The 72,089-nt window shown below is 37.8% G+C and overlaps 1 protein-coding gene across 6 annotated transcripts; it reads right to left on the reverse strand.

Annotated features, from left to right (window-relative positions):
• Positions 1 to 19,221: 19,221 nt before the first annotated feature.
• Positions 19,222 to 51,721, reverse strand: HMGN3 (high mobility group nucleosomal binding domain 3). Of its 6 annotated transcripts, none has more exons than XM_063097466.1 (7): positions 51,549 to 51,721; positions 30,627 to 30,677; positions 24,138 to 24,167; positions 21,542 to 21,592; positions 20,251 to 20,364; positions 20,088 to 20,130; positions 19,222 to 19,705 (listed from the first exon to the last, which is right to left on the reverse strand). In XM_063097466.1, exons 1-7 carry the CDS (start codon positions 51,561 to 51,563, stop codon positions 19,692 to 19,694), a joined length of 318 nt encoding a protein of 105 aa, XP_062953536.1. In that variant the 5' UTR covers positions 51,564 to 51,721; the 3' UTR covers positions 19,222 to 19,691. The 6 variants fall into 6 exon arrangements, with proteins under 6 accessions (XP_062953536.1, XP_062953533.1, XP_062953535.1 ...); XM_063097463.1 differs by having other exon boundaries at positions 20,044 to 20,130; XM_063097465.1 differs by having other exon boundaries at positions 20,031 to 20,130.
• Positions 51,722 to 72,089: the final 20,368 nt, after the last annotated feature.

Consider the following 72,089-nt stretch of genomic DNA (forward strand, 5'->3'; position numbering starts at 1 on the left):
ACTAAAATCTGCATTTCTCAAACCCCTTTGCAGCTGGGATTTAGATGTGATTTCAGTCCTGTCATTTAGATGGGTTTGTTTGAAACTTGGAAGACAGACGTGAGGAGGCCATCCTCTGCCTCACTTGGCCATTTTCCTGTAGGCAAGAAAGATCTGGAGATAGATACGAGCTTTCATTTGCAGCAAGGGTCCAGCATTCTTTTCCCAGCTTCCTGGGTGTCAAAGGCAGTGCAAGTGGTGGTATCTACAGCAGCTTCTCAAATCTGAATTCCTGCTGTAAGATGTGTTCGTGAATTTACTAGCTCCAGTGACCTTGAAAGTAGTGGTTTTCCTAGTTGGCCAGTTCTGTACTTCATTGGGAATTACTTCGGTAGGCCCAACCTAGAACCTATTTCTTCAGCCCTCCCAACAATTTTGTAAACACCCAATTCCTTGTATTAAATCCCAGCTTGTTTAAAATACTTAGTTTCTTTTTTTTCTGTAATATATCCAGACGAAATCAATATATCATAATGTGATTGCGAAAATGAAATAATATATGTAAAACACTAGAGACTGGCATGTACGAAATACATGTGAGCCTTATTATGCACACTAATAACCAAGAATGTGAAATGAACTTTTATAGTATCCTCTGAAGAGTTTCTTTTTAAAAGATGAATCTGGCTCTAGCAATGTCTACCCAGAAGCAACTAAAGTAGAGTTTTAGTCATACAGTTAATTTGCCTACAGTCCCTTTCATATGCTAAATAAGGAAAAGATAATTGCTGTTTCACCTGGTCCTAAAAGGGCACAACCCCAAATTACTCTTTAGCTCTGGACTCTATGAGAACATTGTGGAAAGAGATTAAAATGCACCAAGAACAGAGATATCTTATTAAAACTCTCTCTTTTGAAATAGATTTCTTTAATTTCAGAAGCCAGCTAAAGATGAATAACTGGCTATTCTAAAACAAATGCTAATATAAAAGAAGAAAATTTGAAACAAAATTGTATGTGGTCACTACGAAACTTCCTTTATTCAAGGTTTAAAAAGCCTAATTTAACATTCATTATTTCACCCTGAAATTCATTCAGTCTGCCTTTCTTATTAAATTACCTTTTCAATGCATGTTTTGCATTGAAGCCACAGAATTGTTTCTTTTTGCTATTCTATTAAGTCCCTATTTTGAATCCAAAGTGACCAGTAGCTTGCCATGCATGAGGAATTTTCAACAACTCAGTATCATTAATGAAATTTGGGTGGTTTATTCTGGGGGATAAAAGATGTTTATTGTCAATGATGATGATATTTTTTGACAAAAGAAAGTTTATTTAACTAGCTTTTTCTCAAAATTATAATAATTCACTTTCATATGGATACCCTTGCATAAGCTGATATGAATTTTCTATCATCGAAGAAGCATTGCTGACTGCCGCATAGAAGAGAGGTAAGAATATACTTTAGAACCAGGTAAACACTGATGAGATTCTAGCTAAAACATTTATTACCAACTTTGGGCAAGATTTATTCCTAAATCCCTGTTTCTTCAACTGTAAAATAAGAAAAATCATAGTTTCTCCTTAGGTTTTTATAATGACAACAAGTCATAAGGTATATGAAAGTCTTAGCACGGTGCCTGGCACATTGGAAATCCATGGACCTGATCCTTGTGACCACAAGCAAATTATTTTAGCTTTCACACTAAAACTTTTTTGCAGAATATTAAGATGAATTTGTGTCAAGATCTAGCACATGAATGTAGCTATTATGATGCCTATTATTACTATTCTTTACGAATAGTCAACTCTCTCTGAACCAGAATATTTGGCCAATAGAATACTCCTAAAATATGACAGATGAAAAGGATTACTGTATTTTTCGTGTCTCAATATTTCTAAAAAGTAACAAAACAAAGCTTAAATAAAAATGGCTACAGGGCTAAATGCCATAGAATCAGTTTATGAATTCCATTGTTGCACGAAAAAAATTTTTTTTTTCTAGTGGAGCACCTGTTTATTTCAGTCACCAAAGCATGGGAAATTATATCTGAAAATTCTGCTTCTGAGCCCAGAATCTAAACTTACTCCACTGACAGTTTTCATGATATTTTTAGAAAGGAAATACAAACTATTTATAAAACTATTAAAAATTCTTATAGTTGTTAATGGGAATATTCTATATTTACAAATGTGACTTGAATTATAAGTGTGTAGGGCTTTAAAAAGCCAATAACAGAAGCCCATTGATGGGAATAGTGCCACTGAAATTTTCTGCAATGATTATGTGTAGATCCTCAGGATTGTGTTTTCATCTGTGTCTGCACAGATGTTGAGAGTTGCTGAGAGTTGAGAGTTGAGTGTTGAGAGTTCCGAGTGTTCTGTTAGTTTTTAGTTATCAAAGCCAAGACTCCTGCCCTGGTCCAAGGAGCTGACTGGCTCTTGGAAGTTGAGGAAGTAGTTTCTTTCCAAGTAACCAGTGCCTCTTGTTCTTCAGGGCATGAGTCACCCAACCCCAGGGAATAAGGGTCCTGACCTTTCACAACCATCCTTGACTATCTGACTTATTCTTCACTTCATCTTGGCCTATTTTTTGGTAACCAGGCTTGTCAGTGCTCTGCCAGATAAACAGCAATCAAACGTGATTGTCCAGGTTTATGACAATATTACACTGACTTCTGCTCTGAAAATGGCTTGGAAATACCCCAACAGGAGCTCCATCCCTCAAGGTCAAAGTGTTATAATATTGAAATCAGGGACAGAAAATGAGTACAATCCTCCTTTTGTGGAAAAAATATTGTCATTTATACTTTTTTGACATCCCCTATTTTTTAAGACTTTATGGAGGTTCAATTTACATATCATAAAATATACTTGTTGTAAGTGTACAATTCAATAATTTTTTGTAAACTTGCTGAGTTTTGCAACCATCATCAAAATCCAGTTTAGAACATTTTGTATTGTTCATTGCTAGTATATTGAAATATAATTGATTTTTGTATATTGATCTTGTATCCTGAGATCTTGCTGAATTTTTTATTATTAGTTCTGTTAGGTTTTTTCTTGTGTCTGTGTTCCTTAGGATTTTCTATATATAGAATCTTGTTGTCTGTGAATAAAGACAGTTTTACTTCTCCCCCAATTTTTAATTCAACAACAGATATCAAATCTAGTCACTTCATGAGAAGGAGATATTAGAAGGAGCTACTGGGCTGGGCTCATACAGCCCTTGGAGGATGTCTGTGTGGCAAGTTGTTACACTCCTTTTCCTTGTGTGATGGATATGAAGAAAAGAATTACGTGAATACTCAAGCACTATGTATGCATTGAGGCCCGGAAGGACTGCATTTCAGTAATTTCTCTATTAGGAGGAGCAAAACTGAATGTGGCAGCTGCCTCCAAAGTTAGCCTCTCCCTTTTATTGTAAAGACAAGGAAGTTTTACCAGAAAATTCAGTTGATTTAACCATTGCAAAAACACAAGGATATCAGCAGAATTATGGCTAACAAATGGAAAACTAGTAACATCATTGAAATAAGCAAAGTGACATTCCATAATGCAATTTGCAAAGGTTAAATCGATCCACCAACAAAAGCTTGTTCTAAACAAAAACTGTTTTTCCCTACAGCAATTTCCCAGTATCTTTACATATCAATCAGTAACTTGTCTGTCCTTGAGCCAGCAACCTTGCTGTGCCACAACTCTCCATCCATATCAGAGACCCTAACCTGAGGAAAGTTTCCTGTGACCATTTCTATATGTAATTTCAAAAGGTTAGGCTAAACCTGAAACTACAGGGAACTAGGCCTTGTGAAATATATTTGCTTTATGAATGTAAGTATACTCCACAGCAAGTGACAAGAACCAAGAACCTATTCCTTGATTCTTCACAGTTATTTATTTTTAACTGTGGTTATAATTATTTGTTATATTAGTATGTTTACATATTTACTTATAACTGTGGTTATTTACCACAGATAATGAGAGTGTTTTCTTTCTTAGGTTGAAAAGTGTCGAGCGAGGGCTGGGTCTGGATCTCACAGACCCCTCAACCCCATTCACAGACTGGGTGACAAACCCTTCACACACCCAGCTGGGTCCCCTGACCACAGACACACCAGGCTGGGTCACCAGACCCCTCACATGCAGGTCTATGAGCTAGATAACTGGCAAACAAGTCCTTGGAAGCCATAGGTTGGAGAGCATGGTCGTGTGTGGCGGATGCCCTGAGACAGATGCCAGCCAAGCCTTGGTGCCGCACATGCACACTACCTCCACCCACACACAACTTATTTACAAAGAATGTGCCACCTCCCCTCCCAACTGGACCTAAGGTGAGGGGCCCTAATTAAATTATTCTATTTTTCCAACAAAAAGTAATGCAAGACTGGCAAATTCAAACACCTTTTGATTGCATTAATGGATTCAACTTACATGTTATATACTGTAATTTCTACCAGGTGTTCATTGCCGTCACTTACTACTCAATTGGAAGATGAGAGAATTACTCACTCTCCACAAAAAAACCAGTCTCCTTTCTTTTCCTTCACAATTTCTCAATAGCACTTGATTTTGATGTCTTCACAAACTCTCTTCAACCTCATATCCATGACTAATTTATTGCTAAATCCTACTCCCTCTTTCTTATCATACTGCCACAAAAGGCTTATCTCTTTAAATTGTTCTTCTTTGTTTCTCTCTTTGACCACTTGAAACGCAAAAGATATTTTCTTCATTGTTAAAGCCATTCAGTATTCTTCCAGATAAAATATCAATCCACACATTTACCATTTCCCAGCTTGATTAATGTAAACTTCTCCTGTTGGCCTTACTTATAAGTCACTTGAATTCACCAAAAATCATTTGCCATCTTTGTCCTTAACATACCTTCACTGGCTTCCTCTTTCATTAATTTCATCCTTCTCTTAGCATTTTCATTACACCATGAATCTAATTTGTCCTCCATGTGTACCTCTTTCAGTCTGTTTTGGCTAATCTTTTAACTTTGAAGTTGTAAAGCAAACCAAATCTGAGAGGACTTTAGTCTCTGTGTAGCTACCCTCCTGAAATAGCTTTCCTCTACCCATTTCAGAGAGTAGTACTCATGCATCCACACATGAGCCAGGGAACGTGTTCCCTTCTAGTCATCTGTGTACCCCCAGCACTTAGCACAGGCCCCAGCACAAACATGCCCTTTCATGTTCCCCAAAGACTGAGCACCTCGCAAGTGCCTGATGCCCTGCTTGGCTCTGGAGACAGAAAGAAAATTAGAAGCTGCCAGGGATTTGAGGCACTCAAAATCTAACTCCAAGCAGCATAAAAAGGACAACATAATATTCACTGTGATGAGCACTATGATAAAGGCATGGACAAACTGCTGTGGAAACAGAAAATATCTTCCTTATGAAGGCAGGGGAGGTTGTTTCAACAAAGTTTACGGGAAAAAGGTGTCATTGGAATGGGACCTTGAAGGAGTTTTTGCCTGAAGGGAATCTAAGCAAAATAGTCTCAGAGACACTTTAGCTATTGAAGGACGATTGAAAACAATAGTATACTAAGAGCAAACATTCTGGACTCTAGTCCTGTCTTTGTTATTTTTTAGTCATGTGATCTTGAGCACATCACTTATCTATGCTCCAATTTCCCCACCTTTTAAGTGGGAATGAGAAAACAACATCCCTCTCAAAGCTGCCCTGAGGATCGTATGAAATGATTCATCTGCAAAACCACTTGTAAAAGCTCACTTCTAAAACATTATATAAAAATCACTTAATTTTAATATATTCTGTACATATGGTATGAAAGTTTATATTCCCTACTTGGAAGCCATTGGATGATATTTGCGATTTAAAATTATTTTATAATATAAAATTATTAAAAATTATCATAACTTTAAAAATCAAGCCCTGAGGGAAAAAAAGCGCATTATTTAGAATTATGGAAGCAAAATGCCAGGGGAGATGCCTGAAAGCGTATGCCTTTGGGGAGTGGGTTTAGTGGAGAAGTGTGTGGCAGGCAATTGTTATGTACTACTTGACTTTTAAAACATTTGATTTTTTTTAAAAAGTAAATTAAAAAGTAAGAGTGGAGAAACATAGAGAAGGAAATTTATTTGTGACCTCAATCATGTGTTCTATCTTGCTCCCAAGCAAGAGCACAGAGACCCCACCCCTTGGAGCCTGACCTCACACCCAGACGCCCACTCTGATTTCAGGATGGGAGGTTACCAAGGTTCTAGAGCAACAGTTCTAAGGGGATCCATACAATGCCCTCAGAAGGTGTTCTGGTTTTTTGTGGAGTCATTATTCGTTGTCATAGTGATGAGGGGCAGGGATATGGGTAAGAGAGGGTCTGGACTGGGTTACCGGCATTTCCTGGGTAGGAACAAGGATGCTAGATATCCTGTAATGTGAGTACAGTCCTGCACAGTGCAGGATTGTACTACATCTTTCATGACTTTCACATTTCCCACTGGACATTCACGTATATTAAAAAAATATCCTGTTTATAATTACCTAAGCCTAGAACCTAACTTTGTTTTAACATATACACATTGATTGTCTGAAAAAAAATTTTTTGCACACTTAAACACTGTGTTTAGTTTGTAACTTTAACAAGTATTATGAACCATTTCAGAAAATCACATCACCAACAGCAAAACATTTATAGTACTTGAGTCTCCAATACAATAGCAGTTGTTGCATCACAGTGAGTTCATGCATGCATATAACTATATTTATCCCCTATTGCAAAGTTTCAAGTATAAAGGATGTATGCTGATAATCTACTGAATCTTTTTTTTCTTTTTTTAATTCCAAACTTATTTTGTGCATCTATACACTCCATTATGTCTTCTTGAGAAGTCATGGTCCAACATTTACATACTGAAATACATAGTTTATTATAAATTACTTTTCTTTTAACTTCATATTCATTTTACAGTTAGAGTGGTATACTGAGCTTTTGAAATTATGCCTGAAGGTAGGTTATATTATTCATGAGCTTTATTTCAGAATAGGGAAGGGGATGTTAACAAATACTTCTTTTATTTTTATTATTTTATTTTATTTTTTTGTCTTTTTCGTGACCGGCACTCAGCCAGTGAGGGCACCGGCCAGTCCTATATAGGATCCGAACCTGCTGCAGGAGCGTCGCCACGCTCCCAGCGCCGCACTCTCCTGAGTGCGCCACGGGCTCGGCCCAACAAGTACTTGTTTTATAAGCGGGTATGTCTGATAAGGTTGAGAATAGCTGTCTGGAAGTTCTTTTTCATATTTGACCTGGATCCCTCCTGTCATTACTTAATACCATTTTCAGTTTTTAGAGATTTGCCCCCTCCCTTTGGAGATGGAAAAGCTACTCAGAACCACCTTAATTTTTCTTTATTTTTTTAAGTCTGAAGGTGTCAATGATATATACTACTTTATGCCCTCTAGGTTTGGCATTGCAGAGCCTTTTCTGGGTATAAATATAATGCTGTATGGCTCATAGCTCAAAATCTGCATTTCCTGTGGAACTAGCCAAAGGATGGCAGCAGATTTTCTGCAGTCTTTTCACTGCAGCCTTTCTTGAGCACCCCTGACTGGCAGCAGGACTAGTCCTGCTTCGCGAACTGTGGGCCCATGTGCCTCTACCCCAGGGCTGGGGCCTGCTGCACTCCACATTCTACCCTTCACACTGCTAATTCACCAAGCTAATTAGGCTAGTTAAGGGCCTATAAAGGCAGAAATCTGCTGGAGTTTAGTCTCATTCATTTCTTTCAGAGGAGCTTGCAAGGAAGCTCCTGTCAGCTTTTGGAACGAGAACAGAATCTCAAAGGCTTGGCATGAGAAATAGCTAAAAGCGCCAGCCTTCCAGGCCAAAGATTCTAGTCACAAAGAGTCCCAATTCAACTTTTTCCCTTGAGGCAAACTTCAAAGTATGCAGGAATCAAAAACTCATATAATGAAAATAAACCAAGGGATAACACACTTAGCTAAGACTTGCTGGAAACATATTCCTCCCACTGTACCTCAACTCTCTGTGCTTCCAGAATGGTCTCATGGTACTTAATTACTTGTGAAGAAGACAGAGCAGGTTTTCCGGTGTTCACTTATTTTATTTCATTTCTGCCTGTTTTATTAAACAAATTTATATGGTTTACTATGGGTTCTAAGCACTTAAAAAATGTTAACTCATATAATCCTCATAACAACCCTATGAGATAGGTAGTTTTATTATTCTTATTTTACAGATGAGGGGACATGTAAACACTGTTTCCTATTTTCCTTTGGAGGTGGTTTTTCTTTTATTTTCTCTTTGTTTTGTTTTTTTTCCTTACATAAGGTTTTAGAACAATGAATAATTGTGTTTTAGAACCAAATTTTTTAATGATTGGAAAAAAACATAAAATGACTAGAGTAGAGATCAGAGTGAAGAATAATCTCAAAACAAAATGTCTGGAATTGTGGGGTTTTTGTCTTAGGTGAAATGAAATATGAGTTACTTAAAAATATACCATAGAAGACTGTAAATTAAAACCTTTTAGAGATCCATTTGGCCATTAGGCTCAATTTAGCAGAATAAAGCAGCACCAGAGGTTTTAATCTCTTGGATTTTTCTTGTTTTTACGTGCTCTTGGCATTGCCTAATTTTTTTCCCCACTAGTGAATTGCTTACCTCCAGGCTTTCTGGGGGTGGCAAGAGAAGAATAGCATCCTTACAACCTGTGTAAGGGCATTGTTCACACATCAACGCACATAGTCAAAGAGCAAATGTCCAACCACGGTGACTACTGCAGTGGGTCATTCATACTTTTTGCTTGCACCTATATAGTACCATTTATCTGCAAGCTTTTGTGATGATTTGATTTAATGCATATTCAGCTAGTTGGTTTAAAAAAATTACCCAAGTGCTTGAAAAGTCTTGAAACTTGTGGTCTGTTAAAATTAGAACTTTCCTACTGGTGCATATTAGATTTTGCAAAAGAAAAGTATACAGGAGCTTCACTTGATAGATTTTTCTCACATATAATTCCTTTAGAGTATTGAAATTTTTACCACCCCAATTTTGGAATGCTGAAGCACATGCCATTTAGATTTGGATTATTGTCAACTATCAATTAGTGGAACGAGGTGGGGACTACTCTCCTTCATAAAGCATTTTTCCATGCCACTGAAGTTTTACAGTAAGCCTGCTATTAACTCGAATGGTCAGAGAATGTGGAGTTCTGGTTACTTGGATAAGGGAAGAGTTAAAGAAAAAGCCCATTCTGTTAGAACTCTTGGACTTCTTTGTAAAATTCATTTGTTCACTTAATGGCCTTAGAAAACAAAGTGTTTAGTACTAAACATCACTGAATCTTTCTTTCAGAGAACAAGATATTGCTATGCCTCAGGGTCCTCATTCTGACAGTCTATCTTTATTATATAGAACTGTAGTTAGAGAACAGAGGAGACAGGACTAAACCTACATTGCTCCCTGGACCTACCTACTCTGGAATTCTTTTCACTTATATCTCTGATAAAAGTTTGTTTTCTTATCAACAAGATGCATAGGCCCTGGAGCAACCTGCCAGGGTTTAAATTCTAGTTCCACCATTTACTCATTGTATAATATTGGGCAACTTAGTTCTCAGTTTCTAAGTTTCCTCATCTATAAAATAAGCAAAACAGCAGACTTATCACAATGTATTAACACTGTTATGAGTATTGAATATTCATACCAAAGCACTGAGGAGAAAGTCTGTGCCTGGAATTAGCCAAACTGCAAAGTCTCCAAGACTGTCCTCACTTCTGACACCAAGTGGAAGTTCAGGGGGTTTCTAAAACCACCCTCAGTTTTGATAATTCACTGGAATTGCTTACAGAACTCACCGAAAGCCATTACACTCTTGGTTTATTACAGAGAAAGGATAGAATTAGAACCAGCCAAAGGAAGAGATGCATAAGGCTGAATCTAGGAGGGTTCCAAACATAAAGCTTCCATTGTTCTCAGGATGCCCTACTCTCCTGGTTTCAGTGTGTGACAATATGCACAGAGTTCTGTCAACTGGGTATGCTCACCTGAGCTCTGGTGTCCAGAGTTTTTACTGGGACTTTATTACATAGGCATGATTGATTGCCCATGTAGTTGAACTCAGTCTCCAGTCTCCCACTTCACCCTCCAAGGTAAAACTCACATCACATGGCCCACCATGGGTCACCTTGTTAGCATAAACTAACAGGTGTGGTCCAGGGCCCACCATGAGTAACAAAGACACTCCTTTCACTGGGAAATTTCAAGGGTTTAAAGGTTACCTCAAAGGCACTGGGGATAAAGGCCAGACCTCTCTTTGGGTCAGGCCAAATTCTTTAGTGCACAGCCTGGCACAGGATAAGTACTCTCTTAACGTTTATGATTATCATTATTTATTGTCCTCTTTCTCCTATAAGAAGATCAAAGAAATATGTTTTTCCCATTTCTCCAATTTTTATTATGAAAGTGTACTAACATACAGAAAAGAATAATGTAAGAAACACCTATATATCCCTCACTGGATCCAACAATTGACATTTTGCCATATTTATTTATCTAGATGGATATGTGTGTGTATATATATATATGTATGTATATATAATACATATTTCATACATATTAAAGATATTAATCTTTGCTGAATCATTTGAAAATAAGTTGCAGCTATCACAACCATTTATCCCTAAAAAATTTCAGCATGCATTCCTTAAGAATAACTACAGTACTGTTATTAAAACCTAGAAAACTAATAGTAATTCCCTAATATGCAACATCCAGACTATATTCAAATTAAAGAGAAAATATGAATTAATTGAGGGATCCAGTTAGTTGCCAGAATCCTCTTCCCTAGATGCCATGCTCAACCCGTCTCTTCCCTGTGAAAGAATCTAGGGTGGCTTCATGTTTCTTGCTGGATCAAGTCCAAACTGGTGACCACTATTCAAGGCTTTCTCTGATCATATGGGTCACACATACCTAGCCTACATTACCACACACATTTCCTGAGTGCTTACTGTGTGCAAGGCATGGTGCTGAGTGCTTTATGTTCACAGTTTTCACAGTTCAGTTCCCAACATCAACCCTCCTCTCCAGTCATGGAGTCTCCCTGTTTTTCTGCACAGACTGTAAACATTGATCACTGGGAACAGTGATCCTGACCCCTCAGCCTTTAGAGGTCCCCTGGTTCAGGCTGACTCCTCCCAATGGATTTAGCTGATGAGCCTTAGGGGCCACCTCAAGGGTGGTATGATGGCCAAGAGTGTGGATTATAGAGTCCTGTAGCTCCCCTGCCACCACCAAGAAATAATTATTGGCATTCTACTACTTGAAAAAATAGCTTTACAAGCCACTAGTCATATTTAACTCAATAATTTCATAATAGAAATGGAAGCACAAAATAGTGAATCAATCTGCTCAGTATCCAAAACTTGGTTTTGAGAGAAGAGCCTAATCCAGAAATATTGGCCTCCCCAGGCTTTCCTCAAGCTTCTAGAAGGTTGCTCCCTTGTCTGAACAACTCCTTTCATTTCTCTCTGATCTGCTCACATCTCCTTAAAGGATCAGGAGCATCTACACTTTCTTTACCATTAAACTCACCATCACTGCTCAAGATGGTTCCCTTCTCAGGTCTCTTTTAGCCTTTTTAGTCTGAATTGCACACATTTAACACTTAATTTTGTGCCCTGAAAAATCTTTTTTTCCTCTTTTATGTGTTTTACTTTTGCATCCCTTCGAAGTCAATAGTACTTTGAAAGTTTGGAGAAAAACTTAAGACTTTTAATTTAGTCCACCTAAACAACTCAATAAACATTCATTGAGTAATTACTATGTACCAGGCACCAGTTTGGTGTTTGGAGAACATAAGTATGTAATAACTCCCTGCTTCCAGAGGCTCATGTTACTTGTAGAAATGGACGAGGAAACAATGTTCTACAGTATGAATAAAATAAATACAAAATATGGGTCAAGACAGGTGCTGTGAGAAGGCAAGAGGAAAAGCAACTCATTGTTATAGAAATGATCAAAAAAGTTTCCAGTTATTTCTAACCATCATGGGGCACATTGTAGACACTGGTTGTGGATTAATTGAGGATTTTACTCCATCTCAGTTTTGGTGAATTGGTATTCAACTTTGCTGTAAAAATTCCACAAGTGGATATGTCAAAGACCTGTCTTGATTCATAAGAACAAAGCCAAAAATTACAACTCTTCTTGGGGTTGTGATTACTCTATAGCACACGGCTCAGAACACAGAAGCTGTTTAACAGCTGCTTGTGAAATACAGCTCATGGTGCTTTGTATATAGTGAGTAAGCCAGTTTTTAAGAGTACAATTCATTATCAATTTCTCACACTGAGTGCCACCAGAGTAAAAGCATGTTTTAAACCACCTTATTCTGATTTAGATCCTACCATTAGAAAACCTCAAATATTTTTCAGGAAAATCAAGCAATTCTTTTGGAATTCAAAGGAGACTGAGTTCTAAGAACAAAACTATGTTAGATAAACAGGAAAGTCAATCCTAGTTCTGTGATTACTAGCTCTGAGGCCACCTTCCTCTCATCCTTCACTCCCCCAAAATTCTATTTTACCTGTTAGGCCATTCAAATTTCATAGGTCATTTGTGTGACAGACTGGGGTCTCCTAGTCTGAAAAGGTATCAGTGGAAGCCACAGAAGTAGTCAGGACTCATTATTTCTTGGAAGTACAAATAAACATTAATTATGCCAAACCTAAATTGTCATTTTTGGCAGGCATTCTATGGCAATCAGATGAATAATACTTTAAAAATGTTATTCAGTAAGTTAACTTATTTAGTTTCTTGCAGGTTTATTTATGGCTAACATCTGTTAGGGTCTTTGAAATATAGTCCTCAAAATGAAATCCATTAGAAGAACTATATTAAGGGTTTCCCGTGGAAGAGGTTAGAATTCAGTAATGGCTCTTGTAAAAGAACATTTATTTGTGTTCCTATGTAATTAACGTTGGCTTCTTCACTAGACTCTAAGCTCCATTAGAGCAGGGAAACATCTTCTTAACACTTGAAAAATGCCTGACGTTTCGATGTTCAACATATTTTTGATGAATGGATAAACCTGGAAGACAGACCTTGGTGCAATCCAAGAGTACTCTCTGCCTAATAAAACGTACTTCTTAGAGATCAGGATGAACTCACAGAAAATACACTAATCAAATTTGCGGAGGGGGGGAAATTGGGGAAAAGTGTAGGCTGAGCCATGTAAACTTGCTATTTTTGCAGGTCCAAAAGACAAGGGAAAATAGGCAGTTTACTTGGTTTAACATAATGTAATTGTTTTGAAAAATTTCTCAACCACCTGAATTTATGAGATGTATATAAATGCAGCACACTTTTAAAAGAGACCTATGTCCTATCACCCTAATCTATGAGGATGGGTAAAACAGGTGTTTCAGATGGAATGTGATAGGTATCTTCAGGCATTTAAAGTGCTGTTGGGGGTAAGGATCAAATTTGTTTATATGTCCTTGATCCTAGTAGAACTACAATTAATAACTGGAAACTACAAGGAGACAGTCCTTGCCTTAGCAATAAGCACTTTCTAACTTTCAGAGCTGTTTGGGTGATAAATTCTTCAAAATTAGTGGTATTCAAGCAGTCTGAGCAATTCTTTGCTTGGTCCTATTGTAAAAAAAACCCTAAACCACAGAAAGTGACTAGATGACCTCAGGGGTTCTTCCCATGTTCTAAGTTTATGACTTGGATTCAAGGAACTCAATGAGACCCATGAACTTAAGTCCAGGTGTATTTATCTCTAAGGCAACATTCCCTTTTCAACTGTTAAGTACTTTATGATCTAGGAAAAAAGGTATTACAGATCATGTTATAACTTTTCTGGAAAAGTGAAGTTGGGTCTAGGTTAAAAGTAAATATGTGCATACATAGGCTGAACAAGTATTGTCACAAGAATAATACCACAAAACCAACAGAAAGATGTTCTTAAAGTTATGGTATTAGTGGTTGCAAGGCTTTAGCTAAATACAAACTAAATGAGATAAAAGTGGATACATTTTTGCATTGATTCCAGGAATATTGGCCAGAATTGTGGTTTATATGTTTGGATTACACCATCCAATTAACTTAATTTGGAGATGGATATAGTGGTGGCAACAACCCTGAAGACCACATTCAGTTCAACAAGTATTTTCTGGTCTCTACCATGTGTCAGGCCCTAGAAACACAAGGGCCGCAAGGAACTAAATTCTCATCTGCTTCACGTTTTGACTAATAGTATTAATACTTCCTTGAACACTTACTTTGTACCATTTAACCCTTACAACACCCTGTAAAGTAAGTACTGTTTTTATTCCCATTTACAGATTGGAATACTAAGGTATAGACAGACTGAGTAAACAGTCCCCAGTCTTATAGACAGTAAGTAACAAAGATAGGATTGAACCCTGGCAGTCTGGCTTCAGAGTTCACAAGCTTAACCATTACACTACATTGCCTTCTAAGAGAAGCACAATTCCTGCTTTTGCACTGTTCAAGAGAGACTCATTGATGTGAGGCTGCCTATGACAAACATATATGATATTTAATCATCAGAGCATGCCTACAAAACCCATTTGTATTCATCCAATTTTACTTAAATCGATATTCGTGGAAAACCTACTGTATTTTAAAACTGCCTTAGGTGATTTCAGTGAGACTATCTCTTTCAATCCTAACAGCTCTGTCAAACAAATATTCTATTTTAGAGATGAGAAAATTGAGAGGCAGAAGTTAAATGACCTGTGTGGGTTCACACAATTAGTTAGAAATAGGAATTTAGACCCAGACCTCGTGACCTCGTGATTCTAAGTCCTGTGCTTTCAATAACCTTATAAATGTCTTTTTTTTCTTTTTAAGAGTACAAGCCAGTGGTTGTTAGTGTATTTACAAAGTTGTGCAAACATCTCAACCATTTAATTCCAAAACATTTCCAACACTCTCAAAAGACACACTTCATCCTTTGGCAATCACTCCCTATTTCTCCCTTTCTCCCGGACAATCACTAATCTTCTTTGTGTTTCTATGGATTTCCCCATTCTAGACATTTCATATAAATGGAAACACAAAATATGTGGCCCTTTATGTCTGGCTTCTTTTACTTAGCAAATTGTTTTTAAGGTTCATCTCTGTAGTAGCATGTATCAACATTTCATTCCTTTTTATGGCTGAATAATATTCTATTCTATGGACATATTATATTTCATTTATCCACTCATCAGTTGACAGACATCTGGATTGTTTCCACTTTTTGGCTATTATGAATAATGCTGATATGAACATTCATGTTCAAGTTTTTGTGTGAACGTATGTTTTTTTCGGTTGTCTTGGTTATATACCTAGGAGTGGAATTGCTGGGTTATATGGTAACTCTAACTTTTGAGGAACTGCCACACTGTTTTCCCAAGAGGCTGCACCATTTTACATTCCCACCAGCAATGAATGTCCAAATTTCTCCATAACCTCTCCAATACTTAGTTTCCTTTTATTATTATTTTTATTTTTTAAATTTATCAATATACAATGTAGTTGACTTTCGAGTGCCTTTACCAATTCTTCCTTTTCCTCTTTCTTCCCCCTCCCCTTTATTATCATTATAGTCATCCCAGTGGGTATAAAGTGACATCTCATTATAGTTTTGAGTTGCATTTTACTAATAACTAATGATGTTGACCATTCCTTCATGCTTATTGGCCATTGGTATATGTTTTGGGGGAAATCTCTATTCAAATCTTTTGCCCATTTTTAAAGTAGGTTGTTTTTGTTTTTTTATTGCAGGAATTCTATATATATATACTGAATTGGAGATCATTACGAGATTTATGAATTGAAAATATTTTCTCCCATTCTGTGGTTGACTTCACTTTCTTTAAGTTTTAAATTTTGATATTGTCCAACTTACCTATTCTTTTATTTGTTTTTTGTGCTTTTAATGTCATACTTAAGAAATCTTTGCCTAATTCAAGGTCATAAATATTTACATGTAAATATAATTTTTAAAATGGGCTTGTAAAGACTTTCTTTTCTCCCATGAGAGATGCATAATCACAAAGTTCCCTTTACAGTTTTAAGTGAGCCTGAGCCTCAATATGATGTTGGAAAACTGGGCTTATTTTTACTAAGGGACAGAAACATTATATTAAAATAATTAAAGAATTCATAAGTTTTCTCCCAAAGTAAGAAAACTTACGTAAAGTGCTTATTACAGGGCATTAAGTAAATTACAGGTATTATTATCTGAATCATTGTAATTATTCTAAGAAATTTTAAATCAGTGTTCTAAATAAAATAATAAATAGAAAATAATAACAAAAGTTTGGAATTCATGATTAAGAGAAAAGCATTCAAAGAAACATGTTAGTGTGTGATAGATAAGTGTTGAGATGGTTCCCAAAGCCTGCTACAGTTGGCAACCTAAGAGATGGCATTTGTGGCCAAGAGTGAAGTCCCCTAAAATTAGGGGACAGAAAGAAACCTGCATGTCATACCTTGTTTCAAACTCCTTAATTATGTTAAATGTACATCAAAGATTTTATGGGAGGGTTCACCTATTGTTAGACCAATGTATCTTGACTTTTAGTTTAGATTATCACTTCAAAGAACTTATAATTGGAAATTCCAGGGCCACGTGCCTCCTGAAGCCCACTTTTATTCCACCAGAATAAATGGGGCAGCCTCCAGAAAGAATTTTAAGGTGCAGACTACCACTTAAAGATTGTACAACTACTGCAACTGAACTACAAGGGGTACCATTACACTTAAAGTCATTGTAGATTCAAAGGGTTATTATGATTTTCCAGCAGATTAGCAGACAAATGTCTTGAAGAAGGGGGACGTTTTTCTGGTGTGTATGAATTCACCAAAGGGGTAGCAGTGGGTGGGTATTCCCACACCTTCCATGTGGTTGCAGGCAGTGTGTCCTTACCTTTGGCAGTGTATTCATCAGGTCTTCAAGTTCTAGGGAACCAATTCCCGGCTTCCCTAAGAACCCAGTTCCTGGGTTATTTTGGGTAGCTGTCAACTCTACAGTATTCACTTGCTTTGTTAGCATGGGAGAGATAATACCTATATACTTAAACAGACACATACCAATGGCCTACAGAACCCCTGATCTTTGTGTGTTTGAAATAAAAGTAATGGCATCAGTGGTCACTATGAATAACAATGCTTTAAAACACACTGACTCTCCAATAGAAAAAGAGACAAAAATCAAAATTCACAGAATTCAAATGGCCATTAAACACATGAAAAGCTTACTTTTACTAGTAATAAGATAAAATTAGAACAGCGAGGCATATTTTTCTTTATTGGACTGACCAAAATGACAATGCCAGCAAAGGTAGGAAGAGATGACACTCATATGCTGCTGACGGGAGTGGAAATTGGTACAACTCTTTTGGTAATAGATAAAATGTCAAATGTACATTCCCTTTGATTCAGACATTCTATTTCTAGAAAATTTAGTTGAGCAGAAATGCTCACAGAAGTAGGCAAAGCTCTGTCTGTGTACAAGCAGATTTACTGCAGTATCATTGGAAGCATTGTAATATTAGAAACTGTATCTCCAACTAGTTTAGTGGTTGAATACATTCAAAATAGGATGTTTAATATGATTCCCTCTTTTAAAACTTATATGTGCATGTGTACGTGTGCATATATATGTAAATACATATATACCTACATACATTCACAAGTACATACATATTCATAAAGAAAATGGTATGCATGATTACCTCTGGGTTGTAGGAATGGGGAAAAGGAAGATTTTGACTTTTTGTTTTATATATTATTGTAATGTCTAGAATTTTTTAAAATCACTTATATTATTTATGTAATTTTTTAAAAAGCAAACCTATGGAGTTAGTTGTCCACTTCTGATTGGAAACTAGCCAGTAATGTACTTCAACTGTGTACTGACTGCATTTTGAAAATATTTTTGTAAAGTGTTCACAGGATACCAGATATTTTTATTTGAGGTAAAAATGGTTTTCAGCATATCCAAGATAAAACTCATGAGTTATGGTACATTTCATAGAAACCAAGGAAACTATGAATGAGATTATTCTGTATATAACATGGCTGATACCTGCAGTCGACTAATGACAGACTTGGGACAATGACATGAGTTTAAGTTCTGAGCCCCAAAATATAAGCTGGAGGAGAGACCTTGTTTTTGTTGATAACCACAACATAAAAACATCTAAGGCACAGAGGAACAACTGCCTTTTTGCAGGAGTCCCTGACAGTGCAGCCACTACTCTCCATCTTAAGAGTCAAGTCTTCCTCTAAGCAGAATCCCCAGAATTCAGCTTTTCTGGGGTGTTCACGCAGCTACCAAACTTTTCAGGAATGCAAATAACTACAAAAAATTACATTTATAAACTAAATCCTCTGTTTCTGGAATTGCTATGTCCTTTCATAGACAGAAGAACACTGCTTAAAAAATTCAAAAGGTTCCAGCCTGAGGGGCTAGCCCGTGGCTCACTTGGGAGAGTGCAGTGCTGATAACACCAGGGCTATGGGTTTGGATCCTATATAGGGATGGCCGGTGCGCTCACTGGCTGAGCGTGGTGCTGACAACACCAAGCCAAGGGTTGGGATCCCCTTACTGGTATAAAAAAAAAAAAAAAAAAAGGTTCAAGCCTGGATTTTCTCCTTCCAGTATGTTACATACTCTCCACACTCCTATTTCTTAGCCTAGAAAGCAGCTCTAGGAATACCCATGTCAACATCCTTCTCAGGTTGATGCGATGTTGAGATGCAGTCATGTTTGGTAAAGAGCAGTTTTCAAAACTGTGATGTCCTCAACGAATGGGCAAGTATTCTAGTACAAATGTGACTTAGTATTATTTTGAGAGTGGGAGATTTTCAAAGACAAGTCCTAGTTCATATTTCTGTTTTTGTTTTTTTACTAGTTCTGGTTTAGCAAAACTCTATCCTTGTAAAAATATATATATAAAAATATATATAACGTTTATTATATGGTAATCATTTCTGGCCACTTCTGGTATAAAGTACATTAGATGTAATTCTTCTACACTAGCGGTCATAGATGATTTTATTAAAATAACAATGTTAAAGGCCAGCAAATCTAAGTAACAATCCTGTTTGACTTATTATAGATACCAATATAGCACAGACTGTAGAAATTCTTTACATCTTCTGCAACAAAACAATAAAACACACCCTAAATTTAGTAAAGATACTAAGAGGCAGGTATTTTGCAGACAAGAAAAACCTTTTATTTTAAACCACAAATAGTCAGCAGGTGGCCACAACTATCCATGTTTCATTAAAATCACATAAAACCTAGATACAAAAGCACCACTGATTATTGCTCTAGAAAAACTACATGAAAAATTCAAATATGCACAGTAAAAACACCACAGTATGCAGAGGACTAAATTTTTAAAACAAATGCATGGAATGCTGAATCAATTTTAAACACAGCTTCCAATATTAAATTGCTATTTATTTTACTTCAGGATGATGGAAATTTCCAAAAAGCATGACTATGAGAGGTTAAAATGTCCATCCTTATATATTTTTGTATGCCAACTAGTAGAGTCCTAAAAAATTAGGATTTACAAAATACTTGGTAAAAATAGCTTTTAAAAGTTGTCCCAAGAGGTACATAAAAGCAACCCCAATTTCTCATGACAATTCATTCTCCCTCGTTATCTACAGATTCAGTTTTCTGTGCCTGCGAAAAAGAAAGAAAAAAAAAATCATATAGTTACTACTAAAACTATTAAAACTACTATAACCAAAGAAAAGTCCGCCCACTAACACACACACTTTTGAACATTTGTGTTTTTTTGCAGCAACACTGCAAAACCTATTTCAACTCTGGGTGTAAAACAGACAATGCAGGAATATATTATACAAACACTTTGCTGCATTTATTGCTTTCTGCTTTTCAAACAACCACAGAAGCCTTACCTGCAAGCTCCCATCGTTCATAATAAAAAACAACACACCACTATCTGATTCTAGTCACTGCAAACATGCAGAATTTTCTACTGTACCCTTAACTCTCACTGTTTCAATCTGCCCTTTTACTGACAGTGTGCTGGGTGGGGTACCTCTGGAGGATGAGACATTAACAGTTGAGCGAGAGATGTGGATCTGCAATAACATTATAGGCAATAAAAAGAGACATTATGAACGTGCTATCACCGGCTGAAGGATTGAGCAATTTCTTTAAAGACACTGATTGAATCAGTGGGAGGTATTTATGGAAAGTACCTCTTCAGCTTTAGTTTCACCATTTTCAGATGGTGCAGTACCTTCCTTTCCAGCTTCCTGCTTTTCCTCCTTCTTCCCTTTAGCACCTCTGTTAATCTTTGTTCCAGGTTCTTTCTAATAGGATCAAAGCACAGGGAAGCAGCATGTTAGACACGGTGTGGTGATAGCTACAATCAATCAACCTCTGTCTGAACACAAGGTGAAGCACGACCATGGCTGCCATGGTGGCCTTTAAGGGGACATGCAAACCCAATTTTGCTGGGTTTCAACTGAGTTAGACTGAGTCTCTATGAAAACGTTAATAGGCTGCTCAAAAGCCTGCTGGACTTTCCCTTCTGTGGAAAACACGAGGATCCCTCTCATGTATTTGTTCAGTGGACCTCCCCTCCTACTAAAGAGAGAGGTTCTGCCATGGAGAGAGCTGCAGTGGGACTCAGTAAAGGTGGAGGCAGGCCTGGGGAAGAGGCCAGCCAGGAGGCGGCTTTTAGCTGCTGCCTTCCAGTGAAACATCTCACACGGAGACGTTAGGCTGTGTGACCAGAAAGCTGAGAAAGCCCCTGAAAAGGCCGGCCCAGATGGAGAAAAGTCCCTAATGTTAAGACCAAGCCACAGAAGTGAGTGCTTCTGAAATCACCTACTCATGCCACTATATAGAGTTTCAAACAATTCATGACAAGGGACAATGCTCCGAAGGGCAGGGTGCAGAAAAGCCATTTTGAATGTTTCTTAATAATTCCTCATCTGCAAAACAGGACGTGTGTATCTACCTCTAAAGGAATGATGTGAGGGTTATATGATTAAAGCAACCAGAACAGTGTCTGGCATAGTATAAGGGCCATATAAATGTTTACTAGTATTAATTATTTGTTGGTGTTAATTAACATTATTATTAGTCATCAGACTGGTCTACTAAAGCCAGTTATATGAAGCCAGAGCCCCCCTGTGGCCCCCAACTCCTTCTGTTGCTAGGATGCGACCTTACCCCTTGTAGCACCATGTGAACCACATGTTCACGAGGCAGCTGCCAAAGCCCATTTGGACATGAGGCTTCTCAGAGCAACATGCTCTGACTTCTGCGCCTCATTGACCAAAGAGAAAACACATTCCTGTTAAAGCATAAAACTGTACTTTATGCCTTTAAAAAAAAGCCCATAACAGTGGTAACGGTTTTCTGGTCAGTATATTATAGCCTGAATCATTAAACATGCACTTTCCTTGGGTGATTTCTAGGTATGGATTTACAACTTATTCATTGTTTAAAAAGCCAAAGATGGGATGGAGCACCTCTTACCTTAGCAGATGTTTTTCTTGGTTTAGGTTCAGGTTTTGGTGGAGCAGGTTTCTGCAAAGATAATTTAAATTACACAAATACTGAAAAAGACAATGGATACCACCAAAAGGAACACAAAAGGACTACAAAAGACAGCCATCTATTTTGACTATGACTTTGCTCACTTAAAAAAATATTTTGTCCTATTTTCAGCTTTAGGTAACAGCTTAAAGACCTAGCATTTCATAACTATTTTCATCCTGGGTTCGCAAGTGAGATCGAAAAGCCGACTCATTATTCGCCAGTCCAGACTAGCTCTCCAGGAACAGGATTCGGCTTCCATCTCCGATGTGTCTGTAGTTCCTTTTATCACAGCACAGCAGCAAGAGGAATGACTCAGGCCCTTGGCCAAATGACTCCATGAATTCAGTCACACTGGCCTTCCCAACAGTCTAGAAATCACAGCACAATCACAGGCAAAGCCCATCTGGTAACGAAGACGGCTGCCTGTGAAGTATTTCAAAATGATTTCCAAATCCTTCCACCTCTGATGTAGATTTCAAGTTCTGTAGCCAAGCCTCTTCCTAATTTCATCCTCTCCAATGCCAGCTCAAGGTGAGACTCCCTCACCCACCCAGACACTAGGCTCATTTGTCTCTAGAGCTTTTTATTAAGAACACAAGTATAATGATAAAAATGTCCACTGTTAACTCCCAAGTTTAAGATTTTTCACAAATATTATTTGCCAAAGAGCCCCCTAAGGAACTATTTTTCTCCTATCTCATGTGACCCTCTTCCCATTCCTGGGAGCAGTGCCTCCAAACCCTGTCGCCATGGTCCCCCCTCCACACAGGGATTCAGTCCTAAACAGCCTCCCACAGGGCTGAGACCAGGTGGCACATGGGGATGCTGAGGAAAGATAACCAGTTTAAGTCATGAGTTTTCTGTAGATATTTTAGGGCACATATTTCCTCTCATAGAGCTAGAAAAAAGTAAATGTACATCTCTCCCATAGAAGAATGGTTTTTAAATAGAAAACACTGGCTAGGGTCTCCCCCTATGGAGAAAAATACATGTTCCTCCCCAATGCCTCTAGGTGGTTCAGGTTCATATTGAATCTGGCCTTTTCATCAAGGGTATAAAGTGAAATTGTAGACAGTTCAATTCCAGAAGACTGGCTGTTAGAAATGACCTTTGAAATAAAAAAAAGAGCTTGAGCTTGAAAAGTAAGAAACGTTTTCATTAATCTTACTACCCTAAATCTTTAGTCTACTCCCCAAATATAGCAGCTTTCATGGCTCCTAAATTTTCAGGATTTAAAAAATTTTGTTATTCCAAGCTTTGACATATTAATATACACAAGTTTTCTCCATTTACAGCAAGTAATTTCCTATTATATCATTTTCTGTAAGGCAGACTTTTCCTATAGACTCAGCATTCGCGTGTTTTGACAGGACCAGGAAAAGAGGTTTTGTAGTCTGTAACCCTGCTGGCCTCTAAGAAGACTCTGTGTCGACACCATGGGGAATGATCTCAGTGGAAGGTGCTTATATTGCTGGTCTCTGATGCTTCAAATTTTGGTTTTCACTTGACTTAAAAGGTCTATTCTCTTAACTGGCCAGAGGCTCACAACAGCACCCCCCAGGTCTTAAGTCTTCCTGGTGACTCTGATATCATACTTCCTTGTCAGACTCACAAGAAACACCAGCTCACTCAACCTAAACTCAGCTATACTTCTGAACTTGTGAGTGCTCCACATATTTCTGCTTTGATTCCCTGCACTGTACCAGGCACAGGGCTGGGCCATGCTTCCCTGAAGGCTAAAGTAGTTGTAGCTCCTCTAATATCTAGTATGGGGATATATGCTGTCAACCAAGATGTCAATGCCTTCCCCCTACCTTGGGCAGCCCGGGCCGTAGGACTTTTAACCAAAATCTTCTACTACAGAGTCAGGACTGATCTGTCTGTTGGCAGGGGGTACATCAGGAGGGCAGCAAGGAGGAGCATGAGAGCCCACAAGGAGCACAGACCAGTGAGGAAGAGCAGCAGCACATTCATGTCTGAGGCTAAGCCACATCTGCCCATCCCAGCTGTAATCCTAACCTTCCTCCCTTCCCTGGGCTTGCCCCAAAGAAGAGAACTCCAAGTGGCAAAGTATAATTGATACTTTTTCAAAGACTCTTTAGTTCTGAAATGAGGCTAAAGCATATGGATTCAGACTACTTTCAGAACATTCTGACACTAGGCTAAAAAATGTTCTGAAGTATGAGTGTATGAATCGTGGACAGAGAATCAGAATTCTGTCCACTTCAGCACATCATATGTAGAATCTGAAGGCTAGGACTTTGCTTAACATGTTCTTTTGTTTCAGAAATCTAGCAATATCAAATAACATCCTGAGCTTTATATTCTTGGTAACAGGGCTGGCCACTGTTTTTCACTGACATATCTGATCAGCTTGGCAACACTAATCAAATTTGCTAGAAATTGTAACTTCAGGTAATTTTCAAAAAGCAAATACACTTAAGGGAAACACCACCTTAACCTTCCTTTTGTTGCTTTGCTCTGGGCAAAAGGAACAAGTATTCATAAGAACTAACCTTCGTAAGGTACTTACCGCTGACAATCTGGCAGACCGTCTTGTGGGCTACGAAGGGAATGGAAAAATATATATTTTTTGGTGATTATAAACAACCAGGTTGATTTTTTAAAAAATTCATTCTTAATATACCTTACTCTGTTGAAAGAATATAACGTATGACTCCCATTGTCCTCTCCAGGTAAACAAGTGAAACAAACCTAAGCATCAAGGGCACCATAATACTCAAGAGGAAGTGTTTCTGATGAGGTGCAGACACACTGTTCAAACAAATGGCTTCTTTCAATTGAGGGTGTGGTGGGTAAGAAAATGAAACGAAGATGAATTTAGGCTCCATCCCAAACCATAACCTCTACTTTTATGATAAAACCAACAGCAGAAGCATTGAGGTGCTATTTAAGAACTAGTCTCCAGTCTGACTCTTGTTCCTTAAAAATGGAACTAAAGCTTTTTTGTAAGTTAATACAAGAAAGGACTTACATAATTGTTAAAAACTTATACAGCAGGAGTTCCCCCAGCTTGCTGCTATATTGGAAAAGAGAATGACTACAAATCTCAGGCAGTTAACAAGAAAGACTTCTTTTTACATGTAACAAAATAAATACTCTTATGTATCTACTAAAATAATACGTTCAAAGATTTTAAAAAGTTCACTAATTTTTTCTTTTAATTTCAAGTTTAGAAAATTTAGAGAGGAACTGTGTAGACACTGATATATTTCAGGAAATCTTTTCTTCTTCAAGGAAGTTATAAGTTAACAGCAAATGAGACTGCAAACAAAATTTAAAATAACAGAATTATCCTAGGCACTTCAGCAGCAGCATACTGAGTTGACATTCTATTTACCATCCAGCATAAACTGGCTCCCCAAGGGATTTCACATTCTAAAAGTAAAATTGCCTTTCTTTAAAAGTATTCCAGAAAGAAATACTCCATACTTTTTGTCGGTTTTATTCACTGCTTTGTCTCTAGTAGAATAGTGTATTACCTAACACATAGTACATACAAGAATATTTGATGTATAAATGAATTCAAGCTTTTCCCAAATTCTTACTGCCTTATGCAGACTTTGCCTCATTACAGTAGCTTAAATGTTTCAAATAATTTTCCTTAAGGGGGGTCAGCAAAAATGATCAGTAGGAACCTGTACCATGATTACAAGGAATCATGGAATTCTTGAAGCTCCGCTTAGGTCAGCCTAGGTCAGCTGGTCAGGTCAAACTGAAAGAAATATTTCTTGCCATCCCTACATCTAAGAACTTTCCTGCTGAAAATATCCAGAGAAGCTAAACTCATCTTTCTTTAAACTACAGAAGGAAATGAAGGGCCAGAGCCTCCATGAATAATTTTAACCCTGGGGTCTTGAGGAAAGACCAGAGCTGTACTTAAGGCCAACTAGCAGAATATGCCAAGAATTGGAGACTGTGCAGGTTAAGTGGTTGGCTGGGACACATTCGCTGCAGAAAGTAAGAGAATGTACAGCTCGGCACACAGTGCCATCCACAGCCCTGTGGGTTAGTGCAGAGGAGTGTGTGCATCAGACTATGCACAGGAAACACCACAGCACCTGCAATGATTATCTCGAGTCATTCATGACAATGCACCCATGGGTCCCTGGGAATCAGAACCCATATCCTGCAATGGCTTTCTCAGGATGGTTAATTTCATTGATTGGGTAGATCACAGAAGGAAAGGCAACATTATCAATTAAACTGGGCAACAAGTGGCTATCCTGTATTTCGTTAATATGCTTTCTGAGCATGGAGGAGCACAGGAACACCCCATTACCAAACAGAACTCAGCTTTTAAGCTTCAGTGTGGCCTCAAGTACCCATACTATCTTGTAAATAAAGTACAGCATGCAGAATGATATCTTCCAAGAGGAAAAGTGGCAGCCTCCATGCTAAAGAGAGGTCAGTGAACCTACTGGAATCCCTCCCTGTTTGGTGTCAATGTATGTGTTATTTTCCTGTTCACCTCATCTGTCTCATTTCCATATCCCCTACCACACAGGACCATCTTCTCTGACATTCCCGTAGCTCCAGTGCTAGCAGGGGCCCTCAATAAATGTTGAGATAAATGGAACGGGTAAGCACCAGAAACACATAGCAATTATGAACTTGGGGGGTGGGTCCTAAGGCCACTACTCAGGTACTCTCTAGTTTGGGACCTGAAAAGCCTATCTGCCAACTATCTGTCCTGTGTAAAATGTCATTGAAGTGAGGCAAAACCGTGAAAAATTCCCCAACCGTGATGCTTTTGCTCCCCTCCTTTCCATGTGAACACCCAAACATACTGAATAGGCTGAGTGATGTCAGAGTGCCTTTTGGGATTTCCAGAGAGACATTCCAACCAAAGCACTGCTCCACAGGGCCTGAAAACTGTTCTGATCCAAAGGACTTAATACCTTTTGGAAATTCAGGCTGCATTAATCTGTTTCTGTTGTTTATAACAGAATACCTGAAATTGGATAATTTATAAAGAAAGAGAATTTAATTCTTAACAGTTTCGGAGGCTGGGAAGTCCAAGGTCCACGGGGTGCATTTGATGAAGGTCTTTTTCCTTGATGGTGACTTCCACAGAGACACAGGGTGTCACATGGTGAGAACAAGCTAAGCAAGAGAGCTAACCTGCTCACTTGCTCTCCTTTTAAAGCTTTCAGAACTGTGCTCATTACTCCATGAATGGATCAATCCATTTACCATCTAATCTCCTTTTAAAGGCCCCACCTTTCAATTACCATAATAGGATTTCCTATCCTTAACACTGTTACAGTGGGAATTAAGTTTCCAATACATGAACCTTTGGGGGACACCACAGCACAGGCCAGTATAAGAGTTTCAAAATTAAAACATGGAAATTAATGCAAAAACAAAGTTTTCCTCTCTAGGCTGTCCAAACCAACTAGTCTCTAAAATGTATATTTTTTACTGTAAAATCATTTTATGACTTCCTATCTAAAATTTACCAGCTCTTTTTTCTATGCAAAAAAAAAAAAAAAAAAAAAAAAAAAAAAAAAAATTCTCTTAAATTCTCTTTTCCATTCCTTTCCAGTAACCATCATAAGAGATTTTCTTTTTCACTGCAAACAGTGGAGGCTGAGATGAACCTTTCACTCACAGTCAACAGTACTGATTATGCATGCAAGTATGGATGCCTTCCTGGAAAGTTCCATCAGCTTTCACAGCCCTAAAATCTATAAATGATTGGACTATATTTATCAGATATGAAACAGACTACACTGCTATTTTTTCCTCTTTAAAACACTAGCATTTGAAATATTCATTTGAGACTCAGGTTGTTGGGTAGGACTATTAAGGAAAAAAAGATGTTAAGAATTTCTCTTGATCTTTTCATTAAGTGTGCCTCCTTAAGAAAAGTGGTCAAAAGAGTGGCTCTCAGGGAGGGAAGGAAGACTTCCAAAGACAAGTCACCACGAGAGTGTCAGATACAATAAATGTGAGGGTTCGTCGCTGTGGTATATAGGTGAGGGTACAATGGAATTACCCAATAAGCACTTATTGATTAACTGTTCGTTCCCTGGGCTGGAGAAAATTCTGGTGAAGGCTTCTCTGAAATACATGGAAATCTTCTACTTCAACGTCCTGATTGCAAAAGCAACACAGAAGTCTAACCTCATGTGATAAAATTCACAGGGACAGCTAGATCAAGTAGGATCACTGAACTTTGCAGAATGCTGCTTGAAACATATGGAGCATTCCACTGGAATCTGGAAGTTATTTTTATTTTTATGAGATTTTTTTGTTGTTGTTCCTGAGCTCAACCAGGTACTTCCAAGCAAAACCCAAAAGTCAAGTAGCTTTTAATTTTCAAAAACCATTAAGAAGTTAAATAGAAATTGATTTCTTTTCAAAACTAGGAAGTAGGGAAAGATGTACATGAGAGCCTTGGCTGGGGAATGGAGGAGACAGAGAAATGCATAGTGATTACCAGGTTTTTATGACTGACACAAAAAGGGCAGGGGGACAGAAGATTTTGGATCAGGTAGTTCAGATATCTTTCCTGGTTATGCTTCTTACAAGTTGCAACACCCAGGGTAAATCATATATTTCTCTGAGAACACTGTTTGCTCTAGTTACAATAGGGATAACAATATTTGCCTCCCTGTTATCAAAAATAGCACTTCTCTGACATTCACTATTACCCTTCCTTACTCTATTTTTCTTCATAGCTAATATCCAATTATTTAACTTTATTCTCTTTCTCTCCCCCACTAAAATGGAAGTTCCATGTAGTCAGGGAGTTTTGCTTCTTTTGATCACTGTGGGACCCACAGAGCCTAGAGGAGTGATTAGTGCATTATAGGTGCTCATATATTTTTGTCCAGGAATGAATCTGCCCTCCTCTAATTTCAGAGTTATTGCATAGATCAGACGAAACAATGAATGTGAAAGGGCTTTGTAAACTGCACAGTGTAATGACTGTAATATACTATTTTGGTCATTTCTTGTCCAAGTCCCCTGAAGTACTATCCCCTGCACAATGCCCTTCAAATATCATGGCAGTGGTAGACAATTTTCAAAAGAGGATCTCTCTTTGTAACTGCTATCTATTCACTATAGTCAAGGCTGTGCATACTCAACGATATAACTGGAAAATTCATTCAATTCAGTGGAAAAAAAATCAATCAATATACTGTCTGACAGTTTTCTACCCTAAACCACCAGCTGACTAACCTTTTCACTTTTCAAACAACTGTGTTGACATCCTAAAGACAGATCATGAGTTTTATCTGGACATGGCTTAAGTGACAGGTAAAGAATATTGTCAAGAAAAGATTCTTTTTAATAATAATATTAAAATACATAAAATATATAGATAATATAAAATATAAAATAAATAAAAATAAATAAAAACATAAATAATATAAGTAATATAAATAATAAAAATCCCTGGGCTAAAATAAAATGTATAAGACAGGTGTATAAGCAAAAACACACACATAAACTTTTTTTTTTTTTTTGGTCTTTTTGTGACCGGTAAGGGGATCACAACCCTTGGCTTGGTGTTGCCCTCACCGCGTTCAGCCAGTGAGCGCACCGGCCATTCCTATATAGGATCCGAACCCACGGCGGGAGCACCGCTGTGCTGAGTGCGCCACGGGGCCGGCCCCACACATAAACTTTATACATATATATTCTAACCTGCTTGATTTGCTTTTCATATAGAGATTTAGAAGACCGTTTTCACTATACAAGATCTACTGCGTGCAATGGTTTCTAGATTTTCTGACTGATGGATCAGTTCATATGTGTTCCTAAGGAGAAACCCAAATGCTTTTTTTGGTGCCCATGTCTAAAAACATTAAGATTGGCTAAGCCAACTGTCCTAAAATTACATTGTGCTGTTTTCCAAGAAAATTCAAGCATTTATCATTTTTTGGTTTGTTCTAGTATTTTTCGTTCTTTGGTCTCTACTTGTGTGGAGACCTAATTCTGGATTACAAACTTCATGATTATTCCAAACTCTGTCAGACAGTGAATGCTAGGTACATGGATGATAGGGGCAGGCAGTTTGGTTTGTTTTGCTTTTAAATTATTTCTTTATAGATTCTGTTAAAGATTTTCCATTTGGAAGAATAAATTTCCTTGTACAAATCTTGTGTTGGGGTTTTGGTATCATGACAAATTCCTCTGAATTATTAACCACAATATGAGTCACCTAATCAAAGAATCTGTAACTAGATACTGTTTTTGTCTCACTCATGACCTATTTTAGTTTATAAGTTCAAGGGTAAGAGCTGCAGTTTTCCACACACTGTAAAGATCTGTGCAAAAGGGTATGGCTGTCATCACAGTTACATCTCATTTCCTACTTGGTCGCCCATCTCCTTTTCGAGGGTGATAATATTACCACGGAGGGTCAAAAACAAGCTTGACCAAGTTCCCAGCCTTTTGGAGGTTTCTGTATTTTAATAAAGAGTATCTATGAAATACAGAGTGTCTCTGCCTAATTAGTTATCCCAATACCGTAAGAGTTTTCCTAATTTAAAAAAGTTTTAATATTTTGACCTATTGTGTATCCTGCCATAGTTTTTGACTTTAAAGATGACTCCTCTCAGACAAGTATTCAGAACTTAAAAAGTAATTTATAATTCACTCACTGGAGCAGAGAATTTATGAAATCAACAGCCTTTCGTTTTCTTGCTGTGAAAGGCAGACTTTGTTCTCCTTGATGAATTTACCTATTATCTCGCTCTTTGCCCAGAAGGAATTCTCAGTATCCGTTTTAACAGACAGCAGGACCGACAGGCAGAAACGTAAACAACACAGTAAGAGGAAAATGCCTCATCATTGTACTCAACGGAAACACACCTAGGCCAGGCGAGGCTATACACAGACACCTAGGCCAAGCAAGACTTAACTCCAGTTTACGTAGTCTCAACAACCTTGTTTACAAGAGTATTCATTCAGATGCAGACAATCACAACAATATTAAAGATTTCAATTTAAATAATTAAATATAAAATGTCAAAGATATACTTACCTCCTGTTTAGTTACTTTGGGTCCATCTTTGCCCTCTGTATTTTCTGGAGACTAGAAAGAAAATATTTCCGTGAATTGTGTTTAAATCAGAAAACATACATTAGAAAATTTAAAAAAAAAAAAAAAAAAAAAAGACTTCATTTCCTGGGACCATATAAGCCAAAAGAATTTTTGCAGGGAAAAAGTAAGTTAATAAGAGGACATGTTTACACACACACACACACACACACACACACACACACACACACACACACACACACACACACACACACACACACACACACACACACACACACACACACACACACACACACACACACACACACACGATGTATAGCTGAGTAACAGCTCTACTTTCAAAACACACACACACGATGTATAGCTGAGTAACAGCTCTACTTTCAAAACAGAAATACAGAAAGAACTGATATGAGCTCCTATTCTCAATGTACATTCACTTTAAGCAATTTTCAATTGGTCTCTGACGACTCTACCACCAGTTAAAGAACAAGGACCCAGCAGTCAGTAGCAGGAGTGCCTTGGATACACCCTCTTGTTCCACTTGCTTGTTCTAGTTACTTTGTTCTTTTAAGATATGGGCTGGATGCTGCTGGTAAAGCCCAAGCCAACCACAAAGCATATTTTCATCCCACGTGTGCCTAGCTTTGATTTCTAGCCCATTTCTTGATATGACTTAACAAACTTATCATGAGTTAGTATTTTTCCATTATCAACTCCAGCAACTCTCTTACACTCAAGCACCCTGCCACTCCCAGCTGATTTGTTTCCAGGTTTTGATCCATCCCATGGGGCAGCACCTGCCACTCCTATGACATCTCAAACCTGACTCCTTTACAGGCTGCATACAACTATGGGGAAAACATACTTTATGTTTTAAAGTAAAATATACTTCAGATTTATATGATACTCTTCATATAGCAATATATTTTTATTAGCTCAGAGTTAAATAAGATTAAACTAATTAGAAAATTAAACTAACACATTTTAAACTACATAAAGCTGGAAGGTGAACACTCAATCTCTATAGCACGAATGGGCAACAGATATGAATAGAGCTCCCATGGGAAAAAAAATACAAATAGCAAATTGACATTTGGCTCAATGTTTGGCTTAGTAAAAATAAGACAACTATGTGGTAATGCTTCACCTGATAAAATGAGAACAAAATTTAAAAGATCATAAAACCCACTGTTTGGTGGGGCTGGTGACACTGTAAACTAATATATTTCCTTCAAAGAACAATTTGGCATTATGAAAAAGACATATATGGACTAATCATTTGATGACCCAGTAATTTCAATCTTGGAACCAGAACTCAAAAACACTCTTTGTAAAATTATGGGTTTTCTTGGTACTATTTCTAATATGGAATAACTGGAAACAACTCATATCAATAAATAATAGAGAAAAGTTTCAGTAAACTATGTAACTACTAATGCAATGGGATTAAAAAGAGTTAGGCTATGAGAATACATGGAGAGTCCACATAAAATGCCAAATTTAAAAACCTAGAACATAAAGTAGTATGTAAAATATAGGTCTTAAGTATATTAAAGTTTTCAGGAAAGAAACTGCTTTTCTTCAAGGCAAAGGACATGTGAACCTTCTCTATTCTCTCTCTGGAGTTGCCTGTTAGCCACAGCCTACTGGTTCTCCTCTCTCCAGAACCTCCCAAATTGACCAACTATTTCCCCCTCTTCTTTGGAAGCTTCTCTATCAAGAAGGGAAACTGAGCTTTCTCTTTTCTGTTCCCCACTCTCTTCCATAGGAATGTCTGCTTCACAGACAGATCTTGTGTTATATCAGTCAGATGAGCTAGAGACAGAAAAATCTTAGAAAGTCTGAGTATATGAAGATAATTCCTTGGTGGGTCATTTGGCTTAGCTCACTTCCATGGCTACAAACTCGGTTCTTCTGGCCACAAACCAGAGCCTCTGTTATCTAGGCGTGCTGGGCTCTCATTCACACCTGTAGGTCACTCAGAATTCAATCAGCACATAGCTAGTGTCAGAAAAATTGATATTAATGATATTATTTTCAATATTCTTCTATGTAGTAGATTAGTGACAGGCAATATGATTGAGAGATCAATCTTTAAATACAAGCACCTAACACATTTGCAGTCAGAAACAACCGATCTTTACCCTGGGATCAGTTATTCTGTGGTATGAATGCAGGATGTGTGCTCAAGATACCTGGCTTGCTTGAATCCTGGCTCTTTACCCAGAAGCTGTGTGATCTGGGGCAGAGGCTTGAGCACAATGGCTCAGTCTCCTCATCCATGAATGACAGATGATAATGACATCCAACTCAAAGGGACATGCTTACGTTCAAGCTGCAGAAAGCATTTCATAACTGTGAATTGTTATACAGATGTTATCCAATAAAAGAGATACAAGATCTTAAGGAGTCTTGAATTATAAAATATGAAATTATATTCAACAGAGCCTTAGAGTTGAGCACATTTCCTTACATACAGATTCCCTGCAAACTGGTCATCTGTTTTTGTTGCAGAGTAACAGGTATATTATTTTAGAAAGACTTACCATTACAGGGTTTCTTACCCCACACCCTCTTCACCGCTAACACTTAACCACAAGGCTGGAGACAGGAAGGAGAAGGGCATAGTATGAAGGACTTAAAACAGAAGCCCAAAGCTTTCTGTCCCAAGGGATTGTGAAGGATAAAGACAAAAAGGGGGGAAATGAAGGGTTGGAGGTGGATGTAGGTGTTCTCAGATGTACTTCAACCTTCTAGCTGGCCGATATGAAGATGAGCTGAGTTAGATGGAATGCAAGGAATGCCAAGGCAAAGGGATTCTGGCCCCACTTCCCAGAACAAGGCAGGCTTATACTAACCTAGTTTGAATAAAGAACAGTCAAAAAAAGAGAACCACAGTCAGATAAAAACGTCTTATTCACACATCTGAGGCTCCCTCAACTCCCAGGTAGTTTGGGTACTGAGTTGAGAGCCAGCAAGGAGGTGGGGGACATACAGGGTGGCAGACAGAGGGCACAGCAGGAGTTCTGGGGGAACCTGGGCACTGCTGAGAGCTGATCTGAGGGCAAGTCAGCAGGCAGGTGGTCACTGCACATCTATGACTGGACTGGGACAGAGAAGCAGCCAAGAGGGCCTGAACTCTGGTACAAAAGGATTGTTCTAAAGGAACATGGCTGATCCAGAGTAATCCCCAAAGGGCAGGTACACTCCAGTCAGCTCAAGCCAGAAACTCTGCTGTGTGAATGGAGTTGAATAAGCATCTTCCTATAGAAGATAAGTTGAAAAGGTACAGGAATCAGTCATTATTAGATAAATACATCATCAGGTGCTGTCTTTGAGGACTTGGTGGGATGTTCATCATAAATGTGATGGGCACTAGAGCAAAGTGGGTGGATGTCCCCTAGAGGGATTTTGTGTTAATCCCAGATGGAGGCTTAAAAATTTGTTCCAGGTCCTAAGGGGTCTAAAGAGTAACTGTCATAGTAGACCCTAGTGTCATCCACTAAATGGGAGAGCTATCTTCCTTAGCTGAAGGGACGGGGTATCCTTGATGGCTGATGTGGTGAGTCAAGATGCATCAAGACAACCCTTTTTTTCACTGTTAGAATCCAGGCTTACAGCTTTTTGGGACACATAGGTGGTGTGGAGCGTGGCCACACTCTAGGGTTGAAATAGGGATAGTCTTTTTTCCTCACACCCAGTGCTATGGCTGATACTGGCAAGATCCCTTACCTTTTGTCTCCAAGAGGGGATTTAACTTTTTGTTGTTAGTTTCTTGTGCTTTTTTAGGGAGCTGCTCGTGTATACTCCTGTATGCTCCTGCATGCTCTCCTACCCTGGGCCAGCCCCAGGCTTTGTTTCTTATCCTTTCTATCACTCTCCAAAAAGGAAAAAGATGGGGGGAGGGGTGGGGAGAGGGAAAGAATGCTTGCTCAATCAGATTTCAAGACTAAAAATAATAAAATAAACAATATAGGTATCTAATACTTATACAGCAGTTATGATATTGAAGAGACACACCAAAAACCCAAGGACACTGAAATCATGAAAAGAAAAGGAAGGATGTTAAAAAAAATATAAACTAGGCCAAAATTAAGTAAAAACTAGAAACAAGCCAAATATCCACCATCAGGAGGATAGTTAAATACATTATGATACGTAATAAAACAATATGCAGCAGTGAAAACAAACAAACTAGGGGTATGCACATCAACACGGATGAATCTCACAAACATAACACTGAACACAAAAAGAAAGTCATGGAATGATTCTAAATAAAGTAAAAAATGCATATAAGTGGTGAACCTATAAAGAAAAACAAGGAAATTATAAATAAAAAATCAAGATAGACGTTACCTTTGGGTGAGGAAAGGGAGGGTGATTTGACTGGGAGAGAGAACGTCAATGGTGTTAAATTTTTTAAGCTGGATGGTAAGTATGTTGGATTATTATTATTACTCAAATCATATATATATGTGTGTATGATATGTTTTATATTAAAATGTCTTTGATTTATAAAAAATATAAGAGGTTCTGAAGCAAAAGTAGGTGTGAAGGAAAAACAAGTAATTTTTAAAAAATTACAAATTCTGAAAATAAAAGCAGGCTCAATGAATAAAAAAACCCCCAAAACATGGGTAAACTCTAGACCAGGAACAGTGAAAGAAATGATGAATTGTCACAGACTGCTGAGGAATTAACACAGAATGCAACAAAGAGCAATAAAGAGATGAACAATAGGAAAGAGAAGTTAGGAGACAGGAGGTTAATTGAGAAGCTCACATCTATCTAACAGATATTTCAGAAGCAGAGAACAGAGGTACCAACCAGTAGGAAAGCAAAGACATAATGGCTGAGAATTTTCCCAAATTCAAGTCATGAGTTTTCGTATTGAAAGTTAACACCAAGGAATAAACTGAAAACAAAACAAAACAAAATAATATAACATGTCATACTATAATAAAACTATAAAACATCCAGAAAATCTGATCTGTATTTAGAATTTGTAAAATTTATTGTGGTTTAACCCAGGTTTTTCTAAACATATTTAAAATCTTCCAATAACCGAATCTAATATCAGGGTTTCAACTTAAGTAGATTAAAATGGAATGAAATGAAAAATTCAGCTCCTCATTCTTTTTAAGTGCATAATATCCTCATGCAGCTAGTGGTGGCTACCATACTGGACAGCGCAGCTCTAGATAACAACAACCAATAGATAAGAAGTTAAAGCATACTAGGGCCCTGGTTTTGTTCTGAAGGATAAATACAGATACAGAATAATTTTAGACTCTATTAAAAGAAAATTTAAAGCAAACAGAAAGGACATTGTTGGGGGGTAGGGGTGAGGGAGAAGGGAGGGAGGTTTTGGTGATGGGGAGCAATAATCAGCCACAATGTATATCGACAAAATAAAATTTAAAAAAAAAAAAAGAAAAGAAAATTTAAAGAATACCATTAAAAAACTGAAGAACAGAAATAAGGCCTATAAACTTCCTAATCAAGATGATTAAATAAAGCAAATATTACCAATAAAAGGCAGGGAAGAGAAGAACAAAACAAACACGTGATAAATCAAAAACACAAAATAAGCCATTACAAAAAGTCCAAATATATTAATAATCACAATATACCTAAACAAAATATATTCATTCATTATAATGTCAAGTAATAGAAGAAATAGAACAATATATGTACATGATTCCACTTTTACAAATTTTAAAACATGCACAAATCAATATTACAGCTGTAAATATGTATGTACTGTAAAAGTATAAAAACATGGACTGGAAGAACACACATCAAATTCATGACAATGGTTACCTCTATGAAGGCTGACAGGGAAGGGGGAACCAGGGCATATTTCAAAGGAAACTTGAATTTTATCTGTAACAATTCATTTTTTAAAAAAGATCTGAAGCAAATAAGATAAAAATTCAAATTTGAGAATTCTGAGTGGTGGATAAATAGGTATAACATAATATTATTTCCTGGATCTCTCTGTATTTAAATTTTTTCCAAATAAAAATATTACCCATATCAGAAAAAAAAGACAAGAAGCAAACTTATTCTTTTAAACCCAGTTGAACAGTGCCATGTCTATTCTCTAACAAAAATTACATGACTAGGTTTACTCACTGCATTTTTCATATTTCTTAAATGTCTTATAAATTTGGTTCATATACTGCCTCCTTTTCTGCTCAAGACATATAATTGCTTTGTTTGTGTTAATCTGAAGGAAATGGATTCAGAGCTTCTCTCTGGAGCTAGTGTAGGAGGAGAGCTGGGCAGAGGGCACATGGATTCCTTCAGCAGCTGACCAATTGTGCTATCCTCATTTCTTTTTTACACAAAGATGCCTGGTCCTGCACGTGCAGGACATTCAAGTGTACTGAAGGGAACACAACTGTATTTTCTTTAAGCCTTTCCAGCAGTCCTCATCAGGAAACCAAGAAAAGAAACTTGGAATTTTTATTCTATAGACCACCTATAAAGAATCGACAGGAATTGAAATGGTGGTTACCACAATACAGAGGGGCACTGAGGGGTAATGAGCCCAATTTTCTCCCTCCAAAATTAGAAAGGTGTCAGAGAATACAGGAGAATCCTTACACACTTCCACAGTTACTTTGGAATTACTCTGGATGGTATCAGCCTGCGGATTTGTCACTGCAGAGAAAGATACTGAGGGCATGGTGGGGCCTGGGAGGTGTAAGGCTGGTGCATCCCTGGTGCCATGCTCCTCAGCCACTCATGGGAAGAAAGGGGGGCTTGGGATTCTCAGCAGGGAGTGTTGAACCTTTCTTACTTCGAAGTTCCAAAATGTCTTTACTGTAGCATTTGCTCTTAAAAAGTTTTCCTTGTAGGAGTTAAGTGACAAGGGCTGTTGCTTTACAACTTAAGAGAATTAGCTGAAAGCCTAGAGTACTTATGAAACTCAAGTAATCATTTGCCAGCAGCCATAGAATAAATCTAGTCTCAACTCCTGGGTTATCCATGCTAATGTGGAAAAGCTGGGAATAGGTATAACAGTGCAAACAGATCAACAACCATTTCTTTTAACCAGGAGGTGATTTTTCTCTAATTTGCTGGGCAATATTTTTAAAATATTGTTTTTCATTATTTAAAATTTCTTTAGAAATTATTTGCATTTTTTGTTACAAAGCCAAGGCTGGAGGAAAAAAGCAGTCCAATAGTGAGCTGGTTAGCAGAGGAAAACCATTCTGGGATCAAAAAATTCAAATAACCTACCAAAAGAAAGACTGAAATGTGTCTGTACCTAACTCTGTCACTTTTTGCCTAAAATTAACATATAACTCAACTACTTGGTTAACATGAGGTTAATTCTCCCCACAAATGGGGGCATTGCCCATGAAATTGTTAGGTGTTTCAAAGAGCAGGTAGCTCCCTTCTTCTTATGACACATGAAACAGACAGCAGAAGTTTTATTCAAAGCCACAAAGACCATGTTTAACATTGTCATAGTTGCTTTTCCGTCATCATGTATATGTTGGGGATCCCCCAATACCGCATTGATTTTTAAAGTAATATTTAAATATCCAATACTTGGAATTCTCAGGACTAATAATCAAACCTATGTTAAATTTCTTTGCCACTTCCCCTCCCCAATTGGCTTATCAATTTCATCAGGTGACTCTTATAAACTCAAATTGTATTGATTAAGGTCACTGCAGGTCAGTATGTCTTCCCCAAATAATATTTTGTTGTTCAAGATAAAAGTAATTGAGTAAGAACTCTAATTTAAAATACTTTGGATGAGCTGAAATAAACAGCAACTCTCTCTTTTCTGAGGGATACTTTCAGGGAAAATATTTTACTGGTAATCAGGTAAAAAAGATAACTAAAAATAAGGAAAACGCCATGTTATACATGTTCACTGAAACTATCAGCATAAATACACATAATTCAATTATGGGGTATATCTTTAGGATGAAAGAAGTAATTTTAAATATTTTACACCTCTTTGGTCTGAGTTGCCTCTTTCACCAGAGTTACCTTTTACCTGTGTTTCATGGAGAAAGCACCGGGCTGATTTCTTCACCAGTAAAACTAAGAGAATGGACCTGAAGATCTTATTCATCTGGCTGACTTAGCTGTTCCTGTACTTATTTACCACACTACAAAAGTGTCATGTGTACATTATAGGGATGCCAGGCACTGGGGTCTTGGGAAAGAACAAGGTAAGGGGCACAGAAAAATAATAGTAATAAAGACATATATTGCACTTACTTGCAAGACAATGATCTAAATTATTTGATCATCACCACAATCCTATAAGGTTGGTAAAAGAGTATTATATGCACTCTGTAAATGAGGAATTGAGGCCAGAGAGGTTAAGTAACTTGTCCAAAATTATTCAGCTGGTAATCTTGCTGGTAAGTGGAATTGCTGGGACTCAGAACCAGGAGAGTTCATACTCTTAACCACTATACCACTTAAAGTGGATTGTGTTAGCTTTCCAAATTTCAAACTGGTGCAGATCTCGTATGCTAGAAGAGCAAAGGGCTTCCAGTTTGGGAAAAGCTTTAATCTGTAATCCTAGCTGAGGAGCACATGATTTGCAATGGTGTTTCCTATTCCTCTCACTCATGAGCCTCTTGAAATAACAATTCAAAAAATCTCATTAAAAATACTATATGTTGATCTTTTGCCTGGAACTTTCTGACCCTGCAGCTCTCCAGATACTGCTCCTCAGACTTTGGGTTTGGATTCTGTGTCCCTGAAGGTTAATGAGGAACCCCACGTGTCATGGGTGGACGACAGGGATCAGGACAGGGTTCCTAGTACCTGGTAGAGGAGAAACTTTGCTATTATAATTCTAGAGTCCTCTAGCTGTTTCCAAGAACAAAGAAAATGAACACAACTCTGATAATGTGCAGCATGTTTTGGGTAGAAGAATCTAGGACCAAGCCATGCTGGTTCTCTCATTACTCCACTTCATTTGCCTTCTCTCCCAGCTATGCTTCCAGGGTCCTTCATGTGTGACCAAGAGCAACAAAGAAATGAATAAATCTTGCCAGTAGGCAGCAACCATGGGGTAAGATGCAGAATTGGAGGCAGCGAGGGCAAAATGAGAAAGAAGCCAGTGCCTACCTCTTACCACCAACTGGCCCCCAGGAAGCTGTTCCAAGAGAACAAGAAGGCCTAGGAGCTTCCGGAGGCCACTGCTCAGACCCACCAGCAGCTGCAGTAGAAGTGGCAGAGACAGGTCCCATGATCTCAGATGTCCTTGAGAAGAATGACTCAGAGCCAGCCACTGAACAGGGCCTTATGCCCTTCTAGGCCAGTAGGACACACCCCACCCTGACCCTAACCCACAAGACTTCAGGACATGAAGGTGCTATTCTGGTGCAACCTGCCTCAGCTGAGTCTGTGCTGAGGGCGGGGTGGGGATGAGCTTAACATACCAAGTCCCTGAGGCTGAGTTAAACCTTGGCCTGACTCTGTCTGTGGCCTGGGCCAGAGTGCTTTCCCAACTTCCCAGAGTGCTTTTCCCAAAAGTCTCTGGACTGCTCATCTCTAAGAATGGATAGGTGTTCTGGGCCTCCAGGCAGAGGGATAAGGTCTGAGACCCTCTCACCTGAGCCCAGAGGGGCTGGAACCCAGCAGACTCCCAGAATTTAAAAAAAAAAAAAGAAGGAAAGAAAAGAAAAAGAAGAAGGTCAATGAACTGGGATCCAAAGCCAGTTAGTTCCATGCTGTAGTTCTACTGGTTTGCTGAAAAAATGAAACATAATTTGAAACTGTGTGTAATTTGTCCACTTACAGTCACAAAATATATAACTGACACTTTTGAGAGGAACATAATACATCAAAAATCTTCAATGTGCAGAAAGTCAATCAACTGGGACATAAATTGTGTGCACCAGAGGCAGTTTCAAATCCATCAACATGAATTAATCCAGTTAAAGCCAATGATGGAAGTCAAGGTCTGCATCTCCTGGATCCAAATACATTGAATTAAGGACCAACAGATTCCTTCCCTAGACAGACTCCCACACCGGGCAGGCCAATCACATAGTGAAGTTTAAAAGAGAGGCCCACGCAGGCTCCCAGACTTGAGAGCACAGTTTCCACAGAAGAATGGAAGGACATGGTATGGTGGAAAAATTCTTCAGGCCGTCTGAGACCTTAAGCAACAAACCTAAAATTCGACCTCTAATTTTTCTAACTATGAGGTGGGGTTAATCATACCTGTGTTATAGAAGATACCCTATCAAAATAACTTTTACATCAAGTGGAAATTAGAGAATACACTGAATGACAAAGAAGATGTCACTGCAATTTAGCTAAACTTGTGGTTAGAAAAATTATAGCATCAAACTAAAAAGCTTCTGCGCAGAAAACAAAACAATTAAAGTGAGGATACAACCCACAGATTGAAAGAAAATAATTGCAAACAATACATTATAAAGGGCTAATATCAAAAATACATAAGGGACTCAATGTACTCAATAACAACAACAAAAAAAAACAAAACCAAAAACAAATAACCCTATGAAAAAAATGGGCAAAGAACCTGAGTAGACATTTCTTAAAAGAAGACATGAAATGGCCCAAAGATGTAAGAAAAAAATCCTCACCATCGCTAATCAGGGAAATGCAATTTAAAACCGCAATGAAATATCATGACACACCTGTTAGAATGACTATTACCAAAAAGATGACAGATAACAACTATAGGTGAGAATGTGAAGAAAAGAGAACACTTGTACACTGAAGGTGGGAATGTAGATTAGAACACTGATATGGAAAATAGTATAAAGTTTTGTCAAACAGCTGGAAATATAACTACCATATGATCGAGCAATCTCCCTTCTGTATATATGTTCAAAGGAATTGAAATCAGTATGTCAGAAATGTCTGCACTCCCATGTTCACTGCACCATTACTCACAACAGCAAGATCTCAAAACTACAGAAGTTCTCATCAATGAATGAATGGATAAAATAACTGTGTATATAAAAAGTAGAATTCTACTCGCCTTTAAAACAAAACCCTGAAAATTCTGTTAATTGTGACAACATGGATGAATCCAGAGGACAAGTTAAATAAAATAAACCAGGCACAGAAGACAAATACCACATAATTTTACTTATATGTGGTCTATAAAAAAGTCAAACTAATAGAAGTAGAGTAGAATGGAGGTTACTAGAACCTGAGGGTTGGGATGTGGGTCAAAGATAAACGGGGACACGTTGGTCAAACGGTACAAAGTTTCAGCTGAGCAGGAGGAATAAGTTCTGGTCACCTATTGCACATCATAGTGAATACAGTTAATAGTAATGTACAGTATATTTCAAAGTTGCTAAGAGAGTAAATTTTAAATGTTCTCATCACAAAGAAATGATAAGTTTGTGAGGTAATGGATATGTTAATTAGCCTGATTTGATCATTTCATAATGTATACATGTGTTGAAACATCACACACCTCATAACATATACAGTTATAATTTGTCAATTAAAACAAAATAAAAAGGAAAAAATACTATATGTTGAGTTGCACATACTTTTACTATTCTGGGTTTTTAAATGGTCATAAACACAGATCTAAGTATTTTTTTTTATCTCACTATTAAAACCAAAGAAAAAACACCAAGTCATTTCTATCATTTTTTTTATATCACTTTACATTTTTCAATGTAAAACATTTCACAATGTTGTTGTGAAAAAGAAAAAAGAAAACCAGCACCTCTCAGGGTAGATTTTGTATTTCTTTGTATGGAGTCAAAATAACCAAGATATAATTTTAAAATACTATCACTTTGTACAGTAAAAATGATTTAAAAATAATGTTTGCAGTTAAACATTCATCATTTGGTAATCCACAACACTGAAATGAAAATCTGTCCAGCCTTAGGTCCAATAGATTTTCCTAGCTATTAAGCTTTTATTCTTATTAGATGAGTTCCAGAAAAAGCACCTGCTCATTTTTTAAACCCAAGACCTAAGTAATGGTGGCTTAATATTTATAATACAATCTCTCAATATACTGTATAATATGCAACCATATTTACATATTCTTATTTATAGAGGAGTATCCTATCATCCTATATATAGCACATTTATGAAGACAATGTATCTTGGAAATAGCAAATCCAGCAGTTCATGATAGAATTTGAGAAAATATGAAGTCTTAGGCTTTCAATACTCAAAGAAATCAATACTTGGGAGAGGACACTCGTGTGTGTGTGTGTGTGTGTGTGTATCTTGTATATAACCCTACAGTCCATTAATTACTGAAATACCTAGAAGGATTCATGATAATGTACCTCTCTTACCAAGCACAAGCCTGGACCCTGAGGCCAACCTTAGGACATGATCACAGATAATAATGACTTGTTGGGTAACTTTCTATGACTGGTACTTAGAAGGATGGTATCTTAATTAAAAACAGCATTTTAAACAAATGAACACTCACATATTTACATAACACTTGATTCTTCCTTGTTTCATTCATTAGGCACCTTAGTTTTAATCAAAATACATGAGGTTATTAGAAATAAATAAATACAGGAAGTATTACGGTGTCATGGTTAAGAGCAAAATTCTTGAGTAAAAGAAGACTGGGTTAGAATGCTGGTTCTATCACTTCCTAGTTGTGTGATCCAAAGGAAATTCCTTAGTTTCCTAAATCACAGTATTCTCCTCTGTGTATGAGAAAGGTTGCTGGGTTCACGGGTTAAGATCACAGACTCTGGAGCCAAACTTCCAGGAGTAAAATTCCTGCCCAGACATTTTGAACTCTGTTAATCTCTTGGTGCCTCAATTTCCTCATCTGTAAATTGGAGATGAGAAGAGTACATATCTTACTGGGTGGTTGGGGGATTATGTTTATTAACGCAAAGCACTAAGAACAGTGTCTAACTTATAGAAAACCACAACAGTTACAATACATAACACTTATCTGAGAGATAAGGATAGCCTCATAGAACTATTGTGAGAATAAAATAAAAAATTACAGTATTATATTTCCCACATATGTTTATTTCTAATAACTTCACATGTTTTTATATAAACTAAGGTACCTAATGAATTTAAAACACATAGCTCAGGTCTGGTACATCCAGGCTTTCAATAAATGGTAGCTATTTAAATTTTAATACTAATAAATATATTTCTGTTAATTAATGATATAAATTTCTCAAAAAATAGGAATTTTTGGAGCCTATTTTAAAATTTAAAACCATTTTCTCTATTTCCCTACTTCTGAATGTGCATATCATTTACTTTATGGATGATTTAATAAACATTTGCCTTAGGCATATCTAAATGGCCCTGCTTGTGGACATGCTCACAAGATTTAAGAATACTGGATTCAATAAATACCTTGACCAAGAACCACTATGTTATTTGATTGAACTCTTCTAAGAAGACAGTGAAATGCACAATAAATAAGCAGCCAGTGAAAAAGGAATTCAACATTTTGATTTGGTTTGTTATCTTCAACACTGATTTTTAAATTACTCAGGAGACTAACATCATATTTCAATATACTAGGTACTGTGAAAGCAGACAGCTTAAATGTTATTTATTTCAGTCACCACTTCCAAATTGTACCCTGAAGGAGAGTGGAATATATTTAACTGTGGTGTAAACAAAAGCAGTGTTTTAGGGGGAACATATAGGAAAAGAGGATCACTTGATAACTGACTTGCCAAGGGAATTTTAATGCTACAGAGAAATATTTTTACACATTTTTTTTTCTGTGAGAAAAAAATCAACCATGTAAAAAATGCACAAGATTAAAGCTTATGTTCTTTCAAAAACACTACATTTATTATTTGGTCATTGAATATCTACCCCTATGTTTGCAGTAACATCCAGGGTGAGATCTGCTTGCTCTCTATCCACTGCATGTGCCATTTGTCCTCCTACAAATTGGAAGCTTGGTGCTTATGACAAGCCTATTATTTCACTGTGGCTCTCTTAATAATTAAAAACATCATCATCATAAAAATGAACATCCATTGGCATTGGTGGTTTTACATATGCCAGACACTGTGCTAAGTATTTTGCATTCACCATCTCATTTAATTTCCACAACTCAGTAAGGCAGAACTCATTATTATCCAGTTTTACAGATGAGGAAGGAAACTGAGTCTTACAGAATTAGAAACTTAGAAGCTTAGAGAGAGGTTAAGTAACCTGCTCTAAATCATATAGCTAGTAGAAAGTGAATACAAGAAATAATTAAACTTAATACTTTCTTCTCTTGAAAACAATTCATTCATCCATTTGTTCGACAAATATTTATAGTATATGTGCTAGGTGTTAGGGTGTATAAAAGAAAGATCAGGGCCAAGCCCGTGGCGCACTTGGTAGAGTGCTGCGCTGGGAGCGTGGCAACGCTCCCGCCGCGGGTTCGGATCCTATATAGGACTGACCGGTGCACTCACTGGCTGAGTGCCGGTCACAAAAAAACGAAAAAAAAAAAAAAAAAAAAAAAAAAAAAAAAAAAAAAAAGAAAGATCAGAGCCGTCAAAAACTTCATAGTCAAGTCATATTAGAAGGATTACAAAACAAAGTTAATTCAAAAATAGGTAATCAATCAAATAACTTGTGCTGATTCAGAAACATTGTTTCTTCTTTGGACATTCAGCCTGACCAAACCTTTGAATGCTCACAGCTCACAGCTTTTCCTATGGCTCATTATCACTTCTTGCCATGAATTATAAATACTTGCATATGTGTCTTACCCACCTTGTCAGACTGAAAGATCCTTAAACACAAGTGCACTTACCCATTCACTCCAAAAAGGGTTGGGAAAAAAAACAGTAATTCTTCACTTAATTTCCCAAGGTGGTGGTACCTTGCATAAAGGTGATGCTCAATAAATGTTTAACATGGAGTAAATGAAAAAATAAAATGTACAGCTGTGCCATTTTGGAGGCTTTACTCAAATATAGGTTCCATATCAATATTTAACTCCATTAAACTCAGCAAGCATTTATGGATGTCAGTCCCTTTCATATTCAAATTAGGAGACTCAATATTGCTAAGAAGGCAATCCTCCCCAAATTGACTTATAGATTCAGTTCAATCCCTATCAAAATCATAGCAGCCTTTTTGTAGTAATTTACAAGTTGATTCTAAAATTTATATGGAAACACAAGACTTAAAAGCCCAAATGATTTTGGAAAAGAAGAACAAAGTGGAAGACTGACACTACCAGATTTAAAATCTTACTATAAAACCATAGTAATCAAGATAGTGTAGTATTGTTGTAAAGATAAACATAGAGATAATGGGACATAATTGAGAGTCCAGAAATAAAGCTTTATATTTATGATGAATTGAATTTTGACAAAGGTGCATAGGCAATTCAGTGGAGAAAGGATAGTCTTTTCAACAAATGGTGCTGAGATAATTGGATATCTATATGCCAAAAAAAAAAAAAAAAAAAAGACTATTAAACCCTTATTTCACACCATACACAAAATTAACTCAAAATGGACCACAGACCTAAATATAAGAGCTAACACTATAAAACTTCTAGAGAACTAGATAAAATATCTGTGATCTTGAATTTGGCAAAGATTGATCAGATATGACACTAAATGGGTTTCATCAAAGTTAAAGACTTTTGTTCTTCAAAAGAAGCAAAACTTTTAATGCTACAGTCGGAAAGAAAATATCTACAAATCATATAATATCTGATAAAGGACTTGTATCCCTAATGCAAAAGTAATAATAATAAATAAATTTTTTAAAATAGGGTTTTTTTTTTTTTAAAGGATGTGTATCCTTAATATGCAAGGAACTCTTACAACCCAATAATAAGACAAATAACCCAATTAAAAACATGGGCAAAATATCTCAACAGACATTTCACCTAAGATATACATTATCCTAGTAAACACATGAAAAGATGTTCATCATAATTATTTATGACAGAAATATAAATTAAATTTCATTAGAACGTCTATAAGTAAAAACACTTACAATATCAGGTATGAGCAAGGATGTGGAGAAACTGGAATCCTCATGAATTTTGGAAAACAGTTTGGAAGTTTCCTAAAATGTTAAACATAGACTACAATACAACCCATCAAGTTCTACTCTTAGGAATCTTCCCAAGAGAAATGAAAATATATGTCCATGGGATGACTTATATACAAATATTCACAGCAGCATATTTGTAATTACCAAAACCTGGAACAATCCAAATGTCCATCAACTTGTGAAAGGGTAAAACAAAAAATGGTATAACCATACAATGGAATATTATTGGACAATAAAAAAGAATGAAGTAGTGATGAAACTCAAAAATATTATGCTAAGTGAGAGAAATCAAACGCAAAAGACTACATATTGTAGGATTCCTTTTATATAAAATTTCCAGAAAACGCAAATTGAGAAAGTAGATCAGTGACCATCTAGGGTTGGGGTGGGTATAGGGAGTGGCTGTAAACAACATGAGGGACCTTTTCGGGGTGAAGAAAATATTTTAAAACTGGATTATGGTAATGGTTGCACAACTCTATAATTTATTAAAAATCATTTAAATGTATACTTTGGATGAATGGACTTTACGGCAAGTAGATCACACATCATACTTCAATAAATCTTTTTTTTTTTTTAAAGAAATTAAACTCTCATCCACATTGCTTGATAGTGCTGAATGTCTGTATAAGTGCCTCAGCACTGGGCAGTGGTACTTTCAATTTGTCTAAACCAGACTGACTTAAAAAAATCACATCTCATTATTCTTAATAATGTGCATTTCTTTGATTTCTAGTAAAACTAAACATTTTCACCTACTTGAATCTATTATTTTCCTATAAGGGTATATCTCTTTTCCATAAGGACATGTGAAACTCTACCTTTTTTTTTTTTTTTTTTTTTTTTTGTCGTTTTTTCGTGACCGGCACTCACACCGGTCATTCCTATATAGGATCTGAACCCGCGGTGGGAGCGTGCCACGGGCTCGGCCCATAAACTCTACCTTTTTAAAATAGGAACACCTTTTCAGTGATACGTGGTATAAATATTTTTTCGTAAATTTGAATTTTTTTTAACAGAGTTTTTCTGCCACGTTGAAAAAGTCATTTTCATGTAGCCAAATTTATCTGTGTTTTCATTTACAGTTTCTGTCTTTGGTGTTATGACAAGTGATATTCTTTTGAAAGACTAATTATCAGAAACCTTGAGCACTGTTAGTTAATCATGTCCTATATCAAGCCCAATGCTACTGGGCTTTTCCATTTTAAGAAAACAGATAAAAAGCTGATTTCAAATTTCAAAACTAGAGGCAGATGGGCTTTTCTCCCTTAAACCTTTTTTAAGTGTAAAGCGAAATTGCTGTTTTACATGACAAATTTATGAAAAATTGCCTCATTAAAGAACTTCTAATGTGATACACTAGACATTTACAATAGTTCTAGTGATAAGGAACTAGAAAAATAAACAGTATGTGAAAATGTGTTTGCTGCTGCTAATTGTGACAGGACTGTGATTCTAGGCCTCACTGGCTGATGCCTCTTTGTAGAACATCAGATCTGACCACTGCAGGCATTTGTGGATGTCTGACCAGAAGAGTCTAGACCTCAAGTCACTCACTGTCCCACCACCACCTGAGTCCATAAGTGTTACAATTTCTCCTGCTAGTCCCCTCACTCACAACCCATTATGTAATAAATACAGGAAACTCAACTTTATTTAAATCGTATAAATTCAGACAGAGATTGATATGCACTGAAGAACTCCTCACTGTTAAGTGCTATGCTGCTTCAAAAAATAATACAGCAGTTATAAAAAACCATTGGTATAATGTAGCTATGACTATCACACACAAAGACATATATAAAACTTACAAAGAAATTCATAAGAACATTTTATATAATGTGACTTAAATGTTATATAACTGAGGCCTGGTCACACTACGAGACAATCAGAAGATTCATTCAAATGCCTGATAACAGAAAATGACTGATTTTCTTGGTATATTTGAGTCCTACCCACACTATGCAGACCAGCCCAAATTCAACCTTCTCTCCTCATCTATCCTATACCTTTTGTAGTCTATAACTATATATTCTGAAACATATAAACAGCCTTAAAGTTATTCAATCTGTTTTGTGCCTGCAAGTCTTATCTCATTCAATTAAATACAAGCTCCAAGAGAGCAAACTGCAAAATTTAATCCCTACAGCATTAAAACAGTGCTAGGATTCCAGATGTTTTTATTGACTACGTTAGTACCACTTCTTGCTCTGCAGAACAACTTAATCAGAATGTTCATTAAATAACATTTCTTAATTTCTAGGAAAAAGCAACACAAGGGGCAAAGATAGCAAAAAAAAAAAAAAAAAAAAGTATTATGGGGGCACTTTTAAAGCTTATGGTAATGTAGAACAAGCAGTTCTTTAGTCAAGAAAAATACTGTGGAGTACTATGTAAATGCTTTGGCAGTTACTCTAGCTTTACAGATTTCTTAAGAGCTACACATAGATTGTCTCTGCTTTTTTGTTTGTTTGTTTGCATCTAGGAAGCTTTACCTAATGATGGTGGTTTCTAACGAAGGTTCCAGTGAACTCCAGGGTTCCATGAGGCAGCGCTAAGGTTTCACTGACAGATGGGATGGCCATGATAGCTGTGTTTGATCTGTCGTTGCACCTGCCCAGGTACCGACCCAGGTCTCTGGCCTCCAGGTATAAATGAAAAGCCTTCCTATTAATCAAGGAGGGGTTTCCATCTCTGAAGAACACTCTGATGCCCTGAAAAATGACACATAGGTGCCTGGACACCGGTCTGTCCCTAGTCCCAGGACTCTTGGCTTGCTAATGCATGGGGTTCCCTGCCAAAGCCAGTTATTGTGTTGCTCTTCTTTCCCTCCCTTCTGTCTCCTTGAGAAGGTGGACAGTAAGGGAAAGTAAGAGTAATGGTTTCACCAACTCTGCCCTTGAATGTCAAGGAAAGATTCTACCAATTCCAGGTCTATTATACACAGAAAGTGCACATCTAACCTACTGTTTATCTAAACATTGGTTAATAATTCCCAGGAGAAAAGATGGCTCCAACATACTTAGTAACCCATTTCTTGATGATTAGTTCCTTTCACTCTACTAGAATTCCCAACCCATCATTAAAACCTATGATAAAATGTTGAAAATGGTGATATTTTAATATCCTCATCTTAGTACAATAGGGCTAAAAAATCCCACTATTTTCATAAAAATTAAGTTTAAATAATGAATCTCAAGTATCAATACTTTTAATATGCCATCCACATTCTTAAACTGGGAGTCCTTTGGGATTTCCTAAATTCCTCTTAACCCACCCATCACTAAATGAAGGGGATGAATAAATTATGGTAGAGAGTAAAGACTTTTGGGATCTACAGCATATGATTAACTCATTAACTCTTTGCTATTAGCTATTGGTTGGTGGGATGTTGGTCAATTTATGTCTTTAAGCCCCAGTTCAATGGTGATAACACGGCTCAAAGTGTTCTGAGGATTAAATGAGATAATACGGGTCAAACTCTGCACAGGACGAGGCAGACAACACTGTCCGTGTGTACAAACTCTAAGAGCTTTAAAAACTGTTTTAATTACGTTTTCTAAAAAGTGTAGTAGGAGGCAAGTTTCCACCAAATTCTTGAAATGACATATAAGGCAAAAAACTTCCGAATCTTAAAAGCGTCAATATTTTTTAACAATGCAGTCACTCACAGACACAAATCAGTCCACAATCTTTAATTGATAAAGCAATATTGTTTGTAATTTCGCTTCATATTTAACACCCACACCGGTTGACATTGTTGGAAACACTGGGGCAGGCTGTGGGCAAAGCATTTTCTCAGGAACCAACCGTCACACACGTTTCCTCGCGGAGGAGGAAAGCCTTCCCTTCCCTCCCTGGGACAAGGACATGTCGCAGCCCGACCACGAGGGAGATGTGTGTCCCCGTGCGTGGTATTTGGTGTCCGGGGCCTGAGCGGAAGGGGACACAGTCCGCAAGGAGTGGAAGATGAGACTCAGATGACCCTAGTTTCCTCTACGCAAGGAGAGGCGCGAGAGCGCGCGGACGCCCTTCCCCGAACGAGTGTGGGTTCGAGTCGCCGGAGAGGACCTGATGGCCTCTGACCTTGGACTGGCCATATTGGGCACCCTAGGCGCCGTCCTGTCTTCCACGCCACCAACTCCGCCGCTCCCGCTGCGAGCTGCAGGTAGGTCCAGGCCGCCCGGGCGCCGCCTGCCGAGTGCCCGGCCCTGAGTGACACCGGAGTTGGTACATACGGGTCCGCCGCGGAAGCGAGCAGGAGGGTGAGCGCTATTTTAAACATGGCTTTCCCTCTCCCTCAGCCTTAGAGCCACCGGGGGCACCCGGCCGCCGGCACAGCCCACATGGGAATAATCTCAACATCTGCCCGGTTTATTATTATTATTATTTTTCGATCTCCCTATGCTTGTACTAGTTTTTCCCCTCTCGCTGCTTTCCCTCTACACTAAGCACAACCTGGCAGTTTGCAAAGAGGAAACTCCCCTTCTGGCAAGGGGAATGAGAAGCCGCTTTTGCTTCTTCTTGTTGGGGGTGGAAACCATTCCAGCGAGAATGAGTTCATAAAGATGGGAAGCCGCGTCTCTGGAGAGAAAGTAACAATCAGAGATCGATGAGGACGGAGGGGAGGACGGAGGGAAGGAGGGAGGGAGGGAGGGAGGGAGGGAGGGAGGGAAGGAGGGAAGGAGGGAAGGAGGGAGGGAGGGAGGGAGGGAGGAATGTTTGCAACAGGCATCTGAAAACAAGCGTGGAGAACCGAAGAGATTCCCAACCCGGGGGTTACTACCGCGCGTATTCCGCTTGATCCACTGCAATGACAGGATTTGCTGTAAGCACAATTTGAAGGCCTTTGAAATCTTTTTTGGTAAGACTTACCTTTCTCTTCGGCATAATGACTGTGTTGGTGCAGCAAAAAGTAAGCAACGGGCTGGAACTGCTGGCTCCGCCGCTGGATGCTGCCTCGGCCGCCGCAGCTGCTCACGCGCAGGACACCGCGTAGCCCGGCCTCTCCGACCCGCACCTCGGCGGCTCCCTCCCGGGCCCTCCACTAGCTCTCCGCTCAGCTTCTCCAATGAGGAGCCCCGCCAGCCGGCCGCGAGGCCCCATTGGCCGAGGCAACGTTCTAAATTCCACGAGGGCACGCCCACCTCCGCGCGCACGGTACGCGCTGTTGTAGTTTCCCCTTCACCGAAAAAAAATCTGCCTGGCGACTGAGCATGCCCAGTTAAACTAGTTGTCCCCAGGCCACACAACCCGGGAGTTTCATTGTTTTGCTGCTCCGTCTTTGGGTTGTATCAGTAAGAACAGTGTGTGCCTTCATAGGAAGGAAAAAGAGTAACGATAGTCACGTTAACTTCATAATGTAAATATGTACACAGCAGAGAATTTATACATTTCCTGCGGGGAAAGGCTTGTAATGAATGTTACCTGATAGAGACCTGTAAAGGGTGGGAAGGTACTCTATTCTGGGAAAGTATGCCAGTCTCTAGGGTCTCCGTTAACTTCTCTGGATATACAATAGTACCTAGAATTGCTTTGCTCTAATTTTCTAAAATTTGTCATTACAAGTCACTCACTAATTCAACCAACTTCAGGCTAGGTGTAAAGATGAATAGGATATGTTTGTTATGGAAATTAGGAAAAGAAAGAACAAGGTAAGAACAGATTATTTTATACTGAAAATATATACTTTATATAAAACATATTCATATATATATGCCACACTTTATGCATAATTTAGTGTTCCTTAAAGTTCTACAAGGAATTAAACAGGCATTGAAACAACACTCCCAAATTTATTTTGAGACCAGTTTTACACTGACAGTAAAACTTCAAAAGAAAAGAAGGCTACAGAACAGCATCCTTCATACACATAGACACAAAAATCGTGAACAGAATTTTAGTAAATCGAACTCAGAAACATTTAGAAGGATAATACATCAGGACCAGGAGGGTTTATCCTGGGAATGCAAAGGTGATTTAACATCTGAAAATCAATCAATGTAATTACCATATTAGTAGAATAAAGAAAAAATGGTTATTTCAACAGAGGCAGGAAAAGTGCTAGTGAATAGGTAAGCAAATGGATAAATGAATGTAATGTAATACTACTTAGCAATAAAAAGGAAAAAAATATTCCTACATAGATGAATATCAAAAACAAAATGCTGCGTGAAAAAAGTAAAATACAAAAGACTATACTGAATGATTTCATTGACATGAAATTATAGAAAAAGCAAAACTAGGCAAGATTTAGTTTCAGCATCATCATAGAAGGCAGAGTTCAATCATAGGAAAATGTATTGATGACCAAAATATGGCCAAATCCACTTTGGTCACACAGAGGCTGTAAATATGTGTTAAAAATATCATCAAGCAAGTAGTTTTAACACGTCACTTTGTCTTTATTAATTTTCAGAATAAATGAATTGGTATCTTAGGAAACTCCAGAGGTGACCAAGGGCTTTCTCTTTCAGAGCATCTTTACAAACTCATGGGTTTTTGTGTATTTGGTGTGCTTCAGTCTGTTGCTATCATTATTATTCTTTTAATGCTCATACTGCCCCATCTTTAGTCTATGAGAGCCTTTTCAAATTAGTGCCTATGTCCTTTTGACATGATCCTAATTATCTTTGAGAGATTCCTTGCTCGCAGGCATTCAGTGGATGACAATATACTCTTAAGAACTAAGATAAAACCAATCCATTGCTTAATGCTGCATAAAAACTTACAGGTTAGTGTTATTACCATTAAAATGATATTTATTATGAAGATTTCTTGGAAGAGAGTTAATTTGCCAAGTGCTTGATAGTTAAAAAAAAAAAAAAAGCCAGTGAAGACACTTTTAATAAGGTAGGTGTGGCGAGGATGCATAGCACTTGAAATCTGGATTAAATTGTTTTTCTTTATATACATGAAAGATGCCACAGCAAACGTAGGCCTAAGGTAAAATTTTCCCCTGTGATGAAAAGTAGCTTACTAATTTGGCTTCTTTAGTTGATATTTTTCAAGGCCAAACAATCAACAACAGCAAACAAAACTGTGCATGTTTTTACTGCACATAATAAAACAGCTGCAATGAAATGGAAGCTTGCTGGTTGGATAAAGAAAGTTGATTGTGAGGACCTTAAATCACTTGAGTCTCTCAATTTATTTGCAAGTGATGAAAATAACACTTTGGTTGAAAGATAACACCAGTGGTTATCTTTCCTTTGATGTGGATTGCACGTGACTGAACAGGACTCTCTGGAATGAAGTGTTCTCTCTTATACCTTCAGTAGCCTTCAAGATCTGGGAAAATCAGTACAAACCTCTGCTGGCAGCCCTGGAGGTAGGAGGAGTAAGTCAAGAGAATGCTTTGGTGAGTAGCTAGAATTCCAGATTGAGATAAAGACACCAGAGCATGCCACATGCAAGACTGTGAGGTGGTCAACCTGGTTGGAAGTAAAGACTCACTTGTTTATCTGCATTTTCCACTGAGCATTTCTACTGCTTTGAAATATCTAGCTCCAAGACAGTAAAAGCAGTATGTGTATACTATCTTAGCTAAGGTGGACAATGGACAAATTAAGGGATTTACCGCGTGAGGAAGAAAAAAGGAAAAATTAGCAAACAAACTTCTTTTCCAATTCCACCTCCTCTCTCCTTCTTCCCTACTCAAAACTGTTGGAATCTTATACCTACCCCAGCATTTTTTAAACAGCAGGGCAAAACCATGTAGAGTCTTGACTCTCATAAAGGAAAACAGAGAGAGGAAAAGAAAGAGAGAGAAAGGAAAAGGAGAAGGGAAGGGAAAAGCAAGGAATGGGATATAGAAAATATCAATGGGTTTCACTTAGTGAAGGTAAGTAATGTTTCATAAAATGGTTGTTTCCATTTTCCATATGTGTTCACATAAACACACACGATAAACACTTATATGTGTATTTCTCTGTTTGTGTGCTGGGTTGTGATGTGAAATGTATTTTTAGTATGGGTCTTGATCAAAAAAGTTTAAAGCGATTGCACAGTACCAATGAATCTTGTGGGTTTTTAGGACTCCAGCAATTTCTTCCTCTTCAAGAAAGGTTCTTAATCTTCAAATCTTGTAAGGAAATTTTGAGAGGAAGTTTTGAAAGAAAAGGATGACTTGCAAATCACCTCCTTCCTGATCTGTCCCTCCTTCCTTCTTTTAGACAGACACAGGTAGTCTCCTGAAGGCATTTGCTCTAAGTAATGGCAAATTGCTGGAGAAGTCAGGTCTATAATCTATATATTGTTGCTTCTGATAGCTCTGTAATTCCAGGTCAAGTTATGGTTCTTCAACAAATAGGCCAAAAATTCCACAGCGAAAAATTCAGGAATGTAACAAATAACATGCAAGAGGTGGCAAAAAAATATTCTATTTTGTTTGTATTTTTATCAGTCAGGTCTATAATTTGATTTGGTTGCCAGCTTTTGAAGTGACCAAGTTTAGTTTTTACAAAGCAACCAGGAGAGTCTAAGAGCCATCAGTCCCAAATCACATGCGCTGCCTGGTAATAATGCATATCCCCAGATCCCACTCCAACCTACTGAATCAGAAATTTTTATGGCTGGGCCTGGGAATCTGCATTTCAAACAAGCTTCTCATGTAATTCTTTTTTTTTTTTAATTTATTTTTTAATTGAAATGAATTGATTGTACATATTTATGGGACACAGTTATATCTTAATACATGTAATGATCAAATAAGGGTAGTTAGCAAATTCATCATTGCAAAAATTTATCACCTTTGTGATAAGAATATTTGAGTTCCTCTCTTCTAACCATTTGTGAACATACAATAAGTTATTGTTAATTATAGGTTTCTAGCACTACTGTATACCATTGGCACTTATTTTCCCTATCTAGCTGTAGTTTTGTGTCCATTAACCAACTTCTCACTATCCCCCTCCCCTCCCCTACTCAGCTTCTTGTAACCATAATTCTATTCTCTACTTCTAGAAGTTCAACTTATTATCTTTTTTAGCTTCCACATGAGTGAAAACAGGTAGTATTTATCTTTGTGTGTCTGACTTATTTCACTTGACATAATGTCTTCCAGCCTCATTCATGTCACTGCAAATGACAGGATTTCATTCTTTGCTGAGCAGTATTCCATTGTGTATATATACAACACATTTTCTTTATCCATTCGTCTGTTGGTGGATACCTAGGTTGATTCTATATCTTGGCTATTGTGAATAGTGCTATAAACATGGGGGTGCAGATATCTCTTTGATATGATAATTTCTTTTCCTTTGGATAAATACCCAGCAGTGGGATTGATGGATCATCTGGTAGTTCTATTTTTAGATATTTGAGGAACTTCTCCATGGCTGCACTAACTTACATTCCTAACAACAGTGTATAAGAGTTCCCCTTTCTCTGCATCCTCACCAACATTTGTTATTTTCTGTCTTTTTGGTAATAGCCATTCTATCTGGGGTGAGATGATATCTTGTTGTAGTTTTGATTTGCACTTCTGTGATGATTAGTGATGTTGAACATTTTTTCATATAACTTTGGCTATTTGTATGTGTTCTTTTTAGAAATATCTATTCAACTTATTTGCCCATTTTAAAATCAGGTTATTTGGGATTTTTTGCTGTTGAGTTGTTTAAGTTCCTTTATATTCTGGATATTAATCCCTTGTCAGATGAATAGTTTGCAATTATTTTCTCCCATTTGGTTGCTTGTTCACTCTGTTGATTGTTTCCTTTGCTGTGCAGAAGCTTTTTAGTTTGATGTAATCCTATTTGTCTATTATTGCTTTCATTGCCTGTGCTTTAGAAGTAATCTCCATAAATTTTTTGCTTAGACCAATGTCTTGGAGTATTTCCCCTATGTTTTCTTCTAGTAGTTTTATAGTTTCAGGTCATACATTTAAGTCTGTAATCCATTTTGAGTTGATTTTGGTAAATGGTGAGAGGTAGAGGTCTATTTTCATTCTTCTGTACATGGAGATCTAGTTTTCCCAGCACCATTTATTTAAGAGGCTGTCCTTGCCCCACTGTATGTTCTTGGTGCCTTTATGAAAGATCAGTTGACTGTGAATATATGGATTTATTTCTGGGTTCTCTATTTTGTCTCATTGGTCTATGTGTTTGTTTTTTATGCCAGTACCATTCTGTTTTGGTTACTATAGCTTTGTAGTATATTTTGAAGCCAGCTATTGTAATGCCTCCAGCTTTGTGCTTTTTGCTCAGGATTGCTTTGGCTATTCAGGGTCTTTTGGGGTTCCATATGAATTTTAGGATTGTTTTTCTCTATTTCTGTGATGAGTGTCATTAGTATTTTGATAGGGATTGCACTGAATCAGTAGATCATTTTGGGTAGTATGGTCATTTTGACTCTTAATTCTTCTAATCCATGACCATGGAATGTCTTTCCATTTTTTGTGTGTGTCCTGTTTAATTTCTTTCATTAGTGTTTTGTAGTTTTCATTGTAGAGATCTTTCACCTCCTTTGTTAAATTTATTCCTAGCTATTTTATTTTGGGGGGGAAGCTATTGTAAATGTGATTGCTTTCTTGATTTCTTTTTCTGCTAGTTTACTGTTGATATATAGAAATGCTACTGATTTTTGTATGGTGATTTTGTATCCTGCAACTTTACTGAATTTGTTTATCAGTTCTAAGACTTTTTGGTGGAGTCTTTAGCTGCAAGTCTTTCTATGTATAAGATCATGTTAAATGCAAAGAGGGACAATTTGACTTCCTCTTTGGATAAAATTTCCAACAGTTTGGATGCCCTTTATTTCTTTCTTTTGTGGAATTGCTCAGGCTAGAACTTCCATTACTATGTTGAATAGAAATGGTGAGACTGGGCATCCTTGTTTTGCTCCTTTTCTCAGAAGAAAAGCAGGATGATGTTAGCTGTGGGTTTGTCATATATGGCCTCTATTGTGTTGAGACACTTTCTTTTTTTAGACACTTTTCTAATTTGTTGAGAGTTTTTATCATGAAGGGATATTGAATTTAAGAATTTTAAGACTTAAAATTCTTTAAGTCTTAAAGAATTTTAGAATTTAAGAATTCTGGAGTAGGCCTTTGCTCTCAACAAATACCTGCTGAATGCTGGTACTTACATTGTGATTTCGTGTGTGTCTATGAAAGCCTGTTGACTTCTTAACATACTTCCAAAGCAGAAGCATAATTTTATGGGTGAAACTCCCCCTATAGACCTCACCTGTACTTGTGCTCCATCTCTTCTAAATTCCAGTTTTGCTGGGCATTGCTCACTTATTTCACATTCTTTTTCCTCTTCTTTAGTTGCAAGGAGGCTGGAGGGTGGTTAAAAACTGTGCACATACAGATAGCTAGAAAAACACCTCCTCCATTTTCCCAAGCAGTGCTCTAGGCTGCTCCTTGAGACCCTGCAGGATTAAAATCCCTGACTCTACATCCTCAAAAGGAGTCTAACCTGAGCCAAAGCCACACAAGCCACACCCTTTCAAGACTTTATTATGTCAATGATTGCACAAGCTTACCTTGTGACTGCGTTAACAGCAAGGGGGGCCAGGGTATTCTGTGACCTTCCAACAGGAAGCTGCTCTTTGTTTCCCAGCCTTCAGTAAAATTTAATCTGTGTGCAGATTCTTTACCCCAGGTATATTTTACACAGTTTTTCCACTCCAGTCCTTTTCAAGTTCAATCTCTGTACTATTTACCTTTCCTTTTTCTTGCTGCACTCACAGGAGTGCAATTAATTTGCTCTTTGTAGGTACCAAACTACTATTTGGGGATGAATTAGGCACGCTTGGTAGCTAGAACCATGGATTGGGCTACATTCATTTAGCCGTCCCTTTCTTCCAGATTATTGGTATGCCAGTGCCAAGAGCCAGCCTGGTTCAAGGAGGTGAAGTTAAGGTAGGGAAATCCCCAAGGTTCATAGCAAGGACACAGCAAAGTAAAGATGTATCCCAGCCCCTTGGGGAAAAAGCCACAAGTTTCAAGGTGCCTATCAAGCTTATTTACCTGCCCGTAATATTGCCCGTGATGCCAATTGTCGAGCTGGGGCTGGGTCCGGAGATCACAGACCCCTCAAACCCATTCATAGACTGGGTCACAAACTCTTCACGTGCCAGACTGGGTCCCCAGACCTCTCACATGCAGGTCTATGAGCTAGGTAAACGGCAAACAGGTCCTTGGAGGCCATAGGTTGAAGAGCATGGCCACATGGGTGGACGCCTGAGGCAGACGCCAGCCAGGACACGGCACCGTGCACACGCACTAACTCCACTCAACACAACTTGCTTACAAAGAATGTGCTGAACCACCCCCAACTGACCCTGAGGTGAGGGGGCCTGATTAAATTATTCTATTTTCCCAACAGTGCCAAAGACTAGTTAGAGGTTGTTGCAGAGTTCTCAGAATAAGTTACACATTCTTGTAGACTGCTGTGAGTAGTCAATGCCAGTATACTCTCTCTCAGACAGGACAATACCCTGCCCTCTAATTGGGTGGTCTTGGCTACCCAGTTCTGATGTCTTCTGTATTTCCTTCAAATCTCAGAGTCCCTTGTAAGAAACATCCAACAGCCCCCTCCCTGTTTTTCTTTTCTCAATGAAAGCAAGAAAATTCAGGTTTAGGAAAATAAGAATCAAATGAATCATTCTGGAAAATACCATACAGTGATTAGAGATGAATTTCAGGTTAGATTGGTTAATAACTATTATAATTCTCAAGCACTAGGTAAGAGTTAACAGAAGCAATAAAATGAGTTTTGCCAGGTCAAAATGAGTTCTAGCCACTAGGCAATGAATTTTTACCCAGCAGTGGAAAACTAGCCTGGAATTGTGTCATAATATTCAGGGCTGCTTTTAAGCACAGGGTTTTTGTTGTTTTTTAAAGCATGGGATCATGCTATTCCCACAGAAAATCTCTTGTCCTTTTCCTCCTTTTATCTCTCTCTCTCTCTCTCTCTTTTATTCCCTCTCAGATTCCTACCTTCAAGAAAAACTTTTCACTCTTCTCATTCCCACTCCCACTTCTGCTCTCTGGAATCTTAAGCAAATGGGTTTTTTATCCTTTCCTGTTTTTTTTGGCTCAAATAATCTGATTTACTACTTTACATGTCAAAATTTTTTAAAGTTTTAAAACATTTTAAAAGTAAATGCTTATCAAAAAGTCCTGACTTTGCAGTCACAGGCATGAATTCAAACTCCGAATCATTCAGCTACAACTGCATTACTTAACATCTTTGAACCCTGGTTTCCTGGCTGTAGAATGAAGAAAATGATGTTTATCCGAGGCAGGTACTGCTAGTTGCCTGCCCAGTATTTATGCTAGCCTTTTTCCTACTAAAAGATTTCTGATTTTGGCAATAGGCCTGGCCAAAACAAAGCAAAACCTTTTGTTCCCCAGGTCTCCTGCAGAGAGAGGTTGCTATGTGCTAAAAAAGATGTATGCAGAAGTCACGAGGTGGTGGTGTAAACACCCAGCTCGCAGCTGTCCTCTGCCTTTGTTCTTCCTCTGTCTGTCCTGGAAGGTGCCAACCATGTCTGGAAGTAGAACAGCCATCTCATGATCATGAAGATGAGGGCCACAAATTAAGGACGAAAGAGTGGAAAGATAGGCATAGGGGTCCCTGTACTGGCCCTGATTGCCCAGCTTTAGTCTACTTCTTAAAATAAGTACTACGTTTGGTCAAGCTGCTGTAGGTGGGTGTCTATGATGTTCAGCTGAATACAATCCTTAACTGACAAGCTACTTCATAGACGGTGTGAAAATTGAAGATGACAAACTACTAAACCTCAGGAATGCTCATATACCTGAAGGATGGTACTTAACATATTTTGTTTAAAGCAAATATATTATGTTCCCCCTTAGATTATAAAAGAGTACATAGGAAAATTTTAACTTTTCCCGAATTCCTAAGGGCCTGATCATGCTCATTTAGTGTAAACGTCTTAACATTACTTTGAAATAGGCAGGGATAAAAATGATTAAAAAAAAAAAGTATTTTATTATTGCCATTGAATGTGGTGGCCTACAGTACGGCCTATTGCTATGTTTTAAGGGATGGAAATGCTGGATTGTTACTCAGTCCATCTTTGTTGTAGTGTGCCTGCCTGTGCTGCAGATGCTGGAGTTCCTACTGAAGTGGGGGTTCTGGGTGTGATTTGCATTTGGCTAATCAGATTCTCCAGCATGAGATTTGGAAAGTGGAGGTTAGAGGGAAGCCACACTTTTGCTACATCGGCTGTCTGCTGCTCCCTTTTTTCTTACATCATCAGCAAAGAGCCCATGCACCAGCTTTGTTGGCTTTGAGAGGCTGGTCTCCCTGCATTCATCTGTAGGCATACACTAGCAGTTGTGGTATGGTCTGGAACTGGCAGCCATTGTGGTTTCCTGATTGACAAAGTGTTTTTAATTCTCATAGAGTCCTGATGTTAGTGGGTTTCTGTTTGCAGAAGAGGCACAGCTCCTTTGATGACCTGGTTCTGGGTGTGACTTGGGAGACTTTTCTGAAAGTTCAACCTGAGTGTGTTTCTTTAGTCCTCCCAAATATCTCATAAGCTACTGAATATTTGAGTCCCTTTCTCCTTAAATTAGAGAGAGGGTTTTGTTCCCTGCAACCAAATCCAGAGCTATAGAGCTTCTTTTAGTGTTGTTTACCAAATATTTCGAGCTTTAAGAGGCCTGTTATTTTCCCATTGAAGCCGTGATTATGGAAACAGATGTTGAGATGGAGACTATCTATATGTGTCCGTGAGTGGCCCTGGTGAACAGAGCCCTTTGAAGACCCTTCCAATGGACATGGAGCACAAATGAAAATAAACTTTTTACTTAAGCTGCTGAGATTTGAGGGAAATTTTTAGACAGGATATATATCTTATCCTGAAAGGATACCATACTTTGGAATCTAAGAGTAGGGTGCTGCATTGATAATAAAATAAACCCTAAAAGATGTGGCATTGGCTTAACAGCTGTTTAGAAGAAATCAAGGAAATTATTACTGAAGTCTGGAGAAATGTAAATCAATGTTTCCTAGAGGTGAAACTGATGCCTGCAATAAATTGGAAGGCAAAAAGCATATCTAACTTCAGGGAAGAGGTTGAAAATAGATTATTATTACAGTTTATTGGTTGTTAGCTGTATTTGACAAGATATTACAGTCATGCATTGCATAACAATATTTCAGTCAATGACCTACCATATATACAACAGTGGTCTCGTAAGATTATGATGGCTATACTGTAAAGCCCAGGTATGTTATAGGCTATACCATCTAGGTTTGTGTAAGTACACTCTATGAGGCTCACATAATAATAGAATCACCTAATGACTCATTTCTCAGAATGTATCCCTGTTGTTAAGCAAAACATGACTGTATAAGAAAGAGATATGTTAAGACTTGGTCAGTCTGGAAGAATAAATAAGAGACTAGAAACAAGAGAGTCTACAATTCAGGGATTTTTAAGGTTGGAAAAGGCAACTGCTTCTCAACCCAAACAGTAAAAGATAAAATTGGTGCTTTGAGCCACAAAGGCCTATGAAAACTCAACTTTGCAGTAAGGATCAGATCACTGATCTTGGATTAGGGCATGGTGCCCTATAATTCCTTTCAGTTAGACCAAATGGCTCAAAATGACTTAAAATGGTTCAGGGGAAAAAGGGTAGCACTCATTTCTAGGCTCAAGAACCTACAATTAGTAGGGGAGAGAGAGTCAGGAAGAGAGAAGATAAGAGAGAGAGAAAGAGGGGTATTGAGGTAAAAGAGCACAGAAAAATGTTAAAGAAATATGTCTAGAAAGGAAATGTGGGAATAGGTAAAAAGTTAAAATTGTAAAATAGTTTTACTGTTAAAAGAAGCTCCAACCTGGATTAAATGATTGTGGCTATTTCAGACATAGAATGGCCCTTGGACTCGCTACCATCTATAGGCATGAAGTAGGCTGCTCAACCCCTAAGGCAGACATATTCTTCAATGCCTACTTCAAAGCCAAAGGATGTCCTCCAAAGGGAGGCCCAAAGGGAGAATCCAGTAATCATGGAGATCAATGGACAGGGGAGCCCTCCCTAGGAAAGCCACATGGAGCCTATTCACGAATATTTTTCACCTTCAGGGTAGGGAGTCTAAAACTTCTGCCCAGTCTAATATTGGAATTGTTCCAGGCCAATGACTGCCATGTGTTTCCTGTTCTTCCTATTTTTAATATGAGTGTTTATTGAAGTTATCCTGACTGTATTCCACCACTGAATATTGTCTGAATATTGTGGTTGTGTGTGTGTGTGTGTGTGTGTGTGTGTGTGTGTTTGGGGAGGGTTGGGTCCTCTGGATCAAGAGGAGATGCACATGGACCTGTTGTAGATGCTACCTGAACATTATCCCCTGACATAAAGACTACCATGCATCACCCAGAGATCCTGGGCTTTGAGGTTGATGCCATCCCTGGGACTTTTGAGTTAACTTCCCTTAGAGGAGAGTAGGTGAATGCCTTGCATGTATAGGAAGGAGAATAAAAGAATAGTTGATATTTGATAGGATTGCACTTCCCCTCCCCACATTTTTAAAGATAAGCATAACTATGTAACTTGCTTTAGCTCATCTAATGTGAACAGAAGTGATGTGTGTTTTTTCTGAGCACTATTCTTTTTTATTGTGGTAAAAAAAACAACAAAAAAATTACCATCCATTTTTAAGTATACAGTTAAGTAGTGTTAAGTATATCACATTCTTATGAAACAGATCTCCAGAACTTTTTATCTTATAAAACTGAAACTCTATACCCATTAAATAACTCTTCCATCTCCCTTCCCCTTTCCCAGCCTCTAGTAAACACCTGTAGTGGATTGAATTATGTCCCCCCAAAACTCACTGAAACTTGAATTGTGTCCCCCAAGTTTTATGTATTAGAAACTTAGCCCCCACTGTGATTGTTAAGAGAGCAGGAAATCCTACTGTGGTAATCAAAAGGTGGAGCCTTGAAGAGGTGATTGGATTGTAGGACTGTGCAGTAGTGAATGGATTAAAAATGGTGGTCAGGGGCGTGGTTCTGTGGGCTTTAAAAGAGGAGAGTCTGTCTTTGTCTCTCTCTTGCTCTCTCCCTCTGCTCTCTCTGCTTCCACCATCTTGCAGTGTGAGACCCCTGGGTCTCTGTCACCACCACCAGATGGATTTTGGACTTCCCAGCTTCAGAAACTGTAAGCAATAAATTTCGTTTTTCTTTATAAATCATCCTGTTCCGTGTATTTTGTTACAAGCACGAGAAACAGAATAAGACACCACCATTCTACTATCTATGAATTTGACTACTCTAGGTCCTTAATATAAGTGGAATCATACAGTATTTTTCCTTTTTTGACTGGCTTATTTCACTTAGCATTATGTCCTCAAGGTTCATCCATGTTGTAGCATTTGACGATATTTCTTTCCTTTTTAAGGCTGAATAATATTTCATTGCATGAATACATTTTGTTTATTAATTCATTTGTCAATGGATATTTGGGTTGCTTCTACCTCTTAGCTATTGCGAATAGTGCTGCTATGCTGAGCATTGTGATTAAGAGCCAGCGTATGATTCATCATGCTTCCTTTTTCCTGCTGCCATGAGCAAGGAAGCACATGTCAAGATGAGCCTCTCTCAGCCTGGGTCACTGAATTATTAAAACGAGGAGAGCTTTCTACTGATCCAAGATGGACACGTAGAGTGAGTGAGAAGAAAACATGTAGGTTGTTGTAAGCCACTGAGATTTTGGGGTCCTTTTTTTCCCCAGGGAAAACTGATAAGGTTTTCACTTCTGAAATTATAATTTGACTCTTCCAAAGTTTGCAGAGAAGAACTTTGGTCAGAGACTCCCATAATGGGAAGGCTGCTATATTTGACCCCTGTACTTCCCTTGTGTTCCCTCAGTTACACCTTCTTCTTGAAGTTTGTTTGTTTGTTTGTTTGGTGGCCATGGCCATACCCATGGCTGCTGATGCTTCCTTAGCTGGCTGAAGACTAGAGAAATTCCAAATCCCCTTTTCTCATTCTCTAGTGTTTATCTTGTTTTTTACATTGTATTTTGGATTGGCAACTTCATTGCACCCTGTGTATTTCATAGGATTGGGTTGGGCCATAAGCATCAAAACCCCCCAAAAAACAGTGGCTGAAAAAATAGAAGCTAATTTTTTCCCTCACATTAAAAACACAGGGTTGATATGGTGGGTCCATGACCAACTGGATCACAGTCTCCTATCTCATTACTCTGTCACTCTTATTATGCACTTTGTATATTTTGGTCAAAAATACCCGATACACCTTTATTCCCAATATGTGCATTTTAGCCAGCAGAAAGGATAAAGGAGAGAAATGCCCTCTCTTTAAGGCAACTTTCAGAAGCTGCATGTACTTCCATGTACATCCCATGGTAGAATTTAGTTACATCAGACCCATCAAAGGAACCTGGGAAATATGGTCTTTATTCTAGGCAGCAATATTCCCAGCTTTTAGTAAATAACATGGAAATTCTTCTTTTGTAGAAGAGGAAAGCTGATATTGAAGTATAAGTAGGTATGGTAGGCAGTATAATTGTCCCCCAAAGATATTCACCTCAATTCCCAGAATATTCCTGTGACTATGTTACCTTCCATGGCAAAAAGGATTTTGTGATGTGATTAAGGTAAGGACTGTGAGAAGGGGAGAGCATCCTGGATTATCCAGGTGGGCCCAATCTAATAATATGGTTTCTTAAAAGCAGAGAATTTTTCCCAGGTGTGGTCAGAAGGGAGCTAGGACTATAGAAGGAGGGTTAGAAAGAGGTACATGTGAAAGGACTTGACCCACCGTTGCTGGCTTTGAAGATGAAGAAAGCAGACCATGAGCCAAGGAATGTAGGTGGCCTTTAGAAACTGGAGAAGGCAAGGGAACAGATTTCCCCTATAAACCCAGCTGCCCTCAATCTCAGCCCAGTGAAATCCATGTCGAACTTCTAACCTAAAGAACTGAAAGATAATAAATTTTTGTTGTTTTAAACCTCTAAGTTTAGGGTAATTTGTTATGGCAGCAATAGAAAACTGTTATACTAGCAGTCTCAGCCACAATGCTCCCCTTTGGCCACCCATTTCTATATACTCTTTTCACGTCTAGAACAGACTCACCTTCTATCCAAGAGAGAAACCCCTCAGATTCCATCCACCTCTTCCAGTTAGTGTCCAGCTCAAAGTCTAAGACCTCCAGGAAATATTCAGTCCTTTCTATCAGGTCCAGATGTTGCCAAATTATCTGCTCCCCAAACACCTAATATACTACAGTGGGGTAGAAAATACTCATTCTCTAGCTCCAACTTCCTTGACTGGCGTATCTGGCAGCCTCGATGGATTTCCCATGCCCGCTCTCCCACCTACCTCCTGCCTCTGCCTTCCGGGAAGTTCTTCCTTGTACTGCATCCTCCAGGGCCAATCTGAAGGGGGCGCTGAAGTGTTCATCCTATTTGGAAGCTGCCGAACTTTGGCATCCCATGCTTTCTCGTTTGGGTTTGAGTGCCCAAGGATTGCTTTGGAGGTTGAAAACAGTTCTGGATTTTCCAAGTTTGCAGTTTCTTCAGCAATATACTTTTCACAAACATTTGGTAGGCCTCCAATGTATTTACTTTCAGTCAGTTCCATTTGCAATTAACAATAGCCAGGTCTTGTCTAAACATAATTTTTAAGTCTAGGATTATTCTTTTAAATAATGGCCTCTACACTTGTCCTATCCCTCCCCCTCAAGAAAATGATGGCTACCTCAAGGGCTCATGAAACAATAGAGTTGGGGTAAGAAGAAAATACTTTTATTCTGATATTTGCTGCTGGACTAACCCTCATTGTCTGACAGATAATTTTTAATAGAAATTGGTTAAAAAATTAAGACTTGGGGCCACAGTCTTATCTCCAGATATGACTGTTGATTCAGAGCATACCACCTTTCTCAGCCCTCTGAAACTCCCCATTAACAACCTTTTGTCAAATTAGTTTTCAAGCTGCAGGCAGATATCCCGCTCTTAGCTGAACTATATTCCTTTCTTTCTCTGCTTTCACACTGTTCCATTCTAACCTGAGTTTATCTTTTCTTTATATAACTTTGCTGAATGTCAGGAAACATCCAATATACACCTTTATTCTCAATCTTTCCTATCTTTTTCCCCGCCTGTCAAGATGTTACTTTACTACCACATGTTTGCCACAGAATGACACGGATCACCAGTTTTCCACTTTGCTTATGTTTTACTGTCCAATCCCTTGCTGGTACAAGAGCCCCTTACTTCAGGCAAATGATCACTGATCATAACACACAACCTCGGAAAGATACACGCTCTGCCTAGCTCCAGGCCTCTATAACCTGTGCGCCACACAGGGTCATAGCACAAGGAAGTTAGAAACTAGAGCTCCTCCCAAGATCTTTCATTTAGACTGGCATTTTACACTAGTTTGACTAACATCCCTTCCTGGACCGAAGATAAGAGTCTCTAATGAGGCTTCACTTCTGCTTTTAATCCTAAGAGGAAACTTTAAGAAATTTTAGTTTGAAGGTAAGGATCAACTGACTACAAAAGAAGGATTTAAAGAGCTTTAGCCCTACAATCTGAGAATCATATTGTCCCCAGTGTTCTGGCTCATTTGTAAAAACTTCATTTTGGCTACTTTCCCTATATGGAGATCCCCTTCAGAGTAAATTGCCACCAGTAGCTAGAGAAAAATTGGATAAACTAAAAAAATAATTTTTATAAAGACAGAGAGCTGCTGAATGGAAAAAGTCTAAAAGAACTAAATTCAAGAGGGGACAAATCCTAGAAATTTATATAAATACATAAAAATGATAGCAATGTAATCAAACTTTTGAAAACTCACCAAAAGTGTCATTTTCCAGCAAAAGTATAACTATTGAAAAATTAATTCCTTAAAATTATTTTTAGTAAACTTAAGATGTATTTCATATGAGAATATCATTTTAATTTAGTTACTAGATATTTTTTCAGATATTGTTCACATCTTTCTTTTTAGCACTTGACATAACTAATAATGGATTAAATAATATTTTTGTTGAGTTAAATAAAATGTAAACTATTTTTATTTAATTATCAAAACCTAACTCACGTGCACAATATGGGGAACAAATGTAAACAGCATCCACAAGGCCCACAGCAACCCATTGCCATGTACAGGCCAATTCTCAAAATATGGCTTTGAGATCGAGCAATTGAGCAAGAGAAGATTCTCAATTCACAGCCATCTGTGTGTCCCAGTTTTGTAGCATTAATATGGCATGCATTTTGTGTACCTTCCATGAATTTGGTGTCAATGCTGTTTGTGATATGCCAGAAAAACCCAAAACTCAACAAATGGAAGTAAATATTAAAAAATAAGATTTTATCAGGTAGGGTTGAGCTTTGGTGGGCCACACATATTATTGTAATATCAAGATTTTAAAAAAATCCCCCAATAAATAATTTTTGCCACACTGGGTGCGGCGTGCCTCCACTGAGAATGCATAATGTAAATGAACTTCAGCCACTGATAGGAAATATTTATAAAATTAATGTTTTGATTATTTGCAAGAAAGATATGTTTTTCCTTGAATTACATGATTAAATTTTTTTTTTGCCTTTTTACATGTAATTTTATACGTACAAGACAAAATACCCTCACTCTCCACCACCAGTTTCCCTAATTTGATTACATAAGTCAGTGACCCAAAGTTTATTTAGTAGAAATTCATTTTCGAGCACGCTTTTCCTAGGTTGCTCAGGGATCATCTTATTTTATGGTGTCCAGACTGAGATCTTTGAATAATTACAAAGGTAGTGATGGGGCTGTGAACTCTTTTCAATATTTCAAAATGCATAGATGAAATCATACTCTTGCTGAAGTTTTTTTCCTTAATGTGCTCAGTCATACAGTCTTGGTTCCATAAAAACAGGGCATCAAATTGTTGCTTAATTACCTAATGAAACTGACATCTTCTAGCCCATTCACCTCCCCTGCCCTCTGTCTTCCACAGCTTCCCTCTTTTGTTTGCCACCACTCCTAATCCTCCTTAGAGACTTCTCAGAATTTTTAACAAAAAAATGTAACAATTATTACTCAATAAGTGAATATTTATAAACATAATATGTTGAAGCACAAAGTTCATGGTTAAAAATTATTAACAGGAGAGCTTAGTAGTGACAATATTTCAACTACTTATCTAGTTTAACATTCTACAGAGGTCTAAAGAGGTCAAATGCATTTTCCAAGGTCATGCAACTGGTTAATGATGAAGGCAGGATTAAATCCCAAATTTGTGACTAAAACCTGTCATACTTTTTATTACATTAATGTCTCAGCATGGACAGCATTCAGCACTTGTACCATAAGTGGCGTGACGGCCATTTTCTATGGATAGAGGTCAGTGACTGCAGTCTCACCCTTAGGCTTGTGAGAGCGACTTCTGCCTGCCTGCTTGTATGCTGGGGTATTGTCTTCAGCCCAGAGCACAGCAGAAGGCTGGGAGGCAAAATGCTGGTGCAGCATTTTTGACAGACCCCGAAAGCAAGCCTGTGTTGTCTGTGACTGCTGAGTTGTGCTGTGATAATTGTGGTTCAAAATGATGTCCCTAAGGCACTGAAAATTCCCAGGATGTGGTCTGAAGTATCAAAGAGTAATTATATTTAGAACAGTTTTAGCATTCGCTACATATGACAGCATTCTAAGGTGACAATATGTAACTCTTAGTCAAATAAATACAATTTGTTTAATTGGACTGTAAAATAAATTTTCTGAAATACAATTTAATGGAAGACTCAAGGTCTAGACTCTTATTACTTGTTATTACAGTTTATACTTGTAATAGATTTTAACTTTGGTCTCAGTAAACCTATTATGGTATGACTGACTGACTTCTTTGAACTACTCAAATTCTTTAAAACGTAATTATTTCATCAACTATACATTCATTCAATAAATTACTTGAGCACCTACTACGTGCCAAATTTATACCAGATATTTTGGAGATATTGATGAAAAAAATTACAAAGCTTAGAGACCATAGAACTTATAGCACAAATAAATATAAAATTACAACTGTGATGGGTGCTAATGAAGAGAGGGAATGGCAATATCACAGTTTATTAAAGGAAGATATGATGAAATTGGGGATAACAGTAAAGGATTCCTTGGGGAAGGTATGATTGAGCAAAAGGTTGAGGGACTAGCCTTTAAGTAAGCAAAGAAGGCAGAGAAGAGGCTTCCAGGCAGAAGAACAGCACATACAAAGTCCCTGTGGCATGAGTGGTTCAATGAAATGAAGGCTAGTGCTGCTGGAGTGTAGAGAGGTTGGAGGATGTCATATGAGTTGATGCCAGAGTTAGGACCAGGTCTTGCATGGTTAGGACTAGCTAAAGTGTTAGGCCTTTTAGCTTTATTCTGGGAGCAGCTGAAAGCATTGAAGGAGGTGGGGTGATCAAGTTTATGTTTTGGGAAATCATCTGACAGCATCGTGAAGAACAGATCAGAGAGGCAAGAAGGAGGTGTTGAGACCTATGTGGAGATTATTTTAGGAATAGGGATGTTAATGATTGCTTAAAGCATAAGCTCTCGGCAGAGGTGATATCACCCCCAACAGGGCAAAAATTGGTTCATGGTGGGGGGACAAAAATATCTTAGCTAATATGGTATATGGCCCTCCAAGGCTCAACCTTATTAATAAAACCTTATTCCTTAGTATTCAATTTATATTGTTTTGGTATCATTTTGGGGTGTCCCACAAGCAGCACTGACATTGAATTCATGGAAGATACTTAAAAATGTATGGAAGATCAGCGTTCCAGAACTATGGGGAATAGACGGCTGTGACAGGAGGCCTTTTCTCTTGCATTACTATTCAATCTTGAATAGTAACAGTAAGAGATGGTCTGAGCATGGCTATGGGCTGCTATTGGCCACCTTTTGGATGTTGTTTATGTTTGAACCTTTTGCTTTTCTGTGTGCATTGGGCTTTGAAAATTAAACTAAAATAGTTTATATTTTATTATTTACTTTGACAAAAGTTAATCAACTCAGCATTCATTTTGTCTAATGCTATAAAGGAAAAATATCGACAATATCTGAATGGATATCTAGCAACTAATTAAGTTAAAAGATGTTCTCATATCAAGTAAAAGTTCAGTTTGCTGAAATAAATTTTAAGAAATTAATTTAATTTCCAATAGTTTTACTTTTTCTGAAAAATACAATTTGATTTTTAAAAAACTGATTCCATATTTAGTTATATAAATCGCTCATTTACATTTATAATTTGATCCATTTCAATTTATATGAGCATGTAAATTACATTTAAAGTTACTCAGCATATACAGTTTTAAAGTTAAATTAAATGTTGACAGCTTTTTAATTTTTAATTCACTTTTTAACTTGAAATTTTTATTTTGTCATTCTTAATCCTGCAATGAATGAAAAGAGTATGGTTTATGTTTACTGTGTATAAATTACAACTATACAGTATATCTGTGGTATTAACATTTCACGGGTGGGGCAGTGAGGAAAAAAGTATAAAAAAGCTTCTAAGGGAGTGATAATAAAGAAAAGATTGATCAAACACTGGTTTATATTAGCCTGATGGATGTAGAAACGCAGAACAGGGGGCCAATTACAGAGAATTTTAAGGAGGTAAATCAACAGGACTTGGTGACGAATAGGATTTGGAGGGTGAGCAAGGGGAAGATGTCACATATAACTTCTGCATCTGGCTTCTGCCAACCATGAGATAAGGAAGCACTGGAAGAGCACCAGGAGTTAGTTTGTAGTTTGCTTGTTTATTCTGTGGGGTTTATTAGTGTGTGTGGTTGTGTGTGTGTGGGCATATATTCAATGAAAGGGTCTTCGATATATTGATTTTTAGGTACCTGTGGTAGGCATAATAATGGTCCCCTCAAAATGTCCATATTCTAATCCCTGGAGCCTGTGAATAAGTTATTTTATGTGGCAAAAAGGAATTAAGGTTACAGATGGAATTAAGGTTGTTAATCAGTTAACAGTAAGATATTTAAATAGTAATCATCAGAAAAGTCACTAGGAAAATGATTCAGAAATATATAGTAAAAGGTAACTACTCTAAAGGACTTAAAACGGTACTATGGAAATATCTATTTAACACAAAAAATGCAGTAATGCAGGAAGTGAGGAACAAAAAAAGACATGACAATGGAAAACAAAGCAAAATGACACATGTAAATCCTATTTTATCAATAATTACATTAAATGTATAAATGGTGTAAATTCTCCAAAGACAAAGATTGGCAGATGGATTAAAAAACATGATCCGCTTTTCAAGATGGCGGCGGCTGCGGCGGCTGGCGCGGAGTAGCTGAGGTGGAAAAGGTGGCCACTGGGCCTCAGGCAGCTGGGAAACTTATGGACCTTCCTCTGGCCATCTCTTAAGGGAGGACCACTGCTGCTGGCCAGTCGTGGGGGG

Source organism: Cynocephalus volans, chromosome 5 (assembly GCF_027409185.1).
Source record: "Cynocephalus volans isolate mCynVol1 chromosome 5, mCynVol1.pri, whole genome shotgun sequence".
Lineage (NCBI taxonomy): Eukaryota > Metazoa > Chordata > Mammalia > Dermoptera > Cynocephalidae > Cynocephalus > Cynocephalus volans.

What these genes read in the sequence shown, in the direction of transcription:
- HMGN3 (XM_063097462.1), bottom strand. An exon ending in GGTCTGCCAGATTGTCAGCG is followed by an intron (nt 21,593 to 24,137) that starts GTAAGTACCTTA and finishes TTATCTTTGCAG; the next exon opens with AAACCTGCTCCACCAAAACC. An exon ending in GTGAAACTAAAGCTGAAGAG is followed by an intron (nt 20,131 to 20,250) that starts GTACTTTCCATA and finishes ATGTTATTGCAG; the next exon opens with ATCCACATCTCTCGCTCAAC.